This window comes from Myiozetetes cayanensis, unplaced genomic scaffold (assembly GCF_022539395.1).
Source record: "Myiozetetes cayanensis isolate MyiCay16 unplaced genomic scaffold, myiCay2020 scf19, whole genome shotgun sequence".
In the NCBI taxonomy this organism is placed as follows: Eukaryota; Metazoa; Chordata; class Aves; order Passeriformes; family Tyrannidae; genus Myiozetetes; species Myiozetetes cayanensis.
The window spans coordinates 13,176,810-13,248,618 of NW_026087400.1; the positions used below are offsets into that span (position 1 = coordinate 13,176,810).

The window sequence follows — 71,809 nt, forward strand, 5'->3', positions numbered from 1 at the left end:
TCAGGGTGGATCTCAGGGAAAGGTTCTTCCCCCAGAGGGTGGCTGGCACTGAACAGGCTCCCCAGGGCAGTGGGCACGGCCCCAAGGCTGCCAGAGCTCCAGGAGGGTTTGGACAATGCTCTGAGGGACAGGGTGGGATTGTTGGGGTGTCTGTGCAGGGTCAGAGTTGAACTGGATGATCCTGGTGGGTCCCTTCCAGCTCAGGGTATTCTCTGATTCTATGATTTACAGTGCTCTGCTTAGCTCATATGTAACTCACTCTTTAACATTCAGAGGTAAAATTTAAGTTCTTCCCTTTGTTTAAGCTGCCCAGCACAGGAGCAGGAAACTTCTTAGGTGAGGCTGCTGGTGGTGACACCAGTACAACCCACAGTCCTCCACTTACAGCCTTCCCATGATGGTTCTTTATTCTGAGCTCCCCATCACTTGCAACCAAGCCTGGAACAACTCCAGTTCTTGTCGTTGGCATCCATGGAAGAGATTGATTGTCTTGAGATCAAATCAGTTCCTTGCAAATGTCCAGATTATCTGGGAATATCCACTGCTTGGTGTTGTGCATCGACTGCAGCTCCATGAGGAAAGGAAATCCATGGTGTACATTCCAAACCCAGAGGAAGCAGCGATGATGGAGGGAGGAAAAGCTGGATGGCTTCATCCTTGTGGGTTTAAGCAAGTTAATTCTTCTTTTTCTGTATGCCAGTCAATAAAACCAGCTACTTCCACTGGTCCTAGAAAACCTCCTGAGATGACATTTAACAATTCCATCTCCCCATGTCTTATCCGTGATCCTTTTATTTTTGGGATTAAGCTGTACTGTGTTTCCCAGCACTGATGGAATTGGAGGTTGTTTATGCCATAACATGACTTCAAAAAAGGTGAGAGAAAATAGAGATTGCTTTGGACAACGGATTAGCAGATTAAGTGAGCTGGTTAAGGAAAAGACTTGTAGATTAAATTCTTATGTAGCCTACTTTCAAGAGATGAATTATCTTTCAAAATATCTTTTGCCTATAATTGTTCTGACATTATTTACCTGTGTCCCTCCCCTTAGATGATACCTGTCCAGTGTCAGATAAATTAGAATTTGCTAAGACTGTTCCCTAAAACAAGGTGGGGCAGAAGGGACTAGAGATTTCAAGGGTGTCTGAAATCACACAATGCATCCAGGAAAAAAACCCACCTGATATGTCAAAGAAATCACATTAATATTAAACGTTTGCATCAAGAGCTGTGTGATCAATGCAAGGAAGAGAAAGCTGAGTTGGTCCAGTTGCTGGGAACTTTTCCAGTGAGAAATATTTGCTAGAGGATCGAATATCTTCCTGTTTAAAATTGCCAGACCGTATTGAAAATGGATAGAAATAGCCTGAAAACATAACATTTCTCTTATTCTTTGCCCAAGACTATATTAGGACAAGCTTTGATTTGTACCAGCTGGTCCCAGTCCTGGCTGGGAAATGGCAGAGCCACTCCAGCCTTGAGCTGGAGGAGCTGGAAGGGACGGCCTGCAGGAATTGGTGATCCCCTGGCAGCAGCTCCAGGCTTCCTATGGCTTTACAAACCCAGATCCCACTGGAGGGGGACTGGCACAGCTGGAATGACTGAACATCAGTGGCTGAACATCAGAATCCATCTGTTGGGCACCTGGTTGGCCAAAAGCCCAAAGGAGGGCCAGCTCTGAAGGAGCCTGGGCCAGGCTGTGTTCAGCTACCACCAGGAATGCCACTGCTCCCAGCACAACCCCTGGATTGCTGTGGTGAAGAGTAAGTCTCTACTTGGATTTTCACAGAAAATCCAGAAATTAATCAAGATGTCCCGTGAATTTCCCCACAAATTAGAACCAGGAAGAAGACCCTGAGCAGCCCTGCAGTCGATGCCACATCTGGAGGAGAACATACCAAGCTGATTATACACCAGTGTGTCTTCTTTTTCAGGTGAGTTCCATTTTCAAGCCAGCAATAAAAGCTTCTTAAATGGGAGATGGGAAGATGGATGGGGTTGGGGTGGAGGCAGTATGGGTTTGGCCTTCCTCATTTTGGTGTTGATTTTTTTACCCCCCCTTTTTATATACACTTGTGTGTGTCATTTTTGGGGATGTGGTGACAGATTCCTTATTTCTTAGTGTGGCTGCTCCAGCTGAGCTAGAGGGGGTTTGGATCCTGTGGGATGGGTGATGAGAGCTGCTCTCTGCTCAGGTAGGACGGAGCTGAGTCTGTTCCTCAAGTCAAATACTGTATCCTTTCCAATTCCTGCCCCTTTTTCCCAGATCCTTTAGTGATGCTGCATGTTGTAAAAAAAACAAAACAAAAAAAAAATACCATTTCTTGGTTATTCCGGAATTTGTCTTGCTCTGGATTTTTATTTCCTTTTCAGCTGCCAAACCTACAGGAGATTTTGGTGGAGGCTCAAAGTTCTGGGTGATTGCAAGGACCGTGATTCATGTGTGTCATATTTCTGAAATCAATATTAGGGGGTAAAGCTGGCTATTTTAATGGCTAAATCATCCCTTGAACGAGCAGCTGATTGTATCTGTCATTACTTTATAATTTAGAGACATCTATAAAGAGAGGTGCTTATATATATATATCTTGTATCTTGAACTGGTGCTGAAAATACCAAGGATTTCTTCTTGCAATACCTGGGAGTCACTTTGTATAGGAAGAATCTCACGATCTTTTCAAAATATGTTAAAAGATCCTCGCAGATGCAGGTTTGTACCCACAGACCTCGACGTGACAGTTCCTGTTTGCCAGGAATTTATCTTTTGTAGGATTTTTTTTTTTCCTCAGCTAACAACCTGACTCGTTTTAGGTTATTAATGCATCAAATTTGTGTGTGATTATTATCACTAACACAAATAAGAGGAGAAATATATTTCTGTGTTATCCACACAAAGCTCAGGCTGATGTTGCACTGATGCTCAGAATCTTTTAATTTAAAATCCATGCTGGTTTTCTGTGGAATATTTCCTTTTCTTGCAGTAGCTTTTTTACCTTCTGAGCCATTCTCAATTAAACTTTCAGTATTTAGTTGTAAAAATTCCGGGTAGAATTTTTTTGTGTCTGTAAAATACGAGGAGCTGATTTGCCAAGACCCTTGGATTGATGGGCATCGCTTAAACTTCCAAAGCAGAAACAAAACTGAAAGTGATAGTTTTCTACCAGTGTTTATAGTCACTGTTTAACTCCCAGTTTTATCAGGAAAAATTGGCATCTGCTGTTTTATCTTTGTGCTCACCGAGATGGGAGCGTTTCCAACAGGCAACATAACGGATCAGCACTTTGATTTATTTCATGTTGGGAGGGGATGGTAATAAAGTCAAGCTCTAACGCAACCCTGAAATACAAAAAACACCTCCTTAAAGCTCTAATAAAAAATATATTTCTGTGGGTTTTTTGGGGCTTTCTTTTTTCAGATCCCCGCCAGCTGGCTGTTTACAGGAAGCTTTGAGTTACTGAAATGACACCTTTAACATTCTGATTTAAAGTATTTGTTGAAAAGCTTTTCCCCAAAGAATTAAAGTGTAATTCAACCACATTTTCTGTTTCATGTAAAGTCCACTGAGTTGTTTTAATCTACTACTGTTTTAATCTACTTTCCTAGCTCCCAAATATTTAATAAATTTTTTCTTTATTCCATCTTGCTTTCAGTTTCCAAAATGCAAGGTAAGTTTTACGTGATTAGTTTCGTGTTTCAAATGGCATATTTTCCTTTAATAGATGAAATAGATTTTTCACAGTGCAGTTCAACATTCCTCATGCAGAACAAACACAAGCTACACTTGAAGTGGCAGCTTTTTCAGGTCAAATTGTCTTTCCCTCCTTCCATGCTCTGTGTGCAGAAAAATAACCTGAGCTTTACGTGAGTGCTGAAAGCACCTTGTAATTTCTGCTTGGGTTTCATTCCTTTTTTTTTTTTTTTTTTTTAAATCTGGCCAAAGTTTGAAACTTCAAATTGATTTGTGAAAGAAATGAAAATATGTATGAGCATTGAATAATATATCTGGGGGGAAAAAACCCAAACACCAAAACAGCCCAATCGCAATTAAAATCGTCCTTGCCTGATTAGCAATGTTGGATTTTGTAGATTTTCAGTGGGTCTGAAGAAATAAAGCCCTTGCTGGCAGAGAAAACTGTTTCAGCTGCTAGATAAAAAAATAAAAAGAAAAAGCATTTTAAAGAAAGTCTGAAGAAAGTCTTGATGCATAAAAAACTTCCAGGGACAGATTTTAGCGAAGTCACAAACCTCCTCAGTCTGACATTTAACTAAGTACTGACAGAAAGGATTCCCACTTCCCTGTCCAAAATGGAAACTTTATTTCCTTCAGAAAGGATCTTAAATAAATACAACTTTTTTTTTTATTTTTAATAACTTGAAAATTAAATTCTTGCATGTTTAGCCCAGTCACCTCTGTTACAGTGATGGGTTTGCATTTCATCTGCCCACGTAGTGTTTTTATTAATAATTAATATTAAAATACAACATTTGTTATAAGTCTAAAAATTATCTGTAAATCATTTGAATTATTTCACTGTTGAAACAAATGAAACAATTTTTTTGGGATCTGGGCTTGCTGTTTGTAGGCACGAGCCCGTCCTGGCTTTCCCTGTCCCCATCCCAGCAGTCAGGGCAAATGTTTGGCCCAGAGTTGGGGTTTTGTCATTGGTTCAGGTTAGCACTTCAGAAACCAGCTTAAGGGTTTGCCAGTCCAGTCCAATGAGCAAAATCTGCTCAAATCAGTGTTGGACTTTATTTGATCCAAGAATCCACTACAGCATTCTTGGAAAACAGGAGCAAGATTTTCTTCAGACCTGCAAAAAATAAGCCTGTAAAGTTTGCCAACTGTGAAAATAAAAGACAAAAAAAAAAAAAAAAAAAAAGAAAGAGAGAGAGAAATGTATTAATCGTCAGGATGCAAACACACACTCTGAACTGACAGAAAGCTTTGCTGTTTTGTCCCTAGTCTTGATATTTTCTGCTGGAGGAAATGCATCCTTCCTCTGGCATGTCACAGGCCAGGCAGTGCAGAGAAGAGCTTGCTCTGAGCAGGCTGTTCAGAAGCTGGGTTTGCTTCCACTGGCAGTGAGGAAGATTGTCCGTATGGGCTACAGCCTGAATGTTTAGAGTGTAAGACAAACTCAGCGAGATGCATCCTTAGGCAACCCCACAGAAATCACCCCTAATTTTTAGCTGTTGAAACAGAACTAAAAAGGGTCGATGTAACACGATAAACTGTCCCACAGCTTGTGACAAAACCACTTCTGAGCCCTGCTTAAAACAAACCTTTCGAGTGACAAAGCCACCGAGGGTGATTTGCTGGGGATGGCAGCCCAGATTTCTGGCTTGGGATGGGAACAGAGGCGATGGTGCCACGTGTAGTGGGACACACACTTGGCCACAGGGCAGAGGGATCATTTTTAGACACCATAAATAGTTTATTGGGGCTCTTACCAGGCAGCCAAGGAGCAGAGAGATGGAGCTCTGGATGTTGCCCCGAGCTGTGTGGAGCAGCTGGTCAGGCAGTTTGGTTATAGAGCAGCTGGATTTGTGACTTCCCTCGGGATTCCTGTGGAGCAAAACGCAGGAGGAATGATTATGGAGCAAAAAACCCCATCAGAGCACTGCACTGATTAAAAAACTTAATAAATAACTTGCATAACTCATTGAATAACTAATAAAAGTTATTAAAATCTCAAGTAGATCAGATACTCAGGTAAGAGCAGAGAGCGCTCTTGCCCTGGAATTCTAAAAACGTTAAGGAGAGATAAAGATCTGCTGTTGATACACCACAGATTTATTATTTTATTTAAATGCATCTTTCAGCAATGCCTTTATGAAGCACTTAAACATACTGAGCTGTTACAGGGCAAGAATTCAGTCCAACACTAATTCTGTACCAACAGTTGCTTAAAGGCTATGAAAGAATGGATGTTTTCCAGAAAGGAAAGAAGTCCAAAAGAACTAACAGGATGCTCATAGTTGCCAAGTGGTGTCCAGTCTTTTTCCAGGATCCTTAAGACAAAGTTTTTTGGCACAGTTATTCAGACCAACCATGCAGAAATCATCAGGAGGTCCTGCAAACAAAGCTTGGACTGTAAAATTTCGACAATGCAAAGACATGCAAAAAAGGGAAAGCCTTGATGGCTCCTTGATGAGCACTTTGCAGAGCAGTTGCCAGAGTGATTTCCCAAATAAATTCTCCTCATTGAAAAAATGCAGTTAACACACTGGGGGAGATACTGGAGAGGGAGGCAAAGGACAGGCACCACTGCATAAACCAGTGATGCATCTGTGATTGGAATTCTACCTGCAGCTGGGAATGTCAAAAAAATCCAGAGAGAGGCAAAAAGGATGATCCCAACTGAGGAACCATTTCCCATCTAAATAAACCCATGGAACATTGGTTCTCAGAAGAGATGACTGAAGAAGGTGCATGTGAAGTACCCATGAAACAACCAACAGTGCAGAGAGGAAACAACTGTTCAACATTCATTAAATTCAAGAATTAAACCATTTCCAGGCAACGAATTTAGTAAAATGTACTCAAAATATGTAAATAAGACTTCAGTGTCTTACCAAAAGGGCCCTTTCTGTTATAAGTGCATCACATTTTAGTTCTGAGAACAAAAGGGGTTTTATAACCAACCAGTCCTTACTGCCCTTGCTGTGCTGTTTCATATGAAGCAACGTATCCAGTGTTTGTTTTGACAGAATCCAGGCCTCTGCTGGCATGGGATTTCCAGCAGGGGTGGAACAGAGCCCTGCAGATCCCTGACACACAACAGTGGTCACATCTACAGCCACATGTTCAGACACAAACCCTTGGTTTGCTGCACAAAATCCCACTTTTATCTGAATTCAGCAAATTAGTAAATTTTTAAAGCAACACAACTTTTTAGTCCCAGGCCATACAGAGGCTGTTGAGCCAATATTGTTAACAGTTGGATTCAATGGTCTTAGAGGTGTTTTCCAACCTTAGTGACTCTCTGGTTTTACCCAAAGCAAGCACAGCTTCTGTGGTCATTGGCAGAGACGCAGGAGGCAGATTCCAGTTTGAACTTCCCTGCCAGTTCATGGTGCAGCCCAACAGGAATGCTGAATGCCATTCCTGGGATTCATTCATGGACCCTTCCCTTTTCTCCAGCTCCTTTGAGGACCCCCAGCAGCCAGAGCCCACAGGGCAGCCCTGGAGATGCACAGACCCCCCTGAGCTGCAGTTGCACAGCACTGACCCAGGTTTTAACTCCCCCAGGATGTGCTGGTGGGAACTGCTACCAGCACCATGACTTTGTTTCAAGACTCGGTGTTATTTCCAACAGAACTTCTGCTTTTTGCCACTTATTTCTTTCCTAGATGCACAAACCTTCACAGGCCACTTGTCCCCTGTTCATTCCTCTCCGTGACAGAGGGCAAGGAGAAGCTCCTTGGACACCAACCTGCACTCAGGACATCACTTGTGATTTTTCCAGTTGACTTGAATCACCTTCCAGTTCATACTGCTTTGAAGAAGTTGTTGATTTTCTCTCCTTTCTTGAAAAGGAAGTGATTATGTTAATTTTTAAGATGCAATGTAATTAAAGGGAAAAACCCACATTAATTTCAAAGCTCAAATCCTGTCATTATTAGCACTTTCTTTCAAAATATTGAGGTTGAGTAAACAGAGCATTTCAAGGTGAATATTTTGAAATAGTCCTTGCCAGTCGTGTCCACCCACAGGCAGTGATTACACCAGAAACTTGTACATCTGCACTTCCTGCAGGGGGTACGAGCTCTCTGCTGCTGCAGTGGGCTCAGTTGTAGCTCCCAACCATTCAGAACTCACTTCTCAGCAGCAACCCAGACTCCAGGATGTGGGGTGCTGGCTGCAGGGGCAGGAAGAACATTGCCCATTTCTCCCCCCATCCCACCTGTCCCCAAAATGAAGTGTACCAAGACCAGAGGGTGAAGCCTTGTGTCCTTTACTGACAGTCCTGTGAGCTGGCTCTAGGTTATCGCTGTGATTTCGTTCACTTAAAGGAAGTTATTAAAGTCTTGAATATCCAGGCCTAGTCTTGAGTCATGAGCTGGCTCATCCCAGCATCCATGGGCTGCATTAAATCCCATTCTTGCATCTCCTGAACCTTTAGGACTAAACACAGCCATTTTTCTTAGGAAATTATTTTAAAATCTATTATCTTCCTAATAATTTATGATTTTAATTTTTGTTTTTCACTGTCTTGGTGGTATCTGAGGGCAGCTGCCCTGGAGCAGAGGTGCTGGATGGTGCTGGGCTGGAGCTGCTGCCTCTGGCTCTGCAGGGCAGGGGGTCCCCTCTGTAGTTGGGGGGGTCATGTTTTAATCCCAACTGACAGCTGAGCCCCAGGGGGGAGAGAATTGAAGGGTAAAAGTGAGAAAACTGGAGGGTTGAGATAAAGACAGTGTAATAGGGAAATTCATTCCCCACTTCCCACGGGAGGCAGGTTCAGCCATCCCCAGAACAGCCAGGCTCCATCACAGTATTGGTGCCTTGGGAAGGCAAACACCCCCACTCCAAACATCCCCCCATTCCTTATTTCCCAGCATGTAAAGCTGGGCATGATGCTGGATGCTCTGGAATATCAGCTGGGATCAGCTGTCCCAGCCATGTCCCCTCCCAACTCCTTGTGCAGTCAGCCAGGGAGGCTCTTACTGAAAATGCCTGAATACCTCTAAATTAATTAAGTTTTTCCTACTGCATTTCTGCTCTGCAGGCACTGGAGAGATCAGAGGGAAGCCTTGGTGTTCACTGCATTTCTCTGTGTTTCTTCTTGCCCAAGGGAAAGGGTGAAAGAAATGAGAATCTTTCCCTGAGCTATTAAAAAAACAAAACAAAACAAAACAAACAAACAAACAAAAAACCCAACCCCAAAACAATACAAACACAAAGATAAAAAAAAAAAGGAGAGAAATTGTGGAAATAAGAATAAATATCTAAAATTACAGCAGTATTCCACATTTCCATCCTTATTCCAGATGACTTTTTGATCCTACTTGCTCTCAGCTGAAGCCCAGCAGTTGGTGCATCCCCTGGTGCCTGGTGGGTTCTGAGCTGAAGATCTCCCAGGAACAGATGGATTCACTCAGTCTGGGATTGTGCCATGCAGAGATTTTTTTATCTCTCAATTTGCAATTGGCCAGCAGAGAGGCTGCACAGCTGCAAATTGTAGCCCCTCTTTAGATCCATTAATGGATATTTATTCCTGTGCCCAGGCTGCAGCATTGTTACACTGTCACCCAGCACAGCAACCAGGCAACTTGAAAACAAAGTCTCCCAATCCCACCACATTCCAAGATAAAATGAGGAGGAATTGATTGTTTTCTGTTTCTCCTCAGCCCTTTCTATCAGACGTACCGAGATTGAAACCATCCCTTCCATCAAAGCATTCGAGAGGGGACTGAATTGACTAATGCTGAACATTCAAACTGCTTTGTTTCCTAGAGGAAAATCAGAACATTCAGGCAACTTTGAGATTCCTAATAATTAGTTACATTTGGTTTTTTACTGAGTTTCTGTTCGTGGGACTCACAGTCCCGACCTGTAACTGGAAAGTGGTTGGGAATCAGCAGATCTTGCCTGTTTCTGTCACATAAAGGCCACTTCACTCTCTGCCTCCTTCTCCCTGTTTGTAATAATGGTGACTTCTCTGTGGAAAAGCATTTTGTAGTGTAGTGGCAACAGATTAAATATGTCATAGCTTATTCTTAAAGCAGAAGTGCCCATGTCACACGGGCAGTGCTCAGAGAAGGATGCAGCGTGGCACCACAGTGGGGATTAAGAAACTAGAACCATGAAAAAACAACTAAATAGGTTAAAAATAAAGAATAAAATAATGGCCAATAATGAAATTAGAATCAAATGCACTTGGAAATGGAGGCTGGCCAGATTTTTGTTTTCTTTTAAATGTGTAAACCAAAAAATTGTAAATGGGGATAGATGGAAAGGGACAGAAGAGAAAATGGTGCAAGACAAGATGGGTCTTGGGGAAGGGGCTGGAGCAACAGGAGCAGCTGAGGGAGCTGGGGGGGCTCAGCCTGGAGAAAAGGAGGCTCAGGGGGGACCTTCTGGCTCTGCAACTCCCTGACAGGAGGGGGGAGCTGGGGAGGGTTTGGGCTCTGCTCCCACAGAACAAGGGACAGGAAGAGAGGAGACATCCCCAAGTTGTGCCAGGAGACGTTTGGATTGGATATATGGGAAAATTTCTTCATGGAAAGTGTGGTCAGGCATTGGAAGAGGCTGCCCAGGGAGGTGGTGGAGTCACCATCCCTGTAGGGATTTAAAAAACACATTGATGTGACAATGAGTTTTTGTGACACAGTGTAATGGTGGCCTTGGCAGTGGTCTCTTCCAACTTCAGTGATTCTATGATTCTAAGTAATACAGAAAAATTACACGAATGAAACAAACCACAGAAACAGGCAGAAGAATCCAAATGACCTTTCCAAAACTTGGGGGCAGGCTGAAACAGTTAGCAGAGCCTTCAAAAAGGTTTTGTCAGAAATAAAGCAAAATTTTTATAGGGGGCCTTTTGATTTAATTACAATGATTTCCAGGAAACAAGCCACAGCAAATCTTATTTGGATTCAAGGAATCAGGCATTCAGATGCAGAACAAACACTTACCCAGCTCTGGCAACACCCCTGGGGGGTCAGAGTGGTGATAACTTATCACCTTAAGGCATTGCTTCCAGATGAGCTCAAATACAGCAAGACCAGAGGATGCAGCACAGGTGGAAGTTCTGAGTGGAGCTGCAACAGCTGTGGATTAGATTGTATTGGGTTGGGTTGGATTGGATTGGATTGGGTTGGGTTGGGTTGGATTGGGTTGGATTGGATTGGATTGGATTGGATTGGATTGGGTTGGGTTGGATTGGATTGGATTGGATTGGATTGGATTGGATTGGATTGGATTGGATTGGATTGGGTTGGATTGGATTGGATTGGGTTGGGTTGGGTTGGGTTGGGTTGGATTGGATTGGATTGGATTGGGTTGGATTGGATTGGATTGGATTGGATTGGATTGGATTGGATTGGATTGGAGTGGAGTGGATTGGATTGGGTTGGATTGGATTGGATTGGGTTGGGTTGGGTTGGGTTGGATTGGATTGGATTGGGTTGGGTTGGGTTGGATTGGATTGGATTTTGTTCTCTGGTCTGCCTGTTTCTACTGTCACAGCCTATTTACCTTATTCCAGAGCATTTTCAGTTCATGGAATGAAAACTGTATTTTTCTTTCTCAGATGGGTTGTTTCCAAAATGTAATCCACTCAGAGTTTAGTGTTTGTGTTTCTACTGCTGGTTTTGTTTTCTAGGTCTCAGCTGAACTTCATTGTCCTTCTACATGATTGAAAGGTGCAGGAAGCCTTGAAACTAATCTTTAACTGGCATCAGAAACAGCCACATTCAGCTTTACCTGAAACTTCCCAAGCAAACAAAGAAACCTTTTAAAGGGTAATAAGCCCCCCCAAGTTTTCTGTTACTTGATAACAGAGTTGAAGAAGTGTCTGGATGATGCTCTCAGGCACCTGAGGTGACTTTGGGGCTGGGCCTGTGCAGGGCTAAGGGTTGGACCTGGTGATCCTTGTGGGTCCCTTCCAGCTCAGCACATCCTGCAATTCTGTGACTTTCCAGCGTTCCATCTGGGAATCGCATCCCCCAGCAAATCCAGATCACATCTATCCACTTCACTCACCTGCAGAGCAACCCAGCACAGCCCCAAGCTTCAGCCCTGCCCTGCCTGCCTTTTCTGTTACCCTGAGTCAAAGCAGGGGTTTTACCTTCGTTATGGCCGCTGTTAAGAGGCTCGATTGCTGTGATGATCACAGAGCCCTCAGGAACAAGAGCTGTTTCAGAAGTATCTGAAGTGATTTCATTACGATTTTGAGCTTGTTTCCCCTTACAGCCCCGGCCTTTGCAGGTGGATGATTACAGTGAATTCATCCCTGCAGATGCACGGGTTTTGTTCCCATGACTCTTTCTGTCCCTGGCACTAAGCAGGGCTTTTACCTCTCCCTCACCCCGAGTTGTCTGGCTTTGATCTCGAAACTGGGGGTGTCGATTGCCATAAGCCAGGGATCCAGGAAGGTTTCCTTGTCTCTTTGCATTAGCTCAGCTAAGACAGAGAGAACACAGAAAAGGAATTACCGGGGTCAGAAATCCAGCTGAAGCACAGGAGGCAGGGGTTGATTTCTGTACATCTGAATGCCATCTCTGCCCCTGCCAGAACAGCTCCTCCTGAATGCTGGAGACAATATCCAGCTTCTTCCTCCCCACACTCATAACATGAGTGCATTTGAAAAAAGGGTTCATTTAGAACTACCCTGTACCCACAGCTCTCATCACAGGAGATTTTAAAGCAAGAAGCCCACAGAATAATTCTACCCGTTCTGCCTTCAGACCTGAAGTTTTCCCTTTACTTTTTTACTTAGATAATTCAGTTCTTATCACAGACTTTTTTTTTTTTTAACCTAATTACATGTGTGTAAAAAGGGGGTTCTGTGAGATTTAAGATGCTGACAAGTGATAGATTCCATGAGCCCAACACTCATAATACATCCCCCAGAGACAGTGAGGGAGCCTAAGCCTGCAAACACTCACCAACACGTGCATTTATGAGCCAACACTTGGTAACATCCCTGCAGTAATTAATTCAAAAATTAAGGCACAACTTCACTAGAATCAAACAGAATAACTCAGGGAACACACCTTTACAGTAAACAGCTTTTTTTTGTTTCACAGTGGGATGATATTTCACTACAAGTGGAAGCCAGACTACCAAGGGGGGAAAAAAAAACCAAAAAAACCAGTCTTTGGAAAGGAGCCACCAGAACCACTTCTAGACATGCAATAGGCTCCTCCTCATCTTTTTAACACATCTGGGCACTCAAATGATGGAGGAGCAAGCTGCTGTTATATGGCAACACAAAGACAACAAATAGAATGAGCTGCAGGTTGCAATGAACAGGTGGGTTTGATTCCAGGTCTTCAAGTGTATGGTGTCTTCTTTAAATTACCTTTGTCTGATTTACATGAAGAAGTGCAATTTAGGTAATTCAGATCTTCTCTTTTCTTTCTCTTAGAAAAAAAACAAACAACAAAACAACACAAACCAACCAGCCAACCGAAGCTTTTCCACCAGTAATGGGGCAGAAATGCCTGAAATCAAGACAGAAATTATACTAAAGGCTCAAAGTCTTTTCAAAGAAGAAAATAATCCAGCATCTTTCAAGCTCCCCAATCTCTGCAAAAAAACATCCCTGCAGAGAGTCAACAAAATGTTGAATCCTCTGTGTTTCTTGTAAAATATTTCATCAGGAAGGAGCTGTGTGACTTGTTAGCCTCAAATGCTGTTGAATGCAGGTGAATCACTTGAATTTACAGGAAGAAAACATAGAGAGTTGATTGACTTTCTCCATGGAAAATAAGGGAAATTTGTGATAAAGATTCTTCCAAAAACTGTCAGTGAGAGTAAAGGTCAAGGCATTAAACTGCTGTGATTGCTTCTATAGATACACAGAAAACAAATATCATGACACATTTGTAGTAATAGGTAATATATTAATTCATCTCAGAGAGGCATCCAGCCCCTGGAGGGTTTTTAGTGACTCCTGCCATGGCACACCTTGCTTTGGCTTGTACTCAGCAGTCCTGAAGAGAAATTAATTTGATGTTATTCAGGGGAGAATCACAGTAAGATAGAACAATGCAGTATTACTCTAAACCCCCGAGGATGGACCAAGGAACGAGTGTCATCCACAAGAAGCTGAGGGATTGCCTGTTCTGATTGCCCTGGCTGCCAGTTCTGATTGCCAAGCTTTCCATACCCACCTGGTAAACCACGTGCTGTGGCTTCAGCAGGAGGCACAAAAGCCGTGGTGATCCCAGGCACCTCCACTTTCCCTGCAAGTACATCTCACAGTTAGTCCTACCAGCTTTTTTCACAGCCCATCCCCAGAAGCTTCCCTTAACACCAATTAATTTTGTCTTTAGGACTTTATGACAAAAAACCTCCCTGTGGCCTCATTTTCAGGCAGCAATAGAGTTTTGCCTAAGTGTGAACAACATCCATTTTTGTCCTGCAGTCCAGGCTGTCTCTGAAGGCAGAGGGTGCCAGAAACACCAATCCCAACCCACTGGAAATATCTCTGCCAACCAGCTCTTAATGCTGTTCCTTGGAAGGAAGAAAGGCAATGTTCTTCCCTTGTTCTCCGTGTGCTGAAGGAGGTACCATCAGTTTGGCTGCTTGAAATCAGAGTCTTCAGGGCAGTATGGTGACCTGGGCAAGAGCCAATGGTGGCATTGAATATTTTAGGTATAATATCAAAAACTAAGCCCAGAATCTTCTCTACTGTTCTCACTGGGGGGCTCCCAGCCATGAACCAGGTCTAGGTTTCCTTTATCCAGTTCAGAGGCATTTAATCTAACAGCAATTATGTGAAATGTCTGAGGAGTCTGAAGTGGAACTCTGATACAGCTCATCCCTCATCTTCATTCTGAATTCCACCTTGTACAGAGCTCCTACTGCAAAAACCTTCAGGTCACACCAGACCTATTCAGGGCCCTGAGAGCTCCAGGAAACCAGATGAAGTTCAGGTCAGGCAGCTGGAATATAATCCCTGTTGTGTGCCTAACTCAGGATATTAAACTATGGGGCTTGTCTGGATGAAAGATGGATGAACTGGGTGTATCAGTCAGCAGAGGTCCCTTGGATATACCATACATATTACCTGAAAACAAGGCAAATGGGTGAAAGGGTCTCCCTTCTAACACTGATGACTTAATTCCCAGTTCTTTTAGCTGTGAACATTTCAGCACCAGAGGGGTTGTCACTGTGGGACACAGAGCAATTCTCCTCCTGTTTTTGTAAATGGTTACTCTTATTCTAGCAAAACGTATGGCAGACTTCAGCTTATGATGGGAAACAAAAAAAACAACTCAAAACCCCAGTAAACCAAAAATCTGCACCATGCTGTAGTTTCATAGAACCATAAGATCTGTTGGGTTGGGAGGGACCCACCAGGATCATCCAGTCCAACCCCTGGCCCTGCACAGACACCCCAACAATCCCACCCTGTCCCTCAGAGCGTTGTCCAAACCCTCCTGGAGCTCTGGCAGCCTTGGGGCTGTGCCCACTGCCCTGGGGAGCCTGTTCAGTGCCAGCCACCCTCTGGGGGAAGAACCTTTCCCTGAGATCCACCCTGACCCTGCCCTGACACAGCTCCAGCCATTCCCTCAGGTGGTTTGAACTGTTGTGTCCTGAAAAAGAACAATTGGGCTGGTGGCAGCAGAGGGGCTGTGGAGGTGGGATTAGGGAACAGTCAGCAAATTCTGGGAGTTTAATACTCTTTTTGGGATCAAGTTTGAGTGAAATGAGAATGATGACCGTGGGCCAGGGTGAGAAGGCCAGACAGGACAGCTCTCTGCTCCCACCCCTGTACCACCCTCTGCTCCCACACCTCTCACTGCACCAGGTGACCAAAGAAATATATATATTTATAAATACATAGGTCTTTGGTCAAAACTCATTCCTTGTGCACTGCTGAGTGGAGTCAAAGCAAAATGGAAATTCAGCCTAAGAATTTGTCCCCTGGGTGATGCTGAGAGCCCTTCAGCTTTCAACGGGACTCAAACCAGAACTAAAGCTCTGCACCTGCATTTTCGGAAGGACAAGGTTGAGAGCAGCTCTTTGTTAGGCCTGAGCAGTGTTCCTGTGCTGCAGCCCAGCTCCCAGAGCCCCCGGGGGGGTTTGCTGGGCGAGTCCCACACATTTCAGCTCCCAGTATTTCACTTCAACCCCTTCGCTGAGCCTCATCCAAGTGTGCTCCACAAAAGCCAAGAGAGAACTCTTTCTAAAGAAGCAAACACACCAGAAAGCCTTTCAGTCTTTGTTTTTAAGGCAGAAGGCTTCACAAATTGTATGAACTTTGCTCATCCTCAGCAGCTGAAAATTTTGCAGTGGAGGAGCTACTGAAAAACACTACAATATTTTGGGGTTTGCTTATTTACATGGAGGTGTGGCAGTGAAAAAAAAAAGGTCAACAAAAGCAGCCACGCTGCTGAACAGTTTTCAAATGATACATTCCTTGCACAGATATGGTAAAATCTCCTTTTTCCCACAGGGAGACCCTGCACTGTGTCACTTCCAGGTGTTGTCCTACTGTGATCCATGCTCAGTTCCTCCACCAGCACATGTTTCTCTTCATGCTACAGTCTATAAACATTTTGCCTTCAGCAGAAATCTATTTAAGCAGCATTTTTGAAGTTCAAAGAACTGCTTAATTTTTTTCTTTCTCAGTCCTGTGTGTTTGTCTCTGTGAGGAGAAGCAGAGAACTGGAATTTCTCTCTCTTTCATGTCACGGACAAGCCTCTGTTTATCACTCAGCTCAGCCTGGAATTTACCACAAAACTGACTGAGAGATTAAATTTTCACTCTTTGAAATTGTAACCGATGATCAGTTTTTAAAAGTGCATCTTTAAAAAAACCTTGAGCTTCTCTTTCGTTGAGCACACAAAGCAGTAGGGGAGTGTTAGTGAACCCAAGCCTGGATAAATAATCCAGGAGTATTCTTTGGCTGTATTCTGTCTCGATCCCACAAACCACTTTAGAGGGTTTTCCCATTGCCAAGAAAAATAATTGCTTTTAAAATTTGATTAAAATCAAGTCTTCAGTGAAGATATTAGTAGTCAGATATTATTAAACTTATTAGAAGCTTATTTCCCCTGCTATTCCCATTATTCCTGAAGATCATTAAACTTGCTTTAGAATTTTTTAATGTATTCTTTATTAAAAAACTTTCTAACAGCTTATTAGAAGCTTAATAACTTACTAAATTTCCAAAAAGTTATTACACTTCTAATAAGTTATTAATAACTTATTATTCAGAAATAATAGGAATAGAAGGGGAGAAATAAATAAACTAAATTAACTAACAAAATTAAGTTCTAATAAATCTAACTTATTCAAATTTGATTTATTCCACCCCTACTATTCTTATTATTTATGAAGTTCAATCTCTTGAATTCAGCAATAATTTCCTGAAGAAAACAGTAGGTTTTGTTTCACCAAAAGTCTAAATGGTGTGAAATATTTTCATTCTTCCTTTTTTTGTGTGTCTACTATTTTGCTATTTCTTCTCAGATAAACCTACACAATAAATACTTAAAGAAGGGACACAATAGAGTGAATTTGGTGTTATTTCTCAGTGACAATTTCCAGTGTTCTGGTTGTTCTATGTTCAGGGAAATGTTGCAACCTGTCAAACTGTCATTTTGCAAAAGGAGAATTCTCAATGCTTAGGCTTAAACCCAAGTCTTTATTTCTCATCATCAAGGTTGTGTCTGTGCACACAAGAAGAAAATTGTGCAAATGCTGGGAGTGTACAGAGTGCCTGCAGCAATGCAGGAATACACGGCCAGTGGCTCCCAGTCCCTCTGGACACTCTGGATCAAACACAGGCAAATTTCTCCAGATATTCGCTTTTGCTGTCACTGCCCTTGCTTTGGGATTGGAAGAGAGTTGGTTTCATGCACTGAGAGAAAAGTCAAAACCCCTTTTCCTCCCAAAATACTTAATATTTCCAGTATTTATGAGACATAACATGTTTCACTGAGCCCACAGCAAGTCAGTCAGGAGTGAGAGAAGTGACTGCCTGGGGAAATCATTGTCTGTCTGCAGATCATTGAGGAAAATAAGTATTACTAACGGGTCAGGGTGACAAAAACAAATGCTGGCCTTTGTGGGTCCATATTAAAATCCCATCTCTGTTATGGATCTTACAAAAATTCCAGAGCCCAACTTCTCTTTTCCTTTCCCCCCCCTTTTAAATCCACACAAACACATCGCAGCTTGAATCCTGTGCCAGAGCTCAGGTGTTCTTTGGTCCCTGTTTTCCTCTGGACACTTTGATCTCTTTCCAAGCATCATTTGGGATTTATGGCCTGGGAGTACCTAAACTCTTCCCAACCTCTGTAAGAGGATGGATTTCCCCCTGGACTGTTCATTCCCTAGAGGCCTGAGCAAAGGCTCTGTTGGAGCTCCGTGGGCTTCACCCTTCGCGGGGCTGAGCGACAGATTTGCTTCTCTTCTTGCCTCTAAGGGTCTTGGGGGGAGGTTGAACTCCTTGATCTCAAAGTTCTGAACCTCAGCAACTTCAAAGGCATGAAGTGTGGGGCAATATGAGTGTAAATTAAATTCCATAATCAGAATAGCTATGAGCAGAACACACTGAAAGCATATTTTAATCGGTTTCCTGGCCAGTTTTACACCAAGCTCCATCTAGAGAGCGGACTGCAAGAGAGGACTCCTGCAGGACAAACACAGTGATTTGGAAACATCTGGTTAGTTCAGATGCTGCTCTGATTTGGTTGTTAGTTTTTTTAAGTTCTTTGAAGTGTTGTGCAGCCTCCCCTGCATAGGCATCTCAGTGGGGTCTATGCCAACAGCCTCACTGGAAGGCATTTCTGTCCTCCTTCTTTCTTGTTTTTGATTTTCATTTAAAATAACATTTTTGAGTCTGAAAAATGCTACCTGTTCTTGCCAAATCAACAGACTTAAGCTGGACTAGGAATTTGTAGGCATCTTTCTCTTCCTGCATAAAGGCTGCACTAGCAAATCATACAGGTGTGTGTGTCAGTGATGCTCCTTCATCCAGCTAAACATTGCCTAGAAAAACAAAACAGAGTGTCGGTCTGTGGCCTTTTACTTTACCTTTTTACAAGAGGTAAAAACTGCAAAACTCAGTCTAAAACTCCAAAACTCTAGCAAAAGCAGTGGCATAGAAAATCACAAAATCATGGAATGGTTTGGTCTGGAAGGGATTTTAAAGCCCATCTCGTTCCACCCCCTGCCATGGGCAGGGACACCTTCCACTAGCCCAAGTTGCTCCAAGCCCTGTCCAACCTGACCTTGGACACTTCCAGGGATGGGGCAGCCACAGCTTCCCTGGGTAACCTGTGCCAGGGCCTCCCCACCTTCACAGGGAAGGATTTCATATCCACCACTGCTGATGCCTTTAAACAGCCAAAATTGGCAGGAGCAGAACCTTGCACTGTCAGCAGGGCTTGTCTTCCCTGGCCATTTGCTCTTGTTTCACCTGCTGGCCACCAGATCATGGTAATAATTTGATCTATTTGATAGTAATTTGTTTGGGTTAATTTCTGGCAGCCACACTTAAATTACTAACAGAAACTCAGGTTTGTTAAGCAGAACTGGGGAAGTTGGCTTTTGTGGATGAGGGAAGAGCAGAGAACACCAACTACACAACATCCTTTTGTCCAAGTTAGGACACAGAGAGCACAGAAATAGTGCTGGGCTTTATGTGCCTTTTATGGTAAGTCAGTATTTGCCTCAGTCCTTCTGTCCATCCTCAAGAAAACCTACACCCTTTGGGGGCAACAGAGGGAACCTACACAAAGCACTACAACGTTTCACAAAACTGAGCCTTTAAGGGAGGATAAACAAGGAAAAAAAATGTGTCACTTGTTAAGTGAACAACAATAAAGCTTTGACCTCTTTACAAAAAAAAAAACAAAGTGCCAAAACAAAGAACATTCTTAACATAGGAATTACTTCTCAAGGACTCATCAGACTTTCACCATGAAACCCTCCCCTCAGACTCAAAAACTGCATCATTTTAAGGAGATGCCGCCTCCCATCTGTAAATCAGTGGAAAGAAGACCTTTATGCAACATCTGGAGGGGAATGTGACCTTCCTACTGCAGGATTTCAAACAGCAGAATCTATCCACCCTGGATCTAAGGGAATATCAAGACCAGATGCTGCTACGGATAGTCAGCCTGAAGTCGTGGTAAGTATTTTCCTTCCATTGCCCTTTTCAAGCACTCAGATCTTTAATCACCCAAGAAAAATTAAGCCTTTCAAACTTTGGTCCAATGATATGAATATTGTTTTCATTTGAAGAGTTAAAAAATCAGGGAGAATGTTATTCTGGATCTTAGAAAACCCGCAGACTCAAGAAATTACATGGTAATTCCACTTTCTGTGTGCTTACTAAATCTACTGTTCTGTATCTGGAGACTCCAAGTGTTTCTGCACTTTACTCACTCAGGCATTCAAAGTTTGAGTTATGATAAGTTTCATAATTTTCATAGAAAGACCAGAAGCACAGATGCCCACACACACAATGGATCTTTTACTAGATGTTGTCCTGGAGAACAAGATATTACAATACAACTTCTTATTGCTCAACAGCTGCCTCAAAGAAAATTCCTCTTAGTCTTGTTCATTGTTGCAACACTAATGATCACACACTCACTTAGCCCTCCCCAAATGTCTGCTGTCGAAATAAACCCTTCTGCATCTGTTGAATTGCTTGATTATTCGTTGCAAGGAGTCTCTGCAATACTCTTCTCTCTTTGCATATCAGCCTAGACATCTGCAAATGCATCTTTTTATCTAGTGGGGAAAACCAGATATTTCCAGGGGGTGAATCATCCAATCTATATCACAAGTTGCTCTGGGGAAAAGGTGCTCTAAATGCATAGTTCTCTGTCTTCTGCCAGTAAAAGTGGGCTCATTAGCTTAGCTGTTGACATCTGCATTTGGTTATATGAATTCATCCCCCAGAACTGCAGCTTCAGACTGAACACTGAATATTTTATCTATTGCTTTAAAAGCTCCAGATAAGAAGGCAGTCCCTGCAACTCAGCTGGGACACTTTATCAAAGGAAGGGAACTTCACCTCAAAACTGTGAGATTGATCTCTTGTCCTCAGAGCAATAAACTTCTCACCCTTGCCTTTTTAAAAGATGATTTGGTGATGGTGAGCAGAATGTACAGTATCAAACCCTGCTGTTGAAGCAGGAGATAAAACATCCTCTTCCCAACAGCCTTGTGGGACACCTTCCACTAGACCAGGCTGCTCCAAGCCCTGTCCAACCTGGCCTTGAGCAACTCCAGGGATGGGGCAGCCACAGCTTCTCTGGGCAGGGGAAAAATAACCCTGATACAAGTTATATTGCTAAGAAGGCATATATTTTTTAGCCTTCTTTGCCACTTTTTTAACTTTTTTTTTTGCTGTTTAGCAAACAGTTTGAGTGAAGTATAATATTAAACATAATTGCTGTAACTGGAAGAGTAGTAAAATCTGTGTGTCCTCTGAGCAGGATGAGACAACCAAAATCACCTGAGTCTCTTCAGCAGGTAAGTGATAGTGCAGTATAAAAATGCTGCAGCATTTCCTAAGCATCTAACAGACTGAGCATTCCAGCTGGGAGCACCAAATCTGGGCTGTAAGACCCACCCCCCCCCAGATAAAATCAGAGCTTCTGGTGAAAATATCAGGTCCCGTGAAACTTCTGCTAAGTAATAAATTATTTTTTTACAGATCTGGGAGGTGGGAAGCTGTTTTTCCATTACAATTTCATGCAGGTGGAAGATAAGGAAGAAATGTTGGAGAAATTAGGGAATTTCCAGGGATTTCCTAGAGCTGGCAATCCCCTGGGAGCAGTAGCTGTGCTCCCATCTGGCCTGCCTGCAGCCTGGGAGGTGGCTGTGCCTGTGCCATGAGCCAACAGCCAGATGAGGATGCTGTCTGTTGCTCAGGAATGTGTTTGTGGTGGAGCTCTGGCAGGGATGGAATATCCCAGGCACCAGCAGCCCCACTGGAGAGGGAGCAGCAGCGGGGCTGAGATGCCCAAGCCCAGGCACTGCCCTGCCCACCCCAACCCACCTCTGAGCACTCAAATCCACTCTGAGCACTCAAACCCACTCCTAATCCCTCTGTGCTACTCCCAGATTTCTATCCAAGACTTTCTGGATGGGAATACAGGCACCCTGTCCTAAACAAAAAGAGAACAGTAGCTTTAATTCATCCACTCAGCAAAACAGAGAAACCTCCCTTTGTATTAATTTTAATGTTTCTATTCATTTACAGAAAGGCAAACAATGTGCTCCACAGCTGAGTGGCATCTACAGACGCTTTTGTTCTTCCCAGTTCCCAAAAAAGCACCGAGGCAGGACCTGCCACCAGCCACTTAAGCATCATCTTGGCAATGACTAACAATTTTTCCATAGTCACAAAAGAACCCGAGCATCCATTTCTCTCATGTAAAACTTTTCATTAAATGAAGTTTGACTTTACAGCTGACACTGGTTATAAATAAGACTTTGCAGCTGACAGTAGTTATAAATAAGACTTAGACCCCTAGGAATCATCTGGAAGTTGGGGGTAGCACATCCCATTCAAAGATCCCTACTTGGGGCTTGGTTATCTTTTACTCAGGAGGTAGAAGGGAAGATGTTTAGCTAAAGCCAGACGAGGCATTTCATGTTGACCTCCCCTGGTGCTTGGAAGAGTTGGATGGCAAATAAGGGACATAAACGTGGGAACACATCAGGAAGGCATTTGGTGCCTGCTTTTTCTGGGAGACACATTTATTTGGTGTCCTGCAGAGGTAAAAGGGGATTCCTTTGGTGCATCAGCACCGTGTGATGCAGGTGATGCACAAACAGCCAAGGTAACACCAGCACCCTCTGCCACCCCCTGAGAGCACCCCCACAGCCACACTGGAGTGGAGCTCCCCCAAACTGGGGCTCTTCTACTTCTGTCTTCAGTGTCCCCACCATTTCCACATCTAAACATGACAGGGAGGGCAGAGCTGTCACAGGAACTCCCATTTCCAGGGCTGGAGAGGGCATGGGAGCATGAGGGAACAGCCAGGGCCACTACCCAGGGCCACTGGGGTGGGGATCCCTCAGCACCCTGACAGAGTTATCACAAGGGCTTAAAAAATGATGTGGCAGGAGGATTGTGGAGAAAAAAGATTTCTTAGCCCCTAGAAGGGCATCTCTTGGACTAGAGGAATGGGATATGTCATTATTGGGAGAATACTGATGTAAGCACAATTGCTACATGATTGGAAAGTTTAAAAAAAAAAAGCTCTTCACCCCTAGGATAAAGCAAAGAAGAACATGGTCAGTGGAGAGAGAGGAGCTGTAAGCCCTGAGTCTTTGCTGCACTGGGAGGAGAGGGCTGCAAGGTGCAGGATGAGTCCCTGGGCTGTGCAGGCTGCTCTGCTTGTGGTATTTACATCACTACCCAAGTGTTTTGCAATGCTTCCCACGCTGGCCCGTTCCAGGATGCAGCTGGTTCACCCATCTGGCAGTGCCGTGGTTCCATTCAGCTTCAGCAGGCTCTGATGGAACGAGCAGCAGCAGTGTCTGCCCGTTGCTTGGCAACATATTTTTAGGGAAAAAATCAAAACTTTGGGACATCAATTTCTCGTCTGACTTTCCACAGGTTCATCTAACTTCTAAGTCTTCCTTAGGCTGATGAAAACCATCCATGTTCCTTTGTCTCAGAACAGGTTTTAGGCTGAAGCAGTTATTTAATTTGCCCTCAGTTCTGGTGGTGCTGTGTGCATATTTGCAACTGGTTTTGCCAAATATGCAATGACTTGCACGGCCAGGTCTGTGCCTGACACACACCCATCAACTCCTGATGATGAATGGGAAGCCCCTGGAGTGCTCTGGCCCAGTCTCCACCAGGATCAGGTGCACTGCTGGGAGTGTTTCATCTGCATCAAAGGAAACGTTCAGCAGCACCCACGAGGAGGTGGTGCTGGGGCAGGGCAGATGCAGGGAGAGCAGCAGAAGCTCCCTGGCCCTCTGGACAGAATTATCCTGCCTTGATGTGCAGGACCATGGAATCACGGAAGGGTTTGGGTTGGAAGGCACCTTCAAAGCTCATCCAGCCCCACCCTCTGCCGTAGGCAGGGACACCTTCACCAGACCTGGTTGCTCAGAGCCCCGTCCAACCTGGCCTTGAGTGTTTCCAGGGGTGTTCCTGGAAATGTTCCAGGATAACACATTCCATTGGAGCCTGAATAAGCACTCTGTCCCCATCAAACATCTTGGTTTCAAGGAGTGCACTTCCATCTTCACCCACACAGTGCCCTTCCACCTTGCAGAACTCACTTGGAGTGTCCACTACCCAGCTGCAGAGTGGGGCAAATCCTCTGGGACAGGCACCCTGACACCACAGGCTTGTGGGAGCAGAAATTATTCAGAAAATAAGGTTTATTCTCTGCAGCATTGAGAAGAGTTATCTACAACAGTGCCTATGCTGGGTCCTGAAAGAAACCACTGGATGTGTTTAATGATGAGACACTGAAGTTTTCTTGGCCTCCACCGGGTGCACAGTTCTTCTGATATATGTTTTATTAGGATATTATTTTTTATTGAAGTGATACCACTCTAATTAAAAAGAAAATAAGGCAAAGGTGGTAAGTACTACAAGAAGAAATATTTGAAAAGGATAGGAAACACTGGCTTTTGCCATCATTCCAGCTTCCTCTCCATAAAGATGTGACTATTTATTCTTGAAGTGAACTTGAAGGTAAGAGCCTTCTTGCAGATCTCAGTGGGAATATGGAGTTAACTGGACCATACTGAGAAAAAAGTCATGTTTTTCCTTGATTCAAAGTTAGCCTTTTGTTGGCTAACTGTTGGCCTCAGAGTTGGTCCCATGTACCCACGTGCTCAGGGCTAAATTTTATTACTTCTCCTAATAATATAGTAATTATATAGTAGTAATAATAATATTAATATGATAGTGGTGATATAACTGTGTTGTATTGAAGGATATGGTAGAAAAACATATAGCTTGAGAGAGAGGAGAGACTATCTTCACACTGCATCTTTAGTCAGAATTATAATATTTTTAGGGAAAAAAATGTTTTGCTTAAAGCAGCCTCAGTGAACAAAAACATGTCATTGCCTTTCTCAGCTTTATCTTCTGTCACCGAAGAGGGATGTTTCGTAAATACACAACCAAGTTCCCTCGGGGAGATTTCCTGTGTAATCACTCTCATAGGAAGCTGGAATAAGCAGAGGTTTTGGGAGGATGGCTCCAGTTGGTTCTGGCAAGGCTATATGTCAGCCATATGTTAGGCCAGGCTCAGTCTGAAGCAAACCAAACAAACTGAAACGAGAACAAGCAGCGGGGAAAATACTGAAAAGAAATACAAATTACATCGCTTCCCCTTAAAAATGAAACAATGGTTTTCTGTGGGTACATTTCCGAGTGAATTACCCTTAAATTATCAATATTAATGGCTCTTGGTTCTCCATCTTGAGAGCTTACAACAAAAATGATTACAAAACAATTTCATAACTAGATAATAATGAATATTTTCATCTACTGAAAGCCTCACTTGCAGCTATTGAAGATCATTCATCCAAGAAGAGCCTGCACTGCCCTGAAACTTTCATCTCACTGAAACGATGCCCAAGACATTGTTTCACCACGTTTTTTAGAGGCTCCAATCTTTATGTTTTTATCTACTATAAGTTCTGTTTTCATCCTTCTTGGGAATACTGGAAGGAGTAGATTGCTCCCATGTGCAGCTGCACCCTCAGCATCACCCAACATGCTCTTGCAGCCTGTGGGTGGCACACTGGGGGCTCTGAAGAAGCACAGCTCTCCCTGTGCCCAGCACCGCCAGCAAACGGGAAAAATCCGCAAGGTTTGCATGAGGGGAAAACAAGGAAAAGGTTTTTAAGGCTGCACGATGCTTATTCAGGCTCAGCAACTGCTTAAGAAAAGTTTCCATTCAAATAAATGGCTTTAGACTCGAGAAGGGCAGAGCTGGGAAAGGGAAATGTGAGAGAAGAACCTGCCCCAGGTCCTGTCAGTGGAGGTGGGTGGACCATCACTTCACCCAAGTGTCCTCTTCAGGCATCAGGGAAGCAGGAATTGGTTTGGATCCTGTAGTTCAAGGCTTCTTCCCCTCTCCTTGTCCTGGTGTCATCCCCTTGATGCCCATCAACAGAAGACCCATTTGATGCCTGTGAAAGAGCAGCCTCTCCTCCCAGGCCTTGCCTCACACAGTGGAGGATGAGGATCAAAGAGAAGACAGAGGCAGAGAAAAGTACAATTCCTGTAGTGTTATCTGCACCTTTCTTGTCTGGGAGTGTGGTTTGTACAAGTGGAACACCACGATCAGAGGGCTGGAGCAGCTCTCCTGTGAGGAAACGCTGCGAGAATTGGGATTGCTCAGCCTGGAGAGGAAAAGGCTTTGGAGAGACTTGATTGCAGGATTCCAGTGCCTGAACAGGCTCCAAGAGAGCTGGAGAGGGATTTGGGACAAGGGCTTGGTGTGACAGGACAAGGGGGAATGGCTTCAAACTGAGAAAGAGCAGGGTTAGATGGGATATTGGGCAGAAATCCTTCCCTGTGAGAGTGGGGAGGCCCTGGCACAGGTTGCCCAGAGAAGCTGTGGCTGCCCCATCCCTGGAAGTGTCCAAGGCCAGGTTGGATGTGGCTTGGAGCCACCTGGGCTGGTGGAAGGTGTCCCTGCCCATGGCAAGGGTTTGGAACTAAATGATCTTTAAGGTCCCTTCCAAATCAGACCATTCTACAATGCATGAAAGGAAGGTACTGAACCAATAGACTTCCCTGTGTGATGGGCCTTTGCTTTCAACCTTTAGTAGCTGCCAATACCAAAGGCACTAAACGAGGAGCCAACAGCCATAGAAGCACAACACACAGAGAAGAATTAAATTATAAGTTCCTTCCCCCTCCAGAAGTGCACACTATGCCTGAAGGTCTCCCATGCCCTGCCTATCTGATGTATCAATTTTATTGTGTAATTAAAGGCCCAGATGAACCGACAGATTATTCCCATTTGGCCCCAAATTAGGGAGGGAGGGAAAAAAAATTATAACCCTTCCGAAAGCACAGCCCCTGCCAGCGTGTCCTGCACCCTCGATATAAGCAAGACCGCTCGCTGACTGAAGGTTCCCCTCTGATTTACAGGACGAGGAAGCAGGACCAGAACATCCCGAGCGCAGCCAGCAGAAGCCCTGTGAGAGAGGTACGTGGTAAATGCCCTTGGAGGTTCATTTCTAACGGGGTTAAACAAAGATGTGTGAGCACAATCCTGCCGTGCCTCTGCCCCCCGGGCTCGCACCGCAGGGCCAGGAGCCAGCGCAGCCCTTCCGTCCCCCCCTTGGCTGCGCTGGTTTTACTCGTCAAAGGAAGATGACTCTGTGCAAAGGCCCCAAGAGATGAGTTACCTGAGAAGCTCTAGATAAATCAAAGGATTTTTTTTTTTTTTGGAGTAGGGTTTAGTTTCACTTGGCTTGTGAAGTGAAATTTCTGGCGATGAGAGAAGCCAGAAGTGCCCCTCAATGTACAGCACTTCAGCTATGACTTGCAGGTCTGTCTGGAAGTTAGAGTTTCCTCAGCTGCATGCCCGGGGTGAGTAAATTATTGGTGATTTAAGAGGATTTTTTGCTTTTATTCATAAGTTATTAATAAATGTATGTATTTTTTTTCACCGTTGTTCTAAATTAGAATGAAATATTTTAGGAAGATACAGCCCCAGTGAAAACTGTAGATGAGACATGGATTGTTTAGCAAGCTAAAATGAAAATGCAGGGGCCAGAGTAACCCATAGTTTAAAATATTCTGCTGATATGTAGGCCTAAATAGATACATATAATTTACTTTAAAAACAGCAGCACTGTGTGGTTGAAACATGAAGGTAATAGCAGCTTACCAGTTTTTGTGAAATAAAACCTGAATATATTAAAAAAGGAGATGATTTTTAGTTACATTAAAATATTAATTTCTGCAAATCTCCTTTATGGGCAAGATAGTATTTCCTTTCTGCATTTTAAATTATAGATTTGCCTTTAGAAACTGGACAGTTAACGTTTATAAATATCTTTTCATATGAAAACTATGTTTACTTCTTATAGAGTTTTGTTTTGTACTGGTCTCAAATTCCTTATATTATAGGGGGAGAATAAGTAGTTTTTTCATTGTGGAGAGTTAAATCTAGTTTTCTGCTTGAGGGATCTCACTAAATGTTAGATTGGGTTCTTTTAAACCATTAGCAGAATTTTTTTGTGGTTGTAGCAGCAACTCTTATTTATAAACATGATCCATCATCGTGTATGTTCAGATTTATACAAGACATTTTTATGATACACGTAAAATTCTGAAAACTGCAAACGCACTGATGGCATTAACAGAGATCAGATGCCCCTGCCTTTCCAGTACAGCAAATAAAAAGGTGGAAGTTGTGAATATTTGAAGGATTTAATGACTCTAAATGTGCTGCCTCATTTCACGGCCCCACAGTTTTGCGGCTCTTGCACAAAGGCTGAGCGAGTTTTTACACTTTAAAATTAATTCTAGCAGAAGTTCCTGACAACTTTCACTCCACTTGCTGGAGGAGGATGGCAATCTCTGATAACTTTTGTGGGGCAATTAGATTGTTAATCTTCATTTCCCATTGTTTAATTTTTAAATGGTAGAAAAGAAAAATCGAAAATTCCGGGAGATTTTTTTTTCCCCTCGGTTTCAGACTCCCTCACAACAAAAAAATGTACAGATTTATCTCCAATCATCCATCAGCACTAATAAGAACTGTCTAATACTGAATAATATGGCAAGCATTACTGAATATTTTCTGGGATTAGTTAGAAAGTAGGTGTAAAAGAACAACTAAAATTGACTTCAGAGATTCTGGGATACCAACAGGACAGCTTGGTTTAATGTTCAGGTTTAATGTTCAGATCCATCCCTCCCAGCACAGTAAATCACTAAGGTGTGAAAAATGCCAGGACTGTAGCATGAACTAACAAAACTGTGAATGTTGGATATAAATTAGTTATTTAAGGAAAATGTTATTTTTCTTTTAATGAGTTGGTCATGACTGTCGCTAGAGCTTGTAATTTAAAATGCAAAGAATATCAGAATTGAATGTAAAGCACTTAGGAAACCTCATTTTACATGAGAATATATATGTACATAGTGCATATATCTGACATTTTGAGCCATAATGATGCACCGTGGATTAGTTTTGCAGTGATCAGAAATACAGCAGGTATTCATAGAGTAATGAAAATTCCTTCCCTAAAAACCTTTACAGTTTGAAGTCCTGAAAACATTACTGGACAAGGATTATTGTCCATCTGCCACCTTTCAGTTCCTGCTCCTATTGCCTCCCTCTTCCCTTTGTCATTCCTAAAGCTCTGCTCTTGCTGTCTTTATTCCCCAGGCACGTGAAAAACCTTTTAACTAAGAACACATCCCTTGAAGTTTTGCCACTTTTTTTTTCTATGAAAGCAGAATCAAGCTTGAATTTCCAAGCAATTGGAAGTAATGAGAGAATCTGTGGCAACAGTGACCATCAAATATCAACAGGGAGTGGGAGGTTGGGGTTTTCTTACGTTGAAGTAAATTCAGTACCAACCACGTGTGGATTTCACTCCATTTGACTTCTTCCAGTCAAACAGATTGTTTTGATTTCACAGATTTGAGGAGAAACCACCGAACACCAGACCTCTCGAACCTAAAGGTAAGACATTCTCCTGAATTGATGTAGCATTATTATCCCAAAATTCAATGCAGCTATTCACTCTGTTTTATTCAGAAGCATAAATTGGGTTGGTTTCACTTGAATCACTCTCGTGTCACTTCTCCCAGTGCTAAGGTTTCTCTGAATGGTCTCCAAACATGCCCGTCTTCTCCATGACTTATTACAGAAAAAAACCTGATTTTACAGCAGTGCAACTCCCCAGAACTAGCAGCAAGTGATGTGCCACTGAAATGACAAAGGTCTCAAACTGCCTTCCACTGACTTTTGCAAAGACAGTTGTGCATAACCTGGTATTTCTGGGATATTTGTTACATTTACTCCTACACGAATGCAAGAACTAGATCAGCTATAACCTGTTTAACCAAGTTATCTGTTTTCAGGAGGGATCAAGAGCTCATATTTATGAGAATGAGAGACCTCACTGAGTGCTGGTAGCCCTTCTGCAAAGGAACTTTCATGGTTCATTGCACTGTTCAAACCTCATCCTCTCATGATGCTTCAGGCACTTATTTACTCTATTTTTGATTATTCTTATCCATTTTCACATGTATGGAGAAGAATTTGCTTGACACTGATAATTTGTCCCCTTTTTAAAACATTAGGTGTAAAAACTGTGAGTTTCCATCCTGATGGTTCCTTCTATTGCAAAGTCTTTACTTTTTGCCAGCTATTTCCTATTTGCTTTCCCAGGTTTCTAGTGAAGAAAATGTCTCATTTGACATGGCACTGACTCAAACTGATTCAGGGCACTGGATGTGGTTCTCAGGGCACTGAGACCCCTGGGGGTCTTGCCTCTGTCATCAGAACAGATGTCAGACCAAGAAGGTCTCAGTGTCCTGAAATGCAGGACCATGAGTGTGAGAATTATTAACTCCTAGTCGACTCTCAAGTTGTGTGGGATCTGCTGCTCAAGCTGGATCCTACAAATCTGTGGGGCCTGATGAGCTACAGATGTCATTGCACAACCTCTCTGGATGATTTTTGAGTGGTCTTGGGAATCCAGAGAGGTCCCAGCTGACTGGGACTGGTGAATTTTGTGACTCCAGTGTCACTTCAGTGCCTGGTAAAGTTGTGGAGAAGATTATTCTGGGAGGGACTGAAAAACACCTGAAAGACATCACAGTCATTGGCCACAGCCAGCAGGGCTTCAGGAGAAGAAAGTTCTGCTTATCCAACTTGGTTTCTTCCTGTGACAAGGTGACCTGCCTGCTTCATCAAGGGAAGCCAGTTGATGTGATCTTTATGGATTTCAGTAAAGATTTTGATCCTGTGTCTCCCAGGATCCTCCTGGACAAACTGTCCATCCCAGAGCTGGATAAACACATCCTGTGCTGGGTGAGCAATTGGCTCATGGGTCGGGCACAGAGGGTGGCAGTGACTGGGGTGACATCAGACTGGTGACCTGTCACTGCTGGGGTTCCCCAGGGCTCCATCTTGGGCCCTGTGCTCTCCAACATCTCCATCAGTGACTTGGATGCAGCACTGGAAGGGACACAGAGCAAGTTTGCAGATGACCCAGAACTGGGAGGGGCTGTTGAGTCCCTGGAGGGCAGGGAGGGCCTGCAGAGAGACCTGGACAGATCCGAGGGCTGGGAATCTCCAACCATGGGAAGTTCAACAGGGGGAAGGGCCACATTCTGCCCCTGGGATGGGGCAACCCCAGCTGGATGGACAGAGTGGATTTGGTCACCGCAACATAAGGAAGATGTTCAGCCATTTGAGAGTGTCCAGAGGAGGGCAACAAACTGGGGAAGGGCCTTGATTTGAAGCCGTGTGAGGACACTGAGGGCACTTGGTGTGTTCAGCTGGAGAAGAGGAGACTGAGGGAAGACCTCCCTGCAGTTCCAACTGCCTGGGCAGGGGCAGAGGAGGGGCAGGACTGAGCTCTGCTCTGGGGGGACCAGGGACAGCCCCCAGGGAATGGCTGGAGCTGTGTCAGGGGGTTTAGGCAGGGTATTACAAAGAGGTTCTTCCCCCAGAGGGTGGTTGGGCACTGAACAGGCTCCCCAGGGCAGTGGGCACAGCCCCAAGGCTGCCAGAGCTCCAGGAGGGTTTGGATGATCCTCTGGGGCACAGGGTGTGACTCTTGGGGATGGTCCTGTCAAGGCCAGGAGCTGGACTTAGTAGTGATCCTTGTGGGTCCTTTCCAACTCAGCACATTCCATGATTCTACTCCATTGTTCTTTACCCAAGGACTTTAAGTAGGGGCTGCACTGCACCTGGGGCCCAGGTGAAGTGAGCAGGTGCTTTGCTGTGTGTGGACATTCATTGGTTTTATCCTTCTCTAGCCACCTTGCATAAATTAACAATTTTTGGCCTGCTTGATTTGTATTTTGTGATGCCTGGCTCAGACTAAACCCTTTCGGACGTGTTTGATCTCCACTAAGTGGTTGTAATTCCTGGAAGCCTTTAGGACAAGTTCATCCCTTGGATTACCCCCATGCCTTGGCCTTGTTGCTTTTGTCCTGTCTTGACTAACACGTTTGGACAAGTAAATTATCAGATCAACAGCCATTCTCAGATGAGGTTGATTGAGAAAACTGGAAGCAGCCTCAAAGCACAAATGGTTTATTGTCTCAAGAAATAGAGAATCATCAGGGATATTGAAGCCCATTATCCATATCCTCCTCCAATAATGCCAAGATGTTTCAAGCTAATTGCCATTGTGGATGTGAATTTCATCTAGTTCTAATGAACTTTTAGTCTTTGGCTTTGCTCGTCTCAACTGCAGAATTTCACTTTTGAGTTAATCCTGGTTTTGTTTTATTTACATCACACAGTAATTGGATGGCTCAGGACTAGACGCTTAATAACTTGGTATTGCACAATGCTGTCATTTAACATTAGAGGATGAAAGCAAGTTATTGTTAAGTACAGAGGGTTTGGAGCTTTTTCTTCTGAGAGAAACACCCAGGATTTAAAACCAAAACTAAACAAAAAAACAAACAAACAAAAAATCTCAAAGCATGGAAACGTGAAAATTGGATTTTGCTGTGTTGGGGTTTTCCATTACACTGTTCTTGCTGCCCAAAGACGTGTTATTTCTCCCCTGAGGAGTGAGCAGCACAAGCATGTGAAATCTGTAACTATCCCTTCAGATCATCCTTCCAGCAGATACATTGAGATGGCCTGCCAATACTGACACATCACAGAGAGAGAGAACCTCCTGCCTGCTAAAACCTGTGTCAGACTTGTAAATAACAGCAACTTCTGATTAAGCTGGGCTTCTAACTTTCTTATTTATATATTAGAAAAAAACACCTTAAGCCAAGCTGGGAAAGTTTTCAGAATAGCGATGGTTTCCCGATAAAAACATTTGCAATTAGATCTGAAAACAGAGATTGAAACTAATAAATTCATTAATGTAACTAATAAAATATTAATAAATTACATTCTTTCACTGAACAAATGCAGCAAAACTAGGGTGGGTCAGCTGCTTTCTGTCACGTGAGCACGACTTCAACATCAAAGAGATGTTGCTGAGAGGAGTCGGGTCTCAAACACACACAGAAGACATCAAATCTTTCTACAAGGTAGTGCAAAGCCATTAAAAAACATGACCTGTAACAATCCACAGACTATTCAGGGGCCTTTGCAGATGATGGGTACACACTGATCCTTTTCTGAATGCAAACAGACCCCATATATTCAGGGGGAGAAGGCCCAGGAAGGAGGTGGCAGGAAAAGAGCCCTAGAACAAAGAGTGATGAAGAGTATGGTGAGGCAGCCAGGAGAAACTATGAGGAGATAAGGGGGCTGGCAAAACAGGGGGAATGGAGAGAGATCAAAAAGCAGGGATCCTAAGAAAAATGAGGTGGATAAAGGAAAGACAGATAAAGACAGGTGAATAAATGAAAGAGTCTGAAAACTAATCAGAGAGGAAAGGAAACAGTGAAAAATATGGGAAAGCAGAAGTCGTAGAAGAACGTGTTCATGTACAGAAGAAGAGGAGGAAAAGCTGAGGTGTGCCAGCTGTAGAAGGGAGTGAATAAGGAAAGGCAAAATCCACTGATTTTGTTGGAAACTCATGAGAATAGAAAATAAAAAGAGCCAACCAGGGAGCAAATTAAACACTGACTGAGATAAAGCCAAAAGAGGAAGACACAAACGTGCTCACACCCCATATTTTTCACAAGACTGGTACAGTGAATGCAAACCAGGCTCCCTGCATCATGTCTGACAGCCCAAGCCATACTCCACAGTGACAGCTGAGTTTCCTTTCAAAGCAGCACAGAACAAATCCCTGGGATTTCTTTCTTTTTTAAATGAGAAAATTAATTACCTCCCATAAATATCTGCAGTAAAATGAGATGTAAATTCAGGGCCCCAAGGCTAGAAGAGAAGAAAAGAGCAGGATCTGGCCCTACTGGAGATAACAGCAGTGTCTGAAAAACAGTTTTTATGTTATGGGAACTTTGGAAATTTAGACTAAGTTTTTATTTTAAATGTTAAAAAAAAAACACATAACATTTTGAACTTGAACTTCAGGAATGGAATGAGAACAGCATTTTCAAAAGAAAGGAAATTGCTGATGCTGTAAATTCCCCCGCAGATATCAGCACATAAAGTTTTGTCATTGAAACTCCTTTCAGATGGAGAATTTGGTTGCTGTTAAAATTTTTTCAGGGGATAGATATCAATTTTAACAACTAACATTCCAACCCCCTAAAAATTCAAGCAGTTCTGCCATGCTCTATATTCATCACCCAACAAAAGTGCAGCAGCACAAGCAGAGAACGAGGCAAAAACATCTGATTTCCCAAGAGCCTCAGAATTTCCTTATGTTCATGCCAGCCTGTGTTCCTCCTGCTGTTCTGGGTGTCTTCTCAGAGCTTCTCTGAGAAGCTACTCTGAGCAACACTCAGGTATTTTTCCTCATCATCTTCATGTCCACTCGGTCCCTTAAACGTTGCCTCTCGAGCACGTTCAGGTTCTGTGAGACAGAAACCCCATTTTACACCCACCCCCTCCCATTTCTGGGTCCTGCAGGAACTCTGTTGCTGGGTAATCCCTCAGTGTCCCAGGATCCAAGCTAATACTTTGGATGCCTTTTGGAAAAAGCACTTCCTTTAGTAGGAACAGAAATCCCCAGATGTTCTACATTCAGAAACACTGCACGTCATAAACTGTTAGGGCCTTCAACCTGAAGCAGTAAAGGAACAAATAAACAACTTTTGATATGTGCAAAGTTCTCCAGTCTGTGGGTTGTGAGGAGTGGCTCCAGCTCCAAGGCAGTGATTTGTGTGGCCCCAGGGTTTTTGCCAATGTTTCAAGTCCTGTCAAGTCTGTTTGTGTTGCCTCAGTGTCATCTCTCTCACCTAAACCGCCACACTTTAGAGGGTGACTGAGGGGGGACAAAACAGAAGTTATTAAAAAGACCTTCAAAAGAGGTATTTTTCCAACCCTTGAATAGTCCTGATGAGACCCTCAGCACTAAAATATAGACTTATTAATAACACAGAGAAATGCAAAGAGACTGCGGTTTTATTTCCTACCAGAGCCTCAACCCCCCATCAATTTTTATTATACAAATACTCCTGAGGCTGTTAAATCAAATTTGATCACTCAGCTTCTGAAAAACCCATTGCTGATTTGCCCTTTCTTCCAATCTGAAGCTTTTGGTGCCCCAGGCTGCAAATACCAGCAGTCCTGTCAGTGGCTAAAGAGCTTAATGATTCCTGATTTCTATCTATGCCCTCCCACAGAACTTACCAAGTAGGCATAAAAATCCCCCCTCATAGCACACATGAGGCATGCATGGCAGTAAAATGACCAGCAGAAAGTATTAATATACCTTGGTGATATGTAATTCAACCCTTGGCATTATAAAGGGACATTTGATATGTTTTCAATAATACGGCCACGTTCTGGTAAACTCAGCCAGTCTTTGTACTTGCCTTTATCAAGGGCAGGAAAAAATAACCATTCCTCCACAGTGTTTTGGCTTTTAGTGACTCCACAGAACTCTCTCATTGGAGTGGAGTTAATCAATGAAAATCTCCCAGTTCTGCTGCCTAGCGAGCAGCTGAGGAGCTGCTCGTGCAGATGCCCAGCACTCCCAGTGATCTTCCCTGCCAGACACGGAAACACGCAGGAACGAGTCCTAAAGAAAGCAACAGATGGTTTTTTATCACCAGGTCATTTCAGTCACTCCCCTGTTATCCATCTTTTTCTACCTGAGTGGCAGGAAAACCTCAGCTGGAATCACCTCTGCCTGAAGACGGCGGGACCAGATCTCTACTGGCGGGTTTCAAATGGGAGGAAAAAGGAGGGGCCGAGGGTTAACTTTCCACCAGCGAAGAGAGAAGGAAAAAAAAAAAAAGAAAAAAAAAAGGCCTGAGAAAAAGCAGAAATTGAAGTAGAATAGACTGTCCATCCTCTTTAGAATTTGGTAGATGCCTGTGCCTGCGCTCAGATAAAGGCAGGAGCGCTGCAGTCCAACGGGGGCACAACCCGCTCCGAGCTCTGCCGAGACCTCTGTGGATCAGCAGGACAAGGGAGCCTTGGTTGGCCTGAGGGCCTGATGAACAGAACAACAGCTTTCTGCTTCGGTAGGACCCAAACCTTTAAACATTTACCTTCCACGCTGCTGCCTGCACTGGAGCGACCGTGTTTTGCTGCTGCAGCACCGGAGAGATTTGTCTTCCTTTGCCTCCAACGGTCCTGCAGATCCTCTTCTGCTCTGGGAAGCAGCAAAGTTTTAAAATTCTCTGAACTTTGATACTTTACCTTTTTTGCTCTTCTGCATTTATTTGCTCCAGTTTTCTGTTCAACTTCAAACCCTTGTTTTCCAGCACTGGCTGCAATTCGGTTGCTTCGACTGCGTTTGGTGTTTCTGCCTCTTTGGGGATTTTTTTCTTGCTGCAAATTTTGCTTTTTCGTTTAATCTACTTGTATCCAAGCTTTTCCCTGAAATTATTTTAGATGTTATATTATCTCTACACTCTTTTTTATTATGTGATTTTAACATTAACAACATACATTTCCTAAGCTGTGTTTTCACAGTGTTCCAATCCATCAGCTACGTTATTTTATTCCCTAAGTGCAGTAAATAAAATTATAATACAATATTGAAATAAATCTTCATTTTCCTGAAGCTTTCATCACTCCAGAAAGATTAAAAGAGGTTAGATTTTATTTTATTTTAGGAGTGATAATATCTCTTTTTGAATATCAGACTATAATTGTTTTTCTAACTCTCCCTGTGACTTCGCTCTGTAGCACATCACAGAAATAATGCCACACTACACACATCCAATTGTCTCATCTTCCACTAGTATTCTTAATATTATTTAAATCTGTGCAAGTTCAGCGAGCAGCAGTTGCTTTACACAGTTAATAAGATAAGGAATACAGAAATAATTTACGATTGCTGTTTGAAACACCAGAATTTCTCTTTCAACATCAATTTCTCCAGCACTTGTATATCAATTTTCCAGCGCCTGCAGCCACTTGAGAACAAACACTTTTATTGTTCGTTTTATTGCGTTTGTTATTTTCCTAAACGGATTCGTTTCGTCCTGTTCTCGAGATTTTTATCTGCTTTCCCCCCCTGCTTTATTTCTCTGTCTGTACTTTGCAGGTCTCCCTTTCTCGTGCCTTTCAGGCACACGATGAAAGCAAAGCAGAGCTCCTCGTTTCTGAAGTGCCTTTGGGGCCCTGCAGCGATTTTGCAGTTTCTGGGCGTCCTGTAAATGATCAGAAATGCTCTGAGCCAGACAGGAAAGGTCTGTAGGGCCGTTATTGGACTGTAGGGTCTGTCCCCCTCCTTCCCCTGCAGAGTTCTGTGCATTTTGTTTGCGTAGTTTGAAGTCTCTCCCGTCTACATTTTGGGCAATTTAATCATTCTCTCTCAAAAAAAAAAATATCTTTTGATGCTTATTTGGGTTTGAGGGGGGATATTTGTCATTTGGGTTTGGAAGTGGTTTTCAGCTTTCTTTTTGGTAGTTGGTTGGCTTTGGTTTTTTTGGTTGATTGGGGTTTTTTTTTTTGGGTTTTTTGTTGTTGTTGCTTGTTACTTCGTTTTGGATTTTTCTTAGTTTGCCTTTCCAAATATCAAAGTTTCACTTCCCGCTGAATCTTCCCCTTCACAGAATAATTATTTTCTCCCCACTGAATCAGGCTCAGAAAGTTTTCAAAGCATTCTAGTCCCAATGCAAAAATACAGAAATGATGACGGAGAGGGAAGCTAACTAAGGAAAATGTATGGTTTTTTGTGGGTTTGTTTTGTTTTGTTTTGTTTTGTTTTGTTTTTTGTGCACAGAAAAAGCCCACTGAAAACTGAAGAATTTTCCCAGCTTCAGTCTAAATTTTTATCCTTGGCATTCCCTTCTATCTGTTATGCACAGTCACAGAAGTGACTACAGGCATGAATTAGCCCCCCAAAATTTTGCAGAGTAAAGACCTGCTAAAACCCTTGACAAAATAGGGTTTAACATTAAATAATTATAATTATTATTTTAATTTAAATTATTAACCTGGTTAATTGAATGCAAATGCTCTCGTAGGATGTTTTCACAGAAGAAATACTGATCAACTTTAATTTTTGAGTTTTAGCAACATTCCTTTAAAAAAGCAGATTTAACAGAAAAAAAAACCAGACTGGACTGGATTGTTGTTTTTTGGGGGTTCTTTGTTGTTTGGTTGGGTTTTTTTTCAAATCACATTATTCCTCCCCAAAACTTCTTTGACTCGCGTGGTTAAAGTTTTATTTAACTTGAAATAAGTTGTAATAATTCAGTAAGTCTATTGAATTTGGGTGACAAGGGAGCAGAAGGCAGCACTGACCAGTGCTCTCTTCGGGGAGCACTCACGAGCCCTTTTCCATTTGCTTTTTTCTGCATTCTGAAACGTTCATGCCGTGGGGGAAAAAAAAAAAATCAAAAAAAACCGCAAACCCACAGCAAAAAAACAACCTGACATTTTCTCACCTGAAAGTAATTAAGATATTTACCCTGGTATTTCATTAAGCATTTCAAATCCACTCAGCGCGATAATTTTAACCGTTCAGCAGAATACGAGGTCCGGTTTTGCGCTGCCAGTGGGATCATCCCCGTGAACAACACGTGGGTGCTCACACAGCAGCCTCTTCCGATTCTGCCCGCGGAGCACAATTATTTTTAAACTGATTTTGCCCCGAACTTTGCCGGGGTTCCCGTAACTGGGGCATCCCCTGTGCCGGTGGAAGGGGGTGATCCAGCTGGTGATGGCAGCAGGGATGGATGCTCCGGGAGAGGGGGGGAACCCCTCGGGGAACGCGGAGCTGGCAGCGACAGCCCTGCCTTTTGTGTGTGGGGGAGTGGGAAATGTGTTCGCTTAAAAGGCGAACTAAAAAGGTGATAAACCCCCGGTGGGGAACTGTCCCCAGCGACAGCTGCAGCATCCGATGAAGTGAAACAAAGCTCTGTGCTGGGCAGATCTGCTTCCCTGCTGGGACCGATTGTAAACGGGAGATAAAGAGTCCATCCAGGCACTCTGCTGAGCCCAGATCAGGCAGGATCTACAAAGCCTTTTTTCCTACTCTATTGTTTACACCAAGAGGCAGAGAAGCAACTTCGGGAGTCTGAGCACAACACACGATGTACTTATTTTTTCATACATTGCAGTTACTACTTTATGTATAAATCTCTAAATAATCCCTATGTATATATTATTTACAGATTCACCCTGAGCTTTTTATCATTTGCATGCTGAATTTCAAAGCTTGTTGTTTCACTGTATCCTCCTAAATTTTACAGTGGGCTCCTGAATAAGTCTGAATACCTGACACTCTTGGAGATAAATAAGATTTCTTTCCTTTGGCCTAAAGGGCTTTCAGGAGACATCAGAATTTAAAAACAAAACAAAAAACCAAAACAAAAACACACTTGGAAATAAGTGGGGAGGCAGATCAAGTTGGTAGGAAAACTGTAGAGCCATAACTGTAAAAGCAACATCTTTGTCTCCAGGATTTTATGTGACCCCAAAATACCAGAGCTGAAGTGAACATCCCCACTCCTGGCACAGGTTCAGAGACTTGTAAGGTCATAAATAACACTGAAGGTCTGGTCATTAGCTAGCACATAATACAGACAATGATGTAATTCCCAGCAATTTTGCTTAGAGAAAATGACATATATTTCAAGATTCTATAGGAGAAAAGCCTTTGGATAGATGTTCTAAAATGTTACTAAACAAGAGCAGTCCAGATCCTGGACATATTTTTGGACCTGGTTTCTATTTCTGCCAACTTCATCTCATTAGAGCTTTGTCATCTTGCTTGAAAAGCCTTTTGTCACCCCATCCTCTCTCCAGGCTTGCCAATCTGCTCAGGAACTGAGACACTCCACGTTTTCCCTTTGGGAATAAAGACATCGAACTCTGAGAGGGTGGGGTTTTCAGTCATACTTTTGCATTCCTCTGATTTTTTTTTTTCTGATTTATCCAAACTCCTCTCAATTAGAGGAGTTCTTGGAGTGTCTTCCAGACACAGCCACATCATTTTCAAACAGATATCCCCTCTCCTATTGAAGTTGCTCCAGTTTTCCCGTTCAAGAGCTCCATTAACACTTCTGACAGCAGTGCTACACTGTGAGCTCATTTCCACCACAGCTCCCAAACCCTTTTGCATTCCTGCTTCCCAGGACAGTATTTCCCACCCTGGATGTACAACATCCCTTCTTTTCCTTGGATGTTTGTCCACAGTTCTTTCCTTTGTCCGTTGTTATCTCCTCCTCGGAGCGTGTGCTGTTTTCCTATGGGCAGTTTATCAATTACCACTTCCAGACATTTACCTTCATCCTTCCTTCCCACTTCTGGGCCACACATGGATTTCCCTCCTCCCCTGAAAATGCTGTGCCCCACAGCACTTTGTAGAGACAGTCCAGTCCTCTCACTGATCTCATGGAGGTACCCAAGACTGCTCCAAAGTCTTTCCTCCACATGGGATATGACACCCAAGTCCCTGATCCCAGGATTTTCCACACACAGACACAAGAATAAGATCAACTGCATTGCTCTTATTTCCCATTTCCTCATTTCTAAAAGGGCACATGATTGCAGCAGATAAAGTTTGCGGCTACTACATGCAAATCTAAGGGCTCCAACCTCTCCTGTGTGTCCATGCCACAATCAGGATAACACCACCTTGCCAGCATGGGGAAGGAATGTCCAGGAACCTCTGTTTCTCCCCACAGGCACCAGTGACTGTGCCAGGAAGGTCTCCCCTCCCTGCCACTCAGCACTTTCAGCTGGGCCAGGCCAACACCTGTCATCAACATGCAAATGGTACCTTCAAACTAAGATTAATTCTCTCATTGAGGATGTCAAGGGTACAGGCAGGCAGAGGAGCAGGATATTTAGGGATTCCATTATGCAGGGAATACAAGCGAAAGACCTAACATTCTTTTTTAAATTTTAGTCACAGCCCCTTCGAGTTTCCCTTTGGCAGGTCCATCTACCATCAGCTAAGCAGAGATTGCTCCTTCTCCATGGCATCCAAGGGAGCCTCCCTGAGGAGGCACCTCCCCAGCATCCTCATCCCAGGCTAGAGCTGTGCTGGCTCAGAACCAGCCTGGAGCAGGAGCAGCCTCAGCACCTGGAGCAGGTAGGAGGCTGCAGAGCCTGTTGGTGCCGCACCAGTCTTGGATCCTTGGATACAACACCCTGGATTGATCAGCACTGAGCAGCACGGCTGCACCTCATCTGCTCATGCACCGCACGGTGGGAGCCTCCACCAACAACCACAGCTCCTGTTCCTCACTTTGCTTTCCACCCTCTGCAAACAGGGCTCCCGTGGCACTCAGCACCTCCCAGCTCCATCAGCTGCACTGTGGAAATGCTCTGTCCTTTGACTTCCAAGGAAATTGCTCGAAATTTATCAGGGAAAACCAGAGAGTGAATTAATTTTGGCTCTACCATCATGCAAATTGACCATTGTTCTTGTTTGTCACGTGGCCACTGTGGCCAGAAGGATTATTGCTGCCCAAAGGATTTCAAGAGGTGAATTCACCATCAGCCTCCCTCAGTCACAGATCAAATATGTCCTAACTCATGTCCTATTTAAAATAAAATAACTTCACCTCTTAGATGCCTTGATTGTAACAAAAGTCAATTTGCCCCTGGATATATAAATAAAAAAACCCAAAGAAAATAGAAGTTTTATAGGGAACACAAATAGGAAATCTCATGTGTCCAGGTCTGTAAAGCCTCCATCAAGTCACGAACAGGGAGAGAAGGACTGTCAAAAAAGCAATGTCTCTTAATCAAGACAATATACAAGTTCTTACAGAACAGTAGAGGGATGAGTATTTTGTATAGGTCTCTCTCTGGAAAGTGAAAATGCAGCAGGAATAGTTTCACAGCTTCCTCTTTCCTACAGTCTTCAAAGACAGACCCTTCACTGGTTCCCCTTCTTCACATGCCCGTCCTTCTCGAGGCAGTTCCATTGAGCTGGAAATAATTATAACTTAGATTTCCCCCAAATGAGCTAGGAAAGGACTTAAACATGAAGAAAATGAGGAACAGGCCAGAACACTCTTAGAATGATTTATAAAGTTCCCTAAATCCCAGTATGAAGTACATTTTCAAACAATCAGAGTCCTGCCCCTGAGTTTTAAACAGCCCTACGACCAGGAAAATATTTAATTTTAAAAGGATGAAGTGCTATCAGAGGTTAATGCTGTTAAAAATAAATCAGAATATTAGAATTACTTAAATATGGGAAGGAAAATAATACTCTTTGGAGGCAGATTAAATTCCAAGCAGGGTCTGTGGAGTGCCCTGGAATCATTCCCCCTAATAACACCATGTATCCAACACATGATTTAAAAAACACAGACATTAAAAACACTTTACCTTCCATCAGCTAATCAGAGGGCAGGTGTTGAAGTTGTTTTAACTCAAACAGTCTAAACAATTGCCACAAAGCTGGCAGATGAATGGGAGCTTCTCATAACTGAGATGAGAGAGAGGAGGATTCCTTCCCCCTCCAGTCCTTAGGGCAGGAATCCTTCTGGAATAAGCAGGCTGATTGAGTCATCAATCCACCCACAAACCCACAGTTTCACTCCATACTTGTGGAATCAGCTGCTCCTTGAAGGAAGGCTAAAAATCCAGTTTAAAGTAGGTGCTAATTGTTAAGCTGGTGGAGTTGGCTCCCTTGCAGTAATACAGGGAGAATTACCACTAATTTAATGGCTCTCTGGACAATAAAGCCATTATGTGGGCTTTGGTTTGACTCAGATCCTGGCAAAATTTTGGAGTAGAAGATAGAGAACTTGATTAGAAACAACTAGAGTGGAGTAAGGAGATTATTTGGCATAGTCGAGGTCCCTAAAGGAGCTCTCCCTCTGCTCCTAATGAGAAATTAGAAAACTGAGCAGAAGAGCCATTGGATAACTGAAGATCTGGGAGAGAAATCGTTTCTATTTCATGATTCTCTGGGCTCAGGATGAATGGTGTGGTCTTTGTAACAGAGGCATTGTGCTCCTTGCTGTGTGTTTACAATGGATTTAGAAGTGCTTATTGAAGCGATGATTTAGAAGAGCCTGAAATGCCCAGGACAGGACTGGGTAAACATCGTGCTCTTAAGTCTCCAGGAGGGAGCAAAGCTGGAATGTGATCATATGGTCACATTTCTTCCATGACAGGCTGCAGACCCTGCCTGCATTTCAGTACTTAAGTCTCAATTAAACCAAGTGATAACATATCTGGTAATTCCTTACTCTAAACTTGTCTTATTTCAGTATCTAGGAGCCAAACTCTTCTAAACCTTCTTCTTCCCCTTGGAAAATACTTTTTTTGTCTTTTTTTTCCCCTCTTGAGAGGTGAGTAGGTTGCTTCTTAACCTTTTCCCAGCTCAGGTGAACAGGTTGAACCTATGGAATCACTAAATATAAATGATTTCTCTTCCAGTTCTTCAGTTCAGTTCAGTGCACAAAAGAAAACCTCCCTTATTGAGGAATAACCTTCCCCTTTCGTGGGTGATGCATCATCACCTGGCAAAGTCACTGAAGGGGATAAAGATTAGAAAACATTTGGAAACTGAACCTCCTGGGCAATCCCAGAGAAACCCTTCCCCTCAGTCTGAGGGCAGGCTCTATAAAACAACCTTCCTGGGTCCTCCTCCAGCCACGTGAACAGGGAATCACAACTGCCAAGTTGCACTTCAGTAAAAGATGAGTAGAACCAAATACTGGGGAAAACATAGCCCCTGATGTAGAATCACAGAATAGAATCCCAGAATGGGATGGGTTGGAAGGGACCTTAGACATGACCCAGTTCCAGTCCACTGCCTGCTAGACCAGGTTGCTCAGGGTCCCCTCAGCCTGACCTTGAACACTTCCAGGGATGGGATATCCACGTGCCTGGGGAATCAGAAATTCCTGGGTTTGTTCTTTTGGGTGTGCTCAAGAATTTGCCTTCTGTGATTGCGCTTGAAAAGCACAAAAATTTGATCCCCAGGTGGTCAAAGAACTCAAAGACCAGAACATGACAGAGGAACAGAAGGAGCCACCTCAACACACAAAGGCCGAGCCTAATCCAGCTGGAACTGAGCTGCTGTTGAGATTGTGTTTGCATTCTGCAGAGTCATGTTTTGATAACACTGTCAGAGTGTTATAAAACTCATATAAAGCTTTATATATATATTATATATATACATAAAGCTCTCACTCAACTTCTCTCATATTTTAATTGCCTGCAGAACAAGGGTAGCTGTGCTGGGTGGGGATGGCAAAGAGCTGTCCAGAGGAGCACGGGAGAACACCAGAAGGGGATGGAGGAATTTGGGTCTCTACCCAAATCCCAAAAACTCCCTGCAAGGTTTGACCATGTCATTATTGACTCAGAAGCTCAGAGGTGTACAAGAGGCCCATACCACAAAGGGGGACTAAGATTATCAGCCCATTCCTCCCCAGACTGAATGAAACAATTGAAATTCAGTGAGATTCAGGTTAGATCCCAAACAAGGCCTCCAGGTTTGTTCTGGGGGGAGACCTTTGTTTTGCATCGATTTTAATTTAAATTATTCTGCAGTTTGAGGATGAGTAGCAGCTATTTCTTTGTATTATTCATGTGTTCTCACATCTTGATAATGCCCTTTAGAACATTAAAAAGCATCTGTCCTTGCTGTGCATTCTGTGAAGTCAACCCTAACCTGCTGTCAGGAAACTTCTCTGGCAGAGGAACCCCTGTGGCTGGAGCCAGCAGGGCACTGCCTGGAGCACTGGGAATTCTGTTTGTCTTGGGAAGGTTCTTTCCCTCCAAATGCCCCTTTTTTACTCTTTACTATTTCCATTTTTACTTCTATTCCTTTACTGAAACCCAGTGGCTGAGATGGGATTGCTCTGGAGCCTGGATAGCACTGGCCCAGGTGACCACGAAATTCCCTCAGAAGATCCCCAGCCATCCCATTAACCCCACATTTAATTTTGTAACTTTTTCAGTCTCTCACTGTTTCTAAATCTCAACATCTTTCAAGGCATCCATTCATCCTTGTGCCTTTTTTTTAACTTTCATTCCTCTTTTTTCTGTCATATCCTCTGGTTTCATGGGCATGGTGGCATTCTCCCAAAGGTTGGACTTGATGGTCTTGGAGGTTTTTTCCAACCTTAATGGTTCTGAGATCCTTCTCAAAGCAGGATCTCAGCAGCAGAGTGGAGGTGAAGATTTGTCAGTGAGTTACTGAGGCTGCCACACAGTTTTCTATTTTTTTTATTGGTCTTTGTTCACCTACTTTAACATCTCATTTTTCTAAGCAGCTGTTCTCAGCTCCTTATAATGATGCTGATTTGTTTATGAGTTGGTCCAAATTTGCCAGACCTGCTAAGAAAATTTCAGCTCGTCCCTCCCAGTGTTTATGGCAGACTTTTTGTGTGAATGTCTCACACTGTTCACTCTGTTGTGGGATGAAGATAAATCTCTGAACAGAGTGAAATCAGCTGGGACAAGGAATGACTTTCCCTCAGAAGTGTTGAACACACAGGGTTTTCCTGGGGAAATCAAATTTCCGTGAAGGCTTTTAATGTGACATCACAAAAAACTGACTGAGAAAAGAAAAATGTTTCCAAATTTACATTCAGGGAGAATGTTTGTGAAAACCAGCAACTGGGGCAAGGGTTAAAATATCTTATTTAGGTATGAAATATAAGAAGCCAAAGCAGAGGGGAAATGGCACAGAAAAGGGCACTCTGGTGATAGTCAACAAACTTTCAAATGTCCACCTTTGTTTTGGTTTTAAATATATAATAAAAATAATAATTATAATTCTGTCATTCCCTTGACAATCAAGGCCACATCCACATGTTAATTATTTCCATATATAATTTGCTGAACTGCAGTTGAAGTCCAGTGGTTAAATTTCAGTGCTGGTCAAGACTAAGTCCCCATAACCAACAATATAAAAATCATGTGGTAAAGTTCTCCCCATGCATTTTAGCATCATTAAAGAAATTAATTGCAACCCTTTCAAGATACTATTAAAACAATTTACTTCTCCATTGTTGGGAGCTCAAAAGGAAAATAAACTCTTTTAAATCTAAGTGTTCAGAGAAAACCAGATGTGAAGCTTGCTGGAGGTAAGGAAAATAGTTTGATTGCTTTAATCAGCCTCTGATGAGTCCCAGAAGAAAATTAGGAAAATAATGAGCAAAATGGAAAAGCAAACTTCTCTTTCATGCCAGAAAAAAACAAAACAAAACAAAACAAACCCCAAAAACAAAACCAAAAACAAAACAAAAAAACACCAACACCAGGGAAAAATAAAAACAAATCAAAAAAAAACCAAAATAAAATCAAATTAGGGCAAGAGTTTTGCAATATGATATAAAAGATTAATCCCAAGACTGATCATAGAATCACAGAGCTGGAAGGGACTCATATGTACCTGAGAGTGTTGTCCAAACACTTCTTGAGCTCTGGCAGGTTTGGGGCTGTGAGCAGCTCTTTATTCACCTTGACTTCTGATTCCACTTTCCTCCCCTTTCACCTCTCCATGAACTCACAGACCACTCTGCTCCAAGGAGCATTCCCTTTCCAGCCAGTTGACACAGTTTTCAGATCAAATATTCACCAATATGTGCATTTTCCGGGTTCAAACAATCACTCAAAGCTGGCCAGTTCCTACCAACCAGGTGCTTTTGGCTAAAAAACCCCCTGTGCACAAGGGTTCATAAAATCATGGGATCACAGAATCAACCTGATTGGAAAAGACCTCTGAGATCATCAAGTCCAACCCTGGATCCAACCCTGCTGTGGCTCCCAGCCCATGGCACTGATGCCACATCCAGTCTGTCCTTAAACACCTCCAGGGATGGAGAATCCACCCCCTCCCTGGGCAGCCCATTCCAATGGCTGAGCACTCTCTCTGGAAAAAATTCCTTCCCAATGTCCAACCTAAACCTCCCCTGGCACAGCTTAGACCGAGCCCTCTTGTCCTGCTGCTGGTTCCTGGGAGAAGAGACCAAACCCCCCTGGCTCCCCCCTCCTGTCAGGAGTTGCAGAGAGTGCTGAGGTCTCCCCTGAGCCTCCTCCTCTCCAGGCTCAACAACCCCAGCTCCCTCAGCCTCTCCTCACAGCACTTGTGCTCCAGTCCCTTCCCCAGCCTCGTTGCTCTTCTCTGCCCCTGCTCCAGCCCCTCCATGTCCTTCCTGAGCTGAGGGCCCAGAGCTGGACACAGCACTCCAGGGGTGGCCTCCCCAGCGCTGAGTGCAGGGCAAGAATCACTCCCTGCTCCTGCTGCCACTGATCCTGAGCCAGGCCAGGAGCCCTTGGCCCTCTTGGCCCCCTGGGCACACTCTGGCTCCTGTTCAGCTCCTGTCCCTCCACACTCCCAAGCTCCCTTCCTGCCTGGCTGCTCTCCAGCCCCTCTGTCCCAGCCCTGGGGCTGCCGGGGGTTGTTGTGGCCCAAGGGCAGGACCCGGCACTTGGCCTGGTTGAGCCTCATCCCATTGGGATCAGCCCATGGATCCACCTTGTCCAGGTCCCTCTGCAGAGCCCTCCTGCCTTCCAGCACATCAACACTCCCCCCAGCTTGGTGTCATCTGCAAATTTGCTAATGATGGACTCAATCCCCTCATCCAGATCATCAGTAAAGATGTTAAACAGGACTGTGCCCAGCACTGATCCCTGGGGACACCACTGGTGACTGGATCCCAACTGGATGCAGCCCCATTCACCACCACTCTCTGGGCCCTCCAGCCAGTTCCTAACCCAGCACAGAGTGCCCTGTCCAAGCCCTGGGCTGCAGCTTTTCCAGGAGTGTGCTGTGGGAGATGATGTCAAAGGCTGTGCTGAAGTCCAGGCAGACACATCCACAGCCTTCCCCTCATCCACCAGGCGGGTCACCTGCTCATAAAAGGAGATCAGGTTGCTCAGAGAGGACCTGCCCTTCAAACCAGCCTGTGCAGTTGGGTTTGCATTTCCACCCCAGCATTGGTTTGGATGTCCCTGTCTGAAGGGAACAGATGCAGGCTGCAAAATTGTGCTCAGATACAATCACATCCATTGGCAGTTTTGCTGAGATAAAGACGTGGAAATACCATGGAAACAACATTTTGGGGTGGAAGCTCATTTAAACAGTTCACTGGGGACAGGCCAGGGCTCCGTGAGGGAGTTGGGCAGCACAGGCTGGTCTGAACATCACAGGTGTGTTATAGAGCATTTCCTGCAGCCAGGCTAAAACACTGCTTAAAGAAGCAAAATCTACAGCATGAACACCACCATGTGGAAAGCAAAACAGCTCCCAGCTCCCAGCTTGCTCTCTTCACCCCAGCCCAGAGCCTGGAAAGAGTTAGAGCCCAAATGTCTGCCTCAACCTGCCATAGACAAGCCCTGTGTCACAGAATCAAGGAGCAGATTGGGCTGGAAGTGGCCTTTAAAGGTCATTTAGTCCAACTCCCCTGCCGTGGGCAAGGACATCTTCATCTAAACCAGGTTGCCCAAAGACCCTCAGACTGATATTGAATGATTCCTGAGATGGGGCATCAGCATCTCTCTGGACAACCTGTGCCAGTGTTTTAACCACCCTCACTGTAAAAAAAATCTTCCTTCCCTGTATGCCCAGACCTGGAAAAATCAGCAAAATTAAACATTAAGCAGGCTGAGATTTTTTAATAATATATTATATTTGACCAACTGCATATTTGGAAAACACAGACAAGCTTTTGGGCACACCAGCTATTATTTAGGTCTTTCATGACTTTTAAGCATATATTTGGAATATGAACATCACCAGGGGCACTCAGGGTGGTAAAATTAGGTCTATGAAAAGAAGTTCTAATTTTGACCTGAATGGTTATGGTTCTGACCTGAATGGTTTTCTACATGTAAAGCCATGTGACAGAGAAGTTGTCAGGGAGCACCAAGAAATGTCACTGAGGTTTTGGATACCTTTTGTGAAAGGGGACAGGAAAAAGCTAATAAAAGGGTATTTCTTCTGAACAGACAAAAAAGATCAGGGTAGGATCCTGCCTTAGCAAATATTTTCACATACTTCCATTACACAATTGCCACAGACAAGGGCTGAACTTCTGCAGAAGAGTTTGCAAGATCAGGGCATGTAAAGAATGAACACAGACAGGCCACCTTGATCCTTTACTCAGTATTTGTGGGAAGACTTGTTCCTTTTGGTTATTGCAATTTTTATGTTCTTCTAAATAAGATGTACTTTCTTCTCTGGGAGGTGATTCGGGATCAAATGAAAGATTCCTCCCATCTCATTTTACAAAATTGGAATCAACTGGTTCAAAGGAGACTTTTACCCACAGCCATGACCATGGCCCAGCCGGGGTCTGAACTTTACTCCAGCTTTGAACAACACCAGCTGTGCATCACTTGAAATACAGACATCATAGCCCTCCCTTCCCAAGATTAATCTCCCACTGTACATCTCCAGGCTCTGTTTCAGTTGCAGCTCATGCAGATGTCTAAACCACAAAGGATCCAACACCTGCTTCCCTGCAAATCCCACTGGAGTCCTAATAGGTGTGGGATCATAGAAACAGAGAATGGTTTGGGCTGGAAGGGACCTTAAAGATCATCCAGTTCCAACATGGGCAGGGACACCTTCCACTAGCCCAAGCCCCATCCAACCTGGCCTTGGACACTTGCAGTGATGGGGCAGCCACAGCTTCTCTGGCCAATCTATTCCAGGGCCTCACTAACCTCTGAGTAAAGAACTTCTTCTAAAATCCAACCTAAATCTCTCTCTTATCTCTTTGAAACCATCCTGTCTTGTCCTATCACTCTCTGCCCACAGAAAAAGTTGCTCTCCCTCTTCTCCATAAGCCTGTTTAGGCACTGAAAGAGGCTCTCCCTGGAGCCTTCTCTTCTCCAGGCTGGACAATCCCAGCTCTCCCAGCCCATCTCCAGGGCAGAGGTGAATATCCCCATGGCACAGCTCTAACCACCACAGAAAGCAGCATCGATGCACCCAGCACTGATTTATTCCATGAGCATGGCCTGTAGAACAGACAATTTTAGAACTGAGCCCAAACACTTGAAATTAGAAGCATAATATTCACCATCCCACAAGGAACAGAGGGGGCTATAAAAGCAGGTTCTGTGTAGACAACAGATTCTGTGTTAGCAGCACTGACCAGATTGAAGCCCTTCCAACGCAGAAACTCTTCATCTTTTAACTCTCCAGTAAGGAAGTCATTACAACCAGATGAATGGCTCAAAACATTTGGTTTCACTCCCTCCTTTTACTGCTACCAGTAGCTTTTCCCTGCCAAGAGGCTACCCATAAATCTGGAGGCTGACAGTGCCCCTAGGGGGAAAAGCTCCCATAACTCTGACACAGCGTCAAAATAACACACAGGGAAATAAAAATCAGCTTCGAAACACGACAATGTAAGGAATCTACAAGAAGAGGAGTCCAGACTGGTGACACGACCCGTGTGCCCCTCGCTGCGTCACCGCGGGCTGGGAGCGTCGCCTGAGGTGAAGGGCCACTATTGGGAAACACAGTTTGTGTTTTCAGGGGAAGGGGTGGGGTTTTTTTAAATTGTTGTTATTTTTCTGTGTTTTCTAGGACAAATTTGTAAATGAGATTTTCTGGGGGGAGAAAAGAAAAGGTGATTGAGCTTCTGCCCTCGGTCATACATTGTTGTAAAACTCGCCTGGGAGATCTCCCACATCTTCTGGGAAAACAAACCTTTAGAAAACAGAATCAGGAGAAAGAGACTGTCTGAGAGAGCCCTACTTGATACAGCGTTTTTCTACTCTGATGACTTCAAAACTTGGGTATTCTGGTATCAGAGACAAAGTAGAAGAACTGTCCAAGTTTTGTTGCTAAAGCTGCACAGGGTGACAGAAAACCATTTCTGAGATCCATATCCTTGCACCCCTTCCACGTGCAGGTTTGGACCGGCTTCGGCTTCCGTGACGCTGGAATTTTTCCTGCCCACGATGGAAAGGAAGAACCTCTTCCTCAGCCTCCTGCTCTGCTACAGCCTGCTCAGGGCTGCTGATTCCCACATGGTCACTGAGGAGAAGACCGACTGCAACCTGTCCAGGAGCAGCAGAATGGATCTCTCGGATCTCCCACCCATCTCCATAGTAGGTGAGTAAAATCTGCCATTGGGTGCCCAATTAACAAGATCTGCAGAAAATGCAGCTGTTGATCCCTGTGGGCTATTTGGATAACACTGCAATGTCCTACAACTGCCTTAGTGCAGAGCTGTTGTGGCTCCAGCACCCAAGGAGGACAGTGTGACAACCCTCAGTTTAGAGGAAAAAAAAAGACTAAACATCAGATAACTTATTTTAGTTTTTACAGGTTTTACTTCAGGTCCTATCATACTGCAGGTCTTTTTATATTGAAGTGGTTGTCTGCTAATATGGGCAATAATCTTCCTTTGAAAATCTCTTGTATTTAAAAAAATATGAACATAATGTGGTGTCTTTTTAAGTATCTGCTCTTGTGGTAGAGAAATCAACAGTATTAACAGGCATTAATATCAGTTTATCTGGTTTATCTGGTCTTTAACCAAGGGAAGAAAAGAGCACTGCAAGGGAGAGCCAGAGGTTATCTATTTATCCAAGACAAGACCAGCTCTATCCCTACTCTTACTCTGTCCTGTTAGGGAAGAACCTTGTTGGGGCAAAGCTTATCTCTTTTCTTCACAAAATATTTTCCTTTTCAAAGAACACTCAATATTCCAGCTGGAACTGGATCCAAATCAGTTATCTAGTTAGTGCAACACCTTTATTAAGGCTTGCCCTTATTAAGCAACAATAACTTTATATGCTTGAAGGACAGGTTTCCCCCACACACACACTGTTTCTTAGAGGTACATAACCCCAACTATAAAAATTCATGATTAATAAATGAAACCCCTCAAACCAGCCCAAACTGTTTATTCTTCACTCTGTGACTCTGTAAATCCTAGCAATTAGTAAATATTCAAAAATATATTGGTAGAGCACACCAGAATAGATGAGGAGCCACCATTTATCAGTGGGGATATGGAGGCTTTTTATCCCAATCATTAATTACTTACATGTAGTGCTTTTACACAGAGACTTTGAATTTTATTTCTCTGAAATTGTTCCCTGTTTGCATCTACCAAACAAAGTGTAAAAATTCTCTCCTAAAATACAAACATCAGTGTTCTTCTGCTTTGCACGAGCACCAGGAGTTCAGTCACTCTGTGCATGAGCTGAACACCTTCACTGGAACACACGCAGGGATGAGGTGGCAGTACCTTCTCTCACCCCAAAATAGGATTATCTCAAGGAAACAACGTGCTGTAAAATTGTTTTCATACTATGTTGTGCTGTTCTCATTGAAGATTTAACCAGAAGATCCCAGAAAGTCAGCAGGAAAGAGGCAGAGAACAAGAAATCTTCCAAGGTAGGTGGTTGTTCAGAAAACATTGTTGAATTGGAATGGTTTGTTACATGTAGAGTTTCCCTCTGTGCATTCATTTGCAAGGCCATTCCCTGAGTTAAATAACTGACACAGAGCTGGAAGCTCTAAATACTGTAAAACCACACTCAAAATAATAAAGGTGGAAAGAAAAAGAGAAGCTGTGGCTGCCCCATCCCTGGGAAGTGTCCAAGGCCAGCTTGGACGAGGCTTGGAGCAGCCTGGGCTAGGGGAAGGTGTCTACGGCAGAGGGTGGAAAAAGAAGGGCTTTAAAGATCCCTTCCCATCCAAACTATCCCATAAGTGTGAGTTCCAGAGGTGCACAGCGTGCCTGTAGCCAGCAGATCCCTCCCAGGTCCCAGGCACAACCCGAAGTTTCCCACCTTTCCTGGTCACAGACAGAGGAGCAACTCCCCTTGGGCAGGCTGGGGGACTCTTTCATTTGAAAAGTTTGGGGATCCAGGCACAACACCCTAATTAGTTTTGCTGATAACTTCATCATCTTTGGGTGTTTTTCTATCCCTTTCTTCACTGCTGCCACAGTCTTCCTTACAGACCATTTTCCAACACCCTGCCCAGTCATGGCCAGAATCCAGGGCTCACAAGGTTGATGATGTTGCTCAGGAGGTTGTTCTCAAGCCCCCATTTCCCATGATCCAGTCCCACCACACCTCTGTGTCGCTAATCCAGGCCTCCCTGCCAGCAACCACCTCCTCACCTCCAGCCAGACCCTCCCTCTGTTCCCTCTCTTGACCCCTGGGGCCTGATCTCCCTTCACTTTTCTAGGAATTCTCATGGTTTTGTCTTCCAGAAAAACGCCGAACGCAAGACGCTCCCGAAACCAAGGCCCCCACCAGCTGCCAACTGTGTGCCAACCTTCAAAACCTGCAAGCCACACCTGAATTCCTGCTGTAACTACTGTGCTCTGTGCAAATGCCGAATTTTCCAGACCATCTGCCAGTGCCTGATGTTAAACCCCAAGTGCTAAACCGAGCTGGGAACACAATAAACCTCCTGTCCTTCATTAGTTTCTCGAGTGGGTGTTTCAGATTTGCCCCATGTGCATGGCAAAGGAGAGAGCTCTGAAGCTTGGATTTGCCCCTCTTGAAATTTAATGGACTGGGGGGTTTTATGGGGTTAATGGTATCACAACCAGGATGTTATTTCAGGGAGCAGACAGCCAGGGAGATCAACAGTGATTGGGTATTTTTAGCAAAAGAGCTTGTTTTAGGATGAATTCTGGACTCTTCAGTGCTTTGGGATTGTTTGGGGGTTTGGCTTTTTTTTTTAAAGGGTCATAACCCTTTTCACATATTCAACAAAAATCAGGACAAGAATTTAGGTTATTCTACCTGAAAATAAGGCAATTTTTCAATCATCCTCAGCTGAGCATCAGTCCATCCACCTTCAGGGTTTGTAGTCATTGCAGTAACCAGCACCTCCCAGCTGTATAAAAGACATGTATACTTGAACCCTAAATGTACCTGTGCCTCAGAACATAACAATCAGGGTTTTTTTTCCCCAGCCATATCCACAGGAATCAATTCCTCAGCCCTTCTTCTCCTGCTGCCAAGGACGTTGTGCATTTAAAACCAAAAAGCAGGAAGACATATTGGAGGAAGAAAGGAAAAATCAGCCCAAAAATGAATGTATATCCCACATGTGCATCTTGAAGCAAAGCACAATAAGCAATCAATCCCTTTCTCTGTCCTTTCCTACTATGGGCAGCTCCCAGAACCCTCCCCAAGGGTGAATTCAGGCATCAGTCTCCACGTGCTGCAGGCAACCAGTGACCACAGGGGGAGAAAACCCATATCAAAGGGTGTAAAGACTCAGCAACAGCTCTGAAGGCGTGGGTGGAGCTCAAGGGAGCAGCAAACAGGTGTCTAGAAGGCTTCTTTCCTTTGTTCTCGAAGCTCTTTGCCTCAATCTCAAGGATCCAAGAGGACACAGAAGGAAACTCCTTCTTGTTTAAACCACCGGGATAACAAGGAAGGAGCAGATCCAGAAAATGTTCCCAGCACTGGAGACTCATCTGTCAGACTCCAGCTCTTGCTTTTCACCTCCTCTGTTCTGTATCTACAGTGTTCATCTCCCCTGCTCCCCTTACACTCTTTTTTCTTCCGTGGTACGTCCTTGATTTCAGCGTTTTCCCTTCATCCCACTGCTATTCCCAGTCAGCACAGGAGCCACGTTCACTCCAGGCTAAACCCCCCTCTCCCACGTTCTCTCCACCTGCCTCCACAGGGTCCCTACCAATGCCCTTTGGATTTCACAATCACATATTTTCTAACCACGAATTTTGAATCCAAAACCACAAATTTTCTAATCCTCTCTGTCGGTCTACTTGAGGGGAAATTATTGATTTATTTCTAACCACAGCTGGAAGGCTACAAAAGTCTTCCAGGAAGGCCAAGATGACAGAGATGACATTCCAAAGGCACTCAAGCCTCATGAACTCTTTTTTTCTTATAATAATCAGTCCAAAGTCCAGAACTCAAAACATCGGTCAGGTGTTGACGGAAATTTTTGTTCAGCCTAAAGATGTGTAGATGACAGATTTATCTAAGAGAGAGCCCTAATGATGACAGGATGCCATTGTGTTCCTTATCTCTTACAAAATACATCAGCTGACACATATGATGCAAGCTTGAATTCTTGTACATTCACATAGGTATGTTTTTTAATCATATATCTTGGCTCAGGAATCTCTAAGCCACTCAGATAAGATAAAAAAGGGCTTGAGAAGGAAGAATGACACATTACAGTGGACCTGGGAATTCTGATCCTTCCTTTACCACATAAAGATTCAGGTTCCCATCAAGTTGTTGACAGTAACGTTTTCATACCAGAAAGTCCAGATGGTCAGAAAAACTATATTTTACTTGGGTCTAGAGGAGCAGGAGGAGAGGGAAGGGAAGGAGGAAGAGGCAGAAATCAAACAAACAGCTGCTCTCAAGACACAGCTCCCACTCCAGCTTTGCGGAATCACAGAATGCCCGAGGTCAGCAGCAACCTCTGGAAGTCATCTGGTCCAAGCAGGGCCTCCTGGACCTGTTTTCCCAGGACTGTGTCCAGGCAGCTTTTGAAGACTCCACCACCTCCCTGGGCAACCTGTCCTGGTGCTGGGTCACCCCCAGCACTAAAAGCAGGAAACAAAGCTTCCCAATGTTCCACTCTCTCCAGCGTGTCCACTTCTCCCTGGAACTGGGGAGGCCCAACCTGGACACAGCACTCCAGGGATAACCTGCCCAGTCCTGGACCTGCTGGTGCCAGTCCTTCCAGCACAGCCCAGGACACAGTTTACCTTCTGTCCTGCAGGGCACACAGACTCATGTCCAGCTTGGTGCTCTCCAGGCCCCCCCAGGGCCTTTCCTGCTGAACTGTCCCCCAGCACATCCTGGTGCCTGGGGCTCTTCCTTCCCAGGAACAGGACTTTGTGCTTCTCCTCGTTGAGCAGCAGGAGGTTCAGACTGTTTCTCCAGCCTGGCTCAGTCCCTCTGGACACACCAGCCCCTGCTCCCAGGCCGGTGTCACCAGCAAACCTGCCAAGGACAACCCTGGGCACAGCCTGGGACTGCCACCAAGGGGGGTGGGAAATGCCCAGACCCACCTGAGGAGCCACGGACACGGCAGCAGACCCAGCCAAGGACAGGATGTGCAGTGAAGGAAAAGGAAAGACCCAGGCAGACCACTGAGGGGATTTGCTTTTTAACACATATGCATATGCTTTTTAATATAGCATTTACCTGCAGTGCATTTTTGAATTTGAGTTTTATTAACAAGCCTTCTCTGCAACTGGAATTTATTAGAAAGAGGTTATGCTTTCTTTGCTGTTCATCTATCACACCAAAGAATATATATAATAGATATTATATATAATATATATATAACCAAGTACTCTGAAATTACTAGCCTTAGTGACTTGAGCTTTCTGGGTAAAGTTCACGTTGCATGAGGTGTTGAGAGGGTACAGAAATCAATAAAATGTGTGCACCAAACATTTGCTTCAACGTTTTTAGTTTGCACAGCTATTTCTACTGAGCAGGAGTTCTCCCAGGGACACACCTGGAATGCCACCAGCACAGAGATGATAAAACATGCACATGACAAAGATGGAGTGTTTAATTTTTAGCTGTCAGATACCAAAATACCTCCACTGAAAACTCACTGGAATTCAAGCGGAGAGGCAGGCCCAGTAATGCTCCATGGCAGAGCCATTGTGCTCCTAAAGATTAATGGGAATTTTACCCTAATTAGAGGTTAGGAGGATTAAGCACAAATAAATCACTGCTAGCTTTTCTGAATATTGCCTGTCTTGTGTGAATTTAAAACAGATACTGGATTTTTCCCATCCAAAGGCCTGGCTTCATTGCTTATTGTCACACTCAAAGCCCATAAAACTCAAGTTTTTCCTGGTGGACAAAACAAATGGTAGAATTAACACCTTAATGGCGATACCAAACTAATTTTAAACATGGCATAGTTTTCCAAGCTAATTATTGAAACTGTCTGGGAGGCCCCAAAAGGAACTAAACAACTCCCCACATCAGCCTTGTGGAACTTTTCACAGAAGGAAAGATTTGATGGAAGGTGAAGTGACTTATTCCAAATTGCCCAGATGAGTCAGCAGTATCTGTGATGTTGCTTTAGGGTGAGGGTGATGAAAGACTGGATGAGGCCCCTTTGAGATGAGGACAGCGCTAACCTCATGATGAAATGAATTAGAGGAAGACCAGAGGGACATTTGTATATCCAAACTGAGGAGCTGGTGAAGAAGTTGTACGTGCCGTGCCCAAAGCTGGCTCTGTGGGAGCTCCATTTTACACAGCAAAAATTCCATCCTCCAGCAGCCCTCTCGGAGGACTCGCTCCTCAGGAGGTACTGCAGCCTCGAGGTCACTCCCTGAGTGGGTGTAGACATTAAATGGTACTCAAGGACAAAGCAAAAAAAGAACTAAATCGTAACATTGTTCAACAGAGGACTTCAAGATTAATTAGACCACTCTACGGCCAGAAGTGACTCTCTAGACACGCTGAATAGGCCAATTCAGCACTTGTCCACATCCAGTGTCCTATTTAACACATGCATGAGTAAAATTTTTGTAATTCATTGGAGAGTTGAAAAGGAATAGCTGCTTGCTGTGCCAGATGCAAACCACCTGAAGCACCACATGCTTTTCTGACTTTGGGGGTGAGAAATTCCCGAGTCACTTTTGACAAGCACCCAGCCAAAGGCAGTGACTGAAGTCCCCCAGTCTGCCAAAAACTGCACTTTCATACACGTTCATGCAGTCTGGGGCTAAGTAGTATAAAAACCCAACTGAGGGCATCACAGGTGGGCACACACACACAGGCAGTGCTGAATCCTGGTGCTCCATGAACAATTCTTCCCCCTATTTGTACAACCCCCACTGTTTCAGCTTTCATTTTGGCAGTGTCCAGGCTCCAACAAGCGATTCCTAACGGCATCAGCAGCTTCTGGCACAGCACAGAGCAGAGGAAAACACACACACAGAACACTCCTGCAACAAAGCCCCTCGTTCTCAGAATCCCAGAACGGTTTGGGGTGGCAGGGACCTTCAAGACCACCTGCTTACCCTGATCTGGGGAGCACAGCCACTCCCTCCCGAGGTGCCCCTCAGAAATCTGTGCTGCCTGCAGATTACTGTCTGGGGTGATGCAAAGATTTTATTGGCAGACCTCTCAGATGATATGCAGGTGGCCAACACATGGCTAAGGCCCTCTCCCAGAAGGAAAAGAAGGCTTTAGTTATTTCTGCAAGATTATTTTCAGTGAAATGAGAAACTAATGCAATTGCTGCGTGGCATATGCACACATCTCTCTGTCCAGGAAATCCTTTGAGATGAAATCCTGCCTGAAATATGGGAGCCCTGAAGTGGCTCTATTAGTGTCACAGCCCAATTCACATGTGGCTTTCATTCAACACAGAGAAAAGCAGGAAAAGACTAAAACACATCCCTTCTTAGTGATCAGATCCTTCTGAATCAGTGGAAATCATCTATTGACTTTAATATACTTTAATAACACCCTTGTCACTCCCTCTCTACCTTTTAGCAGTAGATTTACCTAATAACAGTGTTCTTGTGGTACCCTGGCTATTTGGGGCAGTTTCCTCACCTAAAATGTCATTTGTGATCTCATGTGGGCATATGAACAGCTCCCTCAAATAGATGAACAAGAGCATTACATAATTTATAACAGTAACTGCCAGAAATCATCCATGAGAATATACAGTCTCATTCCTCCTTGTTTTCCATAACAAAGGTGGCATTTAAATATATATATATAAATAAATAAAAATTAATTCAAGGATAATGGTCTTCCAGCCTTTGGTGAAATTCTTAAAGTGTTCAAGAATGGAAATGGGAGCAAATAAATGCCTTTGAAGTAATTCAACAGCCAGGGATCCCTCTCTGAAAAGGCCTCAGAAATATCTGACAGAGCCAGAGATCACTTCAAACTAGGAAGTTTCAGTATTTAAAAATCTCCTTGCTATAAAGCTGTGATCCAATTCACACCGATTTCTCAATTTGGGAAGCCAATATTTGGAGCACTAAATGAGCAGAGCAGAGGCTTTGCTTCCCTGTACTCCCCTCGATTTACTTGTTCAACATCCTCCATCTTTCTTCTAAGTCAGGAATTTGGGCAGAGAAGTTGTTCTTTATCTACAAAAGGGCAGCTCAGTGGCAGGTCAGACCCCCAAAAAGGGTCAAAAGGAGTTGGTACCCAGCTGTTAATAATATGCACCCAGGGAAGAAGTTTGGGAGGGGAAGAAGAGCAGAACCACCAAATGTTTGTTCTGAATGGAAATAAGTTCACAATGCAAAGTAGATACCAACAGCAAGCCGTGGCTTCAACCAAAATCTGGGTGTCAGCCCCATTTACCAAGCATTTAAGGTGCTCCCAACACCTGCAGTGCTGCTCAGTTCACTGCTCCAGTGCTGCTGCTCCCCAAGGAAAAGGAGCACACACCTGTAACTGTGGCCCATTCAATATTCCCTTAAGGAAATGATTTTCCAGTCAATGAAGCCGAAGCCAGAGTGCTACAGACAAGCACCAGCCTTGCTGGGAAGTGTCTCTGGACCCTACAGATGGAATGAGAAGTAAAAACTTCTCCACAGATTTTCTCAATATCCTAAAGAATTTAATCTCTGCTATGGGATGTCAGGGAATTAGACAAGCAGGGGGGATGTCAGTCCCCATCCAGCACAAAGGATGCTGCAGAACATTAAACTATTTTGTTTTCATCCTATTCACTTCTGGAAGTGTTTTTCTTCTTCTTCTTCTTCTTCTTCCAGTCTTTTGTTTGGTTTTGCTTTCCCTAAGCTGGCGTGCAAACCACAGGCCAGAAGGATTAGTGGCTTTAAAAGAGAAGCAAAATAATTGTACTTGATGCTTCTTACAACTGTGCAAAGCTGTCCAGTGGCAAACAACGCTACTGCAAACACTGCTGAGGCTTCACAGGGCACATTTACTACAACAGATTTGTCTTAACAGAAAGGCCCACAGGCTAAAAAGCCACAATTAGCTCCTGAGACACTTCATATCATCTGCAAGTGGAACCACTGCAATGAAAACAAGCTCAGTCACGAATCAGAGTCACCAGTGCAACATCCATTTATCCATCCTTCGTTCTCTGCTGCAGTGATCCCCATTTCCTAAGGCAGCCTCTGTGCCTCCATCAATCTCCGTTTCCCAGGACATCCAGCTCTGAAAAAAAAAAGAGCAGGGCCCAAGAAAAATGTATTGCAAACTTAAAAATCAGGGAGTCTGGCATTTCTGGATGAGTGGAGAAATACACAGCCTGTGCTCTCTTAGCACTTCTGCCTCAACAGAGGAGGGAAAACGGGGGCAGGGGGTGCCACATTTTACAGGAGTATTTCCTCTGGCAGCAATGAGGACAGCATTAACAGAAAATTAATCTGAAAGGCTTTTAAGGAAACATGTGATCACTTCTGGCCAAATCAGAGCTGTCCGAAGACGAGGAGGCCAATCCTTCCTCAGTAATCCCATTTCTCACCATCATTTTGCAGGGACACCACCCTGGGACAGCCCAGCTGCACTGAAGGCAGTGGTTTTGCTGGTGGACTTGAAGGTGTTAAAAAACAAACTGAAATTGGACATAGCATCAAATTAAAACTTTTCCCAGGTCTGGTGTAACACTGCTTCAGTCCTGAGGACACCTCCTGATCAAGTAGAAGTGAACAGCAGGAAAAGCTGAAGCCAAGGTTTTCTTCAAGCCTGGACGATCAGAACATAGAAAAATGGAAAACACAGAAGGTCTCCAAGGTCACCTGACGATGAGGAGTAAATTCAAGACCCCATGATGAAGTAAAGGCAGGATGTACCACCATAATATTCCTCACAATAGAGACCACGCCTCAAACTCCGCCCTGACTCCACCTGCTATGAATATTGTAATCTAATTATGCAATAATATGAATATGTATGTGATTATGTTGTAATCATTACCAAAACCTGTATAAATTACTCATTCTTACCTGACCAGCTCGGAACTCTTTTGTTCAGCACTAGCTGGAGGGCTGCCCGGCGCCAATAAATAAATACCTGCTGTTTAAGGCATAAAATTCTGCCTCTAAGCAGTTTTTTTATCTGCCTTTTTGGGCACCAAAGCCCTGCTGAAATAACAGCCAGAAATGGCTAAATTGGAGGAACTAGGGTGGATTTATTTCTCAGTTCTCAGCCAGTGGTTGCTGGTTTGTAGGGCATAAGGGGACAGTGGGAAATGCAAATCTGAGTCAATTCTTCTGGTATGGAACCGAGCACACAGCACCTCTCGACATCCCTCTGACACACTGGACACCCTTCCCCAACCTGGACCTCCTCTGTGCACAGGTAGAAATCACACTTCTTGCACGTTTGCCCCTCAAAACAAGTCTGCAAACAAAACTGGAGGAAGAGGCTGCTGAGCTGGCAGGCAGGGCTGCTTTAGGACTTTAGTGCCTTTGCTCAGCCTGGTTGGGGACAGGAGCCCAAGGGCCCCTCGCTGCTCTGGGACAGCCTCTCACTGCACCTTCCACGGGGGACACAAGAGCATCCCCCTGCTCACCCCTGCACCAGACCTGCTGAGCTGCTCAGATTTGAGTGTGAACCTTGAGTTTGTTCCCACTTCCCACCCTCATCCCTCCCTGTGCACAGGTCTCTGTCTGCAGTGACCCCTCTGCCCCTCTCCGGGATCGTGGCTCACCTCACCCTGGCACTGTCACATCTGCTCTGCAGAGTCCCAGAAGAGAGAGAAGCTGGAGAGAAGCTGTCCCTGTCCCACAGCTCACCAGCTGAACCCCTGTGCGGGGTTTGGGGCACACCTACAATACCTACAGACCCCAGGCTCTCCTCTCTGCTGTTCTTCATTCCTGAGCTCCTGCTCAAACCATTGCAGAGCAACCACAACGGGTCTGACCATCTGTATTTGGGGAATCTGGATGCTTGACCTCAGGCTAGACTGAACACTGAATTAATTGTATGTGGATTGAAAACAAACAAGGAGAAAGGAAGTAAAAAAATGAATGTGAATGATTTAGTGAAGCTGTAAGTGACATCAGATGTGCTCTTGCCCATAAAGAGCCAGCAAGCAACAAAACTGAGTGATGTCATAATGTCATTTAGGTTGGAAAAGACCTTTATGATCATTGAGTCCAACCATTCCCTCAGCACCTCCAAGCTCACCACTAAGCCATGTCCCCAGATGCCACATCCCTTCCAGGGATGGGGACTCCACCACTGCCATGGGCAACCTGAGCCACTGCCTGACCACTTTGAATGAAAATATCCAACCTGAACCTCCCCCAGTGCAAATTGGACCCATTCCTTCTGGTTCTGTCCCTTGTTCCCTGGGAGCAGAGCCTGACAAGCCCCCCTGGCTTCCCTCTCCTGTCAGGGAGTTGTACAGGGCCAGAAGGTCCCCCCTGAGCCTCCTTTTCTCCAGGATGAGACCCTTCAGCTCCAGCCCCTTCCCCAGCTCTGTTCCCTTCCCTGGACATGCTCCAGCCCCTCAATGTCTTGTCATGAGGGACCCAGAACTGACCCCAAGATTTGAGTTGGGGTCTCACTGGTGCCCAGGACAGGGGGACAATCCCTGCCCTGGTCCTGCTGGACACTATTTTTGATACAATCCAGGTGCCTTTGGCCTTCTTGTCCAGCTGGGTACACTTTTCCTTTAATGTGGATTGGACACCTGTTAAGAAACAAGCAGGGAGACCCAACAGGAAAGAGCAATATGCATTTTTTTGTACAGGAAATCAGCTGCTCCACCATTTCAAAGTCTTGCACCTATTCTGGAACGCTTCTGAAACGGAAGAGAAATCTGCACATTTTACTGTAAAGGTTATTCAAAGTTTCCCTTGAGTTCAAACTGAAGCCACACACGAGTTTGGCCAAAGTCAGAACTAAGATGACCCAGTTCAGGCTGAAGGTTGGTAAGGCTGAAGGTTGGTAAGCTGGACCTAAAGAATGGGAAGTGCACAAAAAGGGCTGAACAAAAATATTCTGCATGGCCCTTCATCACCTGTGCCAACATCCAAGCCACGCTGCTGCAGCCAGCAGCAAACCACAACTGCCCCTCAGGGAGTGGGAGGAGGACAGGGATGAACCCCAGACCTCCAGGTGACCCTTCCTAGCTGAATTTTAGGAAGCCACGATCCAACAGTAGAATGACAAGCAGGTACTACAGCACAGATGGGCAGCTGAGAAAGGGCTTGAGAAAGCCCAGAATAAGGACAACACCAAGTCTTTATTTTTCTATTGCATTTGTTCCTCTACAGTGACACTTTCCAACATCATGTCACATGCACAAGGGGCCCATCAACTGCATTTAGATTGTACTGCAACTGTGTGTCTGCGTGGAACTCACTGTTTAGGTGCAGCTTAAAAGGATAATCCCCACTTCTGATTATGGAATCATTTCTGGTGGCTTATGGTGAGACCCAAACTCAGTTGAAAATGGGGCTTTTTAGAGGTCAGTGCAAAACAAAGCAATGAAAAAAGCTGCATACTGAGCAACACCTTGTTTGCTCATCCCCTTTTTTCCTCCTCCCAACAGTTCACACTCTACACCACGTTTTAATTGCTCACTGACATCACACCCAGGGCTTGGGCACCAGTCTGAGAACTTCAAACATTTTCTGACATCATTCCAAACCTTTCATCTTCCTACATCCAGAAACAGGTGTCCTACAGGGCAGTGTTGACTGAAGGAGGACAGTGACAAGAAAGGACTTCCACGACATATATGGAGATAAATCTGTTTGGGCAGAGGGGAAGAGCAACTTTCCTGCAAGACTGAGCCCTGCAAATATTTCAATAACCTGAGGAGCAGCTTTTCCCAGCTCCAGGACAAGATGCACAGCACTGGTTTTTGTCTTGAGGACACCCCAGGTGGAGACAATAAACATTTTCAGTAGCTTAAGGATCCCACAAAGGCGAACAAACCCATGGCACACCCCAAAGCATCTCACTGTACAAAACGAGTCAGGCCACAGTCAGATCTTTAATAAAAGCACTTTGAGTCAGTGACAAACATGATTCAGCAGACATGACAACTCAGAAAAATCACGCTGGGGGGAGCAGTGTGCTGCTGGTATTTGCAGAGGATCCAGCAAGGTCCTTAAACCCAACCATCCCCTCAGTGGCTTCTCAGCCCTTCACAACACACCAGAAGGCTGCTAAAAAAAGTCTCTCTTGCCTCACCCTCCTCGAGTTAGTATGGAAGAAGCACAGAAAAGGGTCTTTGTTCTGACCAAAACCGACAGAGTAAAATTAACCCAGAAAAAAAAAAACTCCAGCTCTAATCTCTGAGTAGGAGGTTAAGTTGATTTTAGAGGAGGGAGACCAAACAACCAGTTGCACAACAAGCACTTCAGCTAGGGCAGTTGTGGAGAGGGGTCTGACACTGCCAGTGCCCCAACAGGACCCATCTGACTGGAGCAGGGCATGGCAGAAAGCATCAGAACCGTTCCCCACCGCAGTGTGAGTCTGTTCAGAGCTGTCAGACCTGCGTGACCAGACAACACATTTCCATGTAACCATCTTCTGTCCTGCTCCCCTTACTGGGACATCAGAAGCCAATAAAAGGTGCATAGGACCCTAAGTAACCCAATTCTAATTCCAGCAGGCAGTGATCCTCTTCCACTGCCAAGGCCCTGCAGCTCCCTTGGCAGGGGAGGGGTTGTGCAGCACTGAGAGGAGCATGGCCAAGGGTTTGCCCTCAGAAGCTCAGCACACACAAGAGCTTTGGAAGGTCGTATCCCTGCACTTTGGTCTTTGGGCAGTGCCACCTGCTCAGTATCTGTAGTGGTCTGGCTTGAAGGGCCCATCCCTTGACAAGCCCAGGTATTTGGCCTGTTTGTCACTCAGCTTCGTCAGCTTCACGCTCAGCTTGTCCAGGTGAGCAGCAGCCACAGCTTCATCCAGCTGCAAAACAACACACAGGGACAAGGATATTAGTGGAACACGGTCCTGTTAGCCCAGGGACCCATGGTCAGCAGTGAGAAATGAGTATGTGGAAACCAAACCCAGCTCTTTTCCTGCCAACAGACCCGCTCCGAGCACAGAACTGCGTTCAGATGCAAGAGCCTTGTGCTTTTGAGGGGAATCAAATTAAGCTTAAGTGAGACACAAAACTTCAAATATAACCATGCCCTTTTCAATCTCACACATTCACATCCATTCAACAAGTAAAGAACAGAGAGCCAACTATCTGGAGATGAGAGTATCCAGTTTGGTAGAATAATAAAGGCCCACTCGTGTTTCCTCTACAAAGACACATGGACATACCATTATAGACTCTCCTCTTAGAGAAGTATTAATAATACTGGAAAAAAATGCATTTCCTTTCCAAATATACCATCTTAGGGGCAAATGTGTTAGAAATCCATTCCAGAATCACTAAGTCACTAACTCAGCAATGCTTGTATCTGTTGGCATTGTCCTCATGAAGAATAGAGCCAAGGTGACCTGAAGGACACAGGTTAGAAAAGTTGATGGAATTTCTTTATCCCGGAGGTGTCTGGCAGGTGTGCCAACTCAAGAGATTGAAAAATGGGCACAGTTAGAAGACAGGTGAATGCTCCAGGAGCACAAGAGTCAGAAAACAAACAGTAGGATGGCAAAGGAGCTGCTGAGTCAGAGGGGGATGTGCAGCCACAGAGGATCTTCAAAGGCACAAAGGACAGCATAAGGAGGGAGCAAGTGCTGCTGAGCTACAACAGGACAAGCTGGACCATCTGTAATTCCTGCAAAACACAATCAGTGCTAAGGAAACAGACACAGGTTTAAATCCCAGCAGCACAGAAGAGATTGGTGGTATTTCCCCCATGCCAGTTCAACACACGTGGCAGATTGTAATGTATCTGAGGGGCAGTAAATCAACAAAGCAATCCAGGGCCAAACCTTCAGCCTGTGCAAACCAGCATGGCCTGAATGATTCAATAACTAGTCCTAGGGACTGTGGTAACAAGCCACTACTCTGAAGTAATCCCACTGCAGTGAACCAGGCAAAAAACTGCATCTGCTCAGAGCACAAATCACTGCAGCTCAACCTGCTCAGAACGGGTGATGTGGAACTGCCAACATCTGTTGAGAACCAGCAGAGCCAAAGGGGTGCAGGACAAAACCAGAAATGTAAGATGCAGCAGTTGAAGAATGTGAAAGGGAACCATGAAATCCACCAAACACCACTTAAGAATCAGGAAAACCATGAAAGAAAGAAAAGCTAACTGGAAGGACTGTGTTTAGAAGGGAAACAACTGTTTAAGCTTAGTAGATCCTGCCAGAATGTCATGAAGAAAAAAAAAACCCCGAGAGTTAAAAATTGGGTCTGGTTGAGTACACTGACATATGAAGCTCTCACAGGTGTATTTCCAGCAAGTTTAAGATAGATTACACCCACTTGAAAAGGAACTGAGACCCTGACAGTTCCCAGATAGGGTTTTCAAGCTGCACCACAGACCAGTTGTTTCACAGCTGCTTCAGCATGGGGACTCTGAGACTTAGATGAAGATATACGCAAATTCAGATGAAGGTAAGCTGACATTCTCACCTTAAAAATCAAAGCTGAGCAGGACAGATTTGGTGCCAAGAACATGGAAACAACCATTTGCCTTGATTTCCAGGAACACACATCGCAGAAACGTGTGCACATCTGTAGGGGCTGATCAAAGCAATGCTCTTGCAGTCAAAGTGCAATGTAAGGCACTTGGTAATTCTTAGGTTTTACATTGGGACCTCAAAGAAACTACACAAAAAAGGAAAGGCACTAGCCCAGAAAATTATCAGAGAAAGCTCTTTTGCTGGTTCTGATGAGGGAACTGCTTATTCTTTGAGCAAAGCCCTCTGTGAGGCACAGAGAGTCAAAGAGTGTTGTGTCAGTGTATGACCCTGAGGAGATCACTGCCATATGATCCATTAACATGCACCTCTGTGTTTAACTGCTCTGGACATCACTTCTCCCTTCCAACTCAAATATGCTTACTAAAACCTGTTATTCAGGAAGAAAATGAAGCCACATTTTATTATCAGCACTGGGCTGTCATTTTCAAGAGAACTGTCAACAAAACTGTTCCTTTGAAGAGAATCATGTGCCGGGTTGCTGATCCACTCCTACACTGCATTTCTGGTACGCTTTGCTTGATCCTTAATGGACAGCTTTGGAAGCTTAAGTCCTTCAGCAAACACCTCATCAGTGAGCCCAAACACACAAATTCTACTTCCCAAATGGAAAGCATTTTCACATTTGCTCTCACACCTGGTGGCACTCCAAAGGCAGCGGGATTTAACTCCAGCACCTTTTTCCATGACCATCTCAAATTCTCGGGCTTGTTTTGGAAAATTAAAAGCAGGTTAGTTTTCTAAAAAGAATTTGTGAGTTGTGATATGATCCAGATTTTTCCAAGAACAAAGAATACAGAGATAAGTTTAAAGGGAAGCACAAGGGAATCTGTCATTAATATTTTGTGAAGCTTTTAGGACCAGACTGTGATAAGCTCTCTCAGGTGCAAATGGAACCCAGACTATCAACCAAGCAAAAGCAATTTAGTGTCACTCCAGCTTCGGCTCTGCCCCACCAGACTTTGCAGCTGGACAGGCACGTGAAGGCTCGCTGTGAATGCTGACAGTCAGCAGAAGGAACAAGTTGGAACAATCAGAAGGAACAAGCTGGTTGGGAGAAGCTCCTTGAGTCCCCTGAGACACAACTTCCCAGCACCTCAGGGAAGAGTCCCACGTCAAGTCAAAAAGTGACCGGGTGCTCTCATCACAGGTCAGGCAAGTCCCAGTTCTGCACACCAGGTCAGCCCCAAAACACAGCCCACTGCAGAGTCAGCATGCCCAAAGCACCCTCTGAGCAACAGGAGCTCCTTGCAACAACAACATTCAGCAGAAAAACAAACTCAAGCACAAACAAGACACGTCCGAGCAACCACGTCTGAATTTGGCTTCCTCGCAAGCACCTTCTGCTGTTCTAACTCACCTTCTTTGGCAGGAAGTGGACCCCAACAGCATATTTGTCACTGTGTGTCCAGAGCTCGATCTGTGCCAGCACCTGGTTGGTGAAGGAGTTGCTCATGACAAAGCTGGGGTGGCCCATGGCACAGCCCAGGTTGACCAGGCGGCCCTCGGCCAGCAGGATGATGTGCCGGCCGTTCCTCAGGGTGTATCGATCCACCTGGCAGAGGGGACAGCACAGCCCTGTCAGGACACACAGCACGGACACCTGCACAGCCTGGGGGCCACCCTCCCACACCACAGCCCACCACTGGGCTTGCAAGACACTTTAATCACAACTGGGACACCCCCAGCCAGTGCTGCCAAAGCCTCCCGGACTTCCCAGCACATCAGTTTTGGCACCTGCTCCGTATTTAACCAGCCATCCAAGTCTTCTGGCTTGGTCACCTCCTGTTGTCCCAGCCAGCTGTGAAACCCAGTTCAGATGTGCCCAGTGGTGCCAGCTGGTGTGGAGGCACAGGGAAGCAGGAAGACCTGCATGCAGCAGTCCAGAGCCTCCGAACCTCACCCAGGGGAAGAGGCAGAGTCCTCACCCTGCTGGAGGTCCCCTGGAAGCTCCTCCACCTCCATAAGGCCCATCCATACAATAAACTGCCATGCTGGCTCCCGGTACCTTCCTCTGCTCTTGGGGGACCAGAGGCACGGTCCTCTGCAGGCTGCCCTGGGGACAACAGGGCTCTGCACACACAGTCAGGTCTCAGGGGGGCTAAGGAGGCACATCTGTGTGACAATCCCTCACAGATACGTCACTTCATGTGTGCCTCCACTGTCTGGGCCAGATGGGGCCCCTGCAGTGGTAAAGTTAACTCTGCTCCTCCTTCATTCCCCTCATAGCTCTTCTCCCCCCTGCCTTCGCCCTGCAGGAGGTTGCAATATTAAAGTAATTACTGAAACAACAATATGGCCTGTAAGTCACAAGAACATTCAGTATTAACTGGTATTTATCGCTCCTGTCACGTCAAGCACTTGGAAATAGAGCACTCTGAAAATACTTGAAAGATAATCAAAGACCAACTTTTGACAAAACCTAATGCTTCAGGCCATTTATCTTCTGCTGGCACAGCACAGCAGCTGCAAAAGGCCTAACAGGGTCTCTCCCCACAGCTGTATTCATACTTCAGAGATTAAAAGTTACTTAATGTTAAGCTAAACACAGCATTTTCAATTTTATCATTAAAGCTCTGACCTGTAAATCAGAAGCCATGGGGGATGAAGCTTTAATTGTAACAACACCAGCTTCTGAAAAACCATCTTTGTGGAGGATTTTAGCAGAGATGTCAAGAACAAACCAAGAACAGGTATTTTGCCTTCAGAGCAGGTCTGTGCCCCTGCTATGCCTCGATCCCAGCGTTATTTTCTATTTCTTGGGTTCACAGAACAGATTATTGTGATTTCAGCACAACACAGGCAGGCAGTAACCACTCCAAACAGTAGCCTAAAAAGTCTTAATTACTCCTGCCTAAAGCACACAGCAAGGCAGGGTAAGAATGATCCCCACTGGGCACTTATAGTTACTATGGATGATCGCTCTCCAGCGGGGACCACCAGTGACAGTGCTCAGCCCACCCAAAAAAAACAACAAAAGGGCCATCAGGAGACTCTGGGAGGAATCAACAAATCCCAGCTGCAGTGGGAAGCAGCAGGTGAGTAAGGAGAAGTACAACAAGGGTGCAGTGCTATTTTCCTCTCAGCTCCAGCTCCCTGTGCATCAAGCAGAGACAGAGATGGGTCCACCCAGGGCTGTCAGAGGCACCTTTCTCAAACTTCAGCTGATGAATTTCAGGCAAGCACACCTGTGGCAGCCCCAGCATGCTGGGAGCTGTGTTCTGTGAGCAGGGATCTCCTCTGCATCACTGAGCACCTGCTTGTGACAGCAGCAGTCTAGAACAGAGGGTCAGGGTAGGATTTCTTCAGCACTAATCCTCATGGACAACCTTGAGCCCAATTCTATCCTTTTTGAAAGTTTGTTTTTTTTTTTAAGCAGAAATTTGTTCCAGTTTTCACACCTGGGACTCCCCTGCACCCAGTACATGGGTGACAGGCTGGCTCCTCAGTGCAGGGCAGATAAAGCAAAAGGGTTCACTGCCTCTGTGCATCTAATGTTACCATGCTGACACCTAATTAAACACTCAACCATGTTTGCTTCTTTAAGAAGTCCCAGTTTTAGTTTTAAAACAACTTGAGCTACCAGAAAGCCCCCGTGGGTTCCTCCAGGGCAAGAGCTGCTGAGCACAGTCAGCTCCACACTAAGGGCATGAGCAAGAACAAACCTCAACAGAGAGAACCTGAGGGTGTAACTTCAGACCTGGTTGAGGCCATGTGGAGTGGCCCAGGATACTGAAAAGCCTCTCAGAACTGCTTAGTTAGAGTTTGATGTGGGTGGCTAAAAAGCCACAGGGGAGTTAAGAAAACTGGAAGGGCAGATTGAGATCCAAGAGGTAAGTTTGGGTGTGGGGTTTGAAAAAAGTAGAAAACCTGTCCCCCACTCCTGCTATCAGCAAGCACACTCCCTCTTCAAAAGGTGACTACAAGTGCCATGCCAAGTCAGACAAAGCCTGGTTTGCTTTATGTGATGTTCTCCCCTCAGTGCTGGTGCTACAAAACAGTTTTGATCTGGTTTAGTTTTGTTTCTCTGCTTTAGGGGACACAGTTGGAAAGATGAAATGTTTATCTCCCTGTTTTCCTTGTGTAGCTACAGCCATAGCTTAAAGTAAACACATGGTGGGAATGCCAGCTGAGCAAGGGTAAAACATCTCCCCTGCTCTGCCCACACATTCTGGGCTACACCGGTTTCCAAAATGAAGCCACCAAGTCTGGAACAGAAGTCTGAGTTTGGCAGAGCTCCAGAAAAGCTTTCCTGAGGCTTAAATGCCAAAGGAAAAAAAACAACAAAGCTTTGAAAACAAAGAGGTGTGAATATTTTCAAACCTTGACCCAATCCCAAATGACATTCCCTTAGGACCAAGATTGTTCTGCGCAGAGCAGTACTCGAGCAAGCAGCTTCCCAAGAGGAAAGTCAGATGAGCCACAGGGCAATCAGTGGGCTCTGTTCTAAACTTCTACAGGGTCTCTGATGGTCTGCCCTGCATTCACCACCTAACTGGCTTCCTGAAGCTGAACTCTGGCACTGTTTTCAGCTCAGGGCTATCAAAGCAAGCACATGTACATACCTCCTCACCACTCCCCAAACATCAAAGCTCACTCCCCTTGATGCAATGAATTGTCTGCACAATCACCACTCAGGGGCTGGCTCCTGTCTGCCAAGGAAGCAGGAACACGTGGAGGAAGATGCATCCACAGGAGGCACAGAGCCCACACTGAACCCTTGGGCGCTGGATGGAACCAGACACTGAGCAGCTACTGCTCCTGTCTAGGAGGAGAGGCTGGCAAGGGCTGTCTCACCTGAGGTTTAACATTCACTGCCTCCACTGCATTGTCATTCAGCCACTTTGCATCAACCTCCACATCAAAATGGCCAATATTACACACGATGGCATCATCCTTCATCTGCTCAAAGTGCCTGCAAAAGAAAAACAGTTGTGTCAGAACTTAACACACAAAAAAGGTGTCCTCCTCCTCCAGCAGCAGCAGATGCTGTGGCCCACAGTTCTGCTCAGGGACCAGGACAGGTGCCTGGATCACTGACTGCATCTGACTCTCACAATTTGTGGGTCTGGCAAGTCTAATGGGAAAAACTCTCAAGCTTCTAGGTAAGGACACTTCCCAAGGATATAAGAGCTTATATTTTCCCCAGTAGGGAGTGTAATACTGTTTTGTTTAATTGGTCAAAACAAATGCCTGCAGTTATTCTCCTTCCCACACAGAACTCTCATTTTCTCCATGACTCTGAAGTCTCCAGCAGTTTTACATCTCTAGGGACTAATGGCCTTATCTCCTCCCACCTAATCTGATCTTCCATTACATACACAATCCCAATGGCAAGGAAGGGAAGGAGTTTGTGTGGAGTTGGGGCTGTAAATTGAGATGTAAGAAGTAGTTCATTGAGAACAGGCTGTTTTCAAGGTTATGTGTACTCACAGATGGAAC

The 71,809-nt window shown here is 44.6% G+C and overlaps 2 protein-coding genes across 2 annotated transcripts in view; one reads left to right on the forward strand and one right to left on the reverse strand.

The window, feature by feature from the left end:
- The first annotated feature begins 26,798 nt into the window (after window positions 1–26,798).
- Window positions 26,799–53,229, forward strand: ASIP (agouti signaling protein). Its single transcript, XM_050314151.1, has 5 exons — window positions 26,799–26,851; window positions 29,304–29,347; window positions 50,710–50,912; window positions 52,144–52,205; window positions 53,032–53,229. The coding sequence occupies exons 3-5, from the start codon at window positions 50,759–50,761 to the stop codon at window positions 53,206–53,208; spliced, it is 393 nt and encodes a 130-aa protein (XP_050170108.1). The 5' UTR covers window positions 26,799–26,851; window positions 29,304–29,347; window positions 50,710–50,758; the 3' UTR covers window positions 53,209–53,229.
- A 10,501-nt stretch (window positions 53,230–63,730) lies between these two features.
- AHCY (adenosylhomocysteinase) overlaps window positions 63,731–71,809 on the reverse strand; it is a 25,466-nt gene continuing 17,387 nt past the window's right edge. The window contains exons 8-10 of the mRNA XM_050314148.1: window positions 71,165–71,282; window positions 67,728–67,922; window positions 63,731–64,672 (exon numbers count right to left, since the gene is read on the reverse strand). Coding sequence (XP_050170105.1) covers window positions 64,541–64,672; window positions 67,728–67,922; window positions 71,165–71,282 — 445 coding nt within the window. The 3' untranslated portion in view covers window positions 63,731–64,540. The remainder of the gene's footprint in view (window positions 64,673–67,727; window positions 67,923–71,164; window positions 71,283–71,809) is intronic.

Coding starts and splice junctions, on each gene's coding strand:
- ASIP (XM_050314151.1), top strand. CDS start 50,759: ATGGAAAGGAAGAACCTCTTCCTCAGCCTCCTGCTCTGCTACAGCCTG. Junction 50,913..52,143: donor CCCACCCATCTCCATAGTAG/GTGAGTAAAATC, acceptor TTCTCATTGAAG/ATTTAACCAGAAGATCCCAG. Junction 52,206..53,031: donor AGAACAAGAAATCTTCCAAG/GTAGGTGGTTGT, acceptor TTTGTCTTCCAG/AAAAACGCCGAACGCAAGAC.